The sequence below is a fragment of the Triturus cristatus genome, chromosome 7, assembly GCF_964204655.1.
Source record: "Triturus cristatus chromosome 7, aTriCri1.1, whole genome shotgun sequence".
Classification (NCBI taxonomy): Eukaryota; Metazoa; Chordata; class Amphibia; order Caudata; family Salamandridae; genus Triturus; species Triturus cristatus.
This window is the reverse complement of record NC_140590.1, coordinates 1,211,750,442-1,211,822,530: the sequence shown is the minus strand read 5'-3', so window position 1 is coordinate 1,211,822,530 and position 72,089 is coordinate 1,211,750,442. Positions and strand designations below refer to the sequence as shown.

At 47.4% G+C, this 72,089-nt stretch overlaps 1 protein-coding gene across 1 annotated transcript; it reads right to left on the bottom strand.

The window, feature by feature from the left end:
- Positions 1–32,809: 32,809 nt before the first annotated feature.
- On the bottom strand, positions 32,810–43,078 carry LOC146811624 (hemoglobin subunit beta-2-like). The gene is made up of 3 exons (XM_085615087.1): positions 42,925–43,078; positions 33,169–33,220; positions 32,810–33,083 (listed from the first exon to the last, which is right to left on the bottom strand). The coding sequence occupies exons 1-3, from the start codon at positions 43,014–43,016 to the stop codon at positions 32,955–32,957; spliced, it is 273 nt and encodes a 90-aa protein (XP_085471213.1). The 5' UTR covers positions 43,017–43,078; the 3' UTR covers positions 32,810–32,954.
- Between the last annotated feature and the right edge of the window lie 29,011 nt (positions 43,079–72,089).

Here is a 72,089-nt window from a genome sequence, read left to right as displayed (position 1 = left end):
TCCCTTTTATAACAACAATGCTCCACACATAGATCTCCCCCCCGAGGAGTGTCCTTTTGTAGTTATTTTTGCAGGGGTCCCGGAAATTAGGCCTAATGAGAGAGAAACCCATTATCAACTGCTCACCAAAATTTCCAAGTGGCTGAATATCCATAGACCCTTAAGCATGGGGGAGAGAGGAGAGATAGCAAGTGTAAGAAGGGCAAGCTGGATTGGGGGAAGGAATAAAGACATTAGAGGTGATTGCATAGTTGCACACTTCACGGACACTAGTCTGGCTGAGTACATTCTGAAGAACTCCAATAGGAACCAAACAAGTACCATTTGTGCACTCCCACTCGGGTATTTTTACCCTAGATCCAGGAATAATAATAATAATTATGGGGGTGACGAGGGAGGGTGGACGCGGGTCAGAGCGCAGCGCCCACACAGACCGAGACTAGCAAGCCGCCCTGAACAGCCTTATCCCCCCAGAGATCGCGCACAATGGACAAATAGATTTGCCCCATTTCAATCATTAGAAGATATAGATTGACTCACACCCACAGAAATCACTAGCGTAGTAAGCCTGGCTACCAGTGGTTGCTCTGGCCTAGACTCATGGGGCACAGGTGGGATTGAGGAAAGTACCCAATCTGGGAGATTGGACTTACCACGGAGGCAGAGGGGAACCAATACATCCAATTTCGATCTACCGATAGCTGGGGAGGACAGTTTAACTTTGACTCCCACAACAAAAGGCAAGGACAAGATGGAGGGTTTGACCATCCTTTCTTGGAATATTGCAGGGTTGGAAGTCAAATTTAAAAGTAAGGAATGGGTAGAATTTATAAAATCCTTCCATGTCATAGCACTCCAAGAAACTTGGGCAAAGGATTCAGGCCCATGTCAATTGGAGGGCTACAAGTGTTTTTTCAGACCCGCACAAGGAACAAACTCGGGTAGGGCAAAAGGAGGCCTAGTAGTCTATGTGGACTTAGACCTGAAAGGTACCTGGTCTTACCCAGATTGTTCCTCAGACAATATACAAACAGTTAGACTTCTCCACAAGGGGGAGAGTCTACTGTTAGTAAACTTTTATAACTCCGGCCCAGTGGAAGGGAAATTTCCAATATTAGTGGAGCTGGAAGGCAGACTAAATGAGGAATTAGAGCAAAGGACGAAGGGGCCAGAACCAACTGTTCTGTTAATGGGTGATTTTAATTGTCATTTATGCCCCAAATTACTCCCTCCAACTCCTGACTGGTCAGCTTGCCCATTAGAAAAGGGCCCCCACTTTTCTCATTGCAAAGAGGGAACAACTCTGATGAAGTTATTAGAAGACTTTGCCCTCAGTCATGTCATGGACTTAGCTGCTCTCAATGTAGGCGAATCCCTAACACCAACATTTAAGGGCAGAGGGGGGGGGTCTATAATAGATTACATAATGATCTCAACTAGCGCAAGAGATCAGATCTTAAATACCTGGACAGAGTGGAGCCCCCACAGTGATCATAATCCCATTATAATAGAACTCAAAGGGAATGATTTAACCAAAAAAGACCCAGGGTTGATTCATCAATCTGAAATTCAACCAGTAGACCAAGGAAGACGCTTAAGGTGGTCAGTGATCAACCCCCAGGAATTTTATGTCAAATTAGTGGATGAAGGGAAAGCCCAAATAGAGATCTGTTTAGAACACACCTCAGAGGACAAAGGAGTAGTAGAGGCGTTTGAGAACTTGACTAAAATAATCGAGAGACTCCTAACAACCAAGAAGCCCGCAATGCAGTCATCCTCGCCAAGATGGTTTGATTCTATCTGTTCCAAAGCGCTAAGAGATCTAAAACTAAGCCTGAAAAAAACCCCAAGGGACAAGGTAGAAATTGCTCGCTGCAGAAAAAACTACAAAGATCAATTAAAGATCAGGAAAGGGACCCTTCAAAAAGAAGTATGGGCAGACCTTAGGGAGGCTGGTGAGAACAAAGACTATGTCCAGTTCTGGAAAATTATAAATAGACCTTGCTTCCACGACTCAAACTCTCCAGTCATCAGCTCTAACATCTTACCAGAACAATGGATTGCTCATTTCAAATCCCTGTATAATCAACAGGAGATGGACACTGGTGATGGAATATGGAGGGGACCAAGGGCAGATAAATTTGAACTATCTTTGGATGAAGTTTGCAAAGCAATTTTAGGCCTAACACGCAACCAAGCCCCGGGCCCGGACGGGACCCCCCCGGATCTTTTTCTTAGCAACCCTGAGCTATGGGTTCCAATGGTAACAAGAGTTTTGAATGCAGCAATTAAAACGGGTCTGCCGAGATCATGGTCCACTGCGGTGATTGTCCCTATTTACAAAAAAGGCTGTAGGGACAGCCCGCAGTGTTATCGACCAATCTCGCTCATTGACGTCTCCGCCAAGGTATTAGGAAGGGCACTCCTCAATCGACTAATAGATTGGACTGACACCAACAACACCCTGGTGGACACCCAGTATGGGTTCAGAACAGGCAGGTCAACCACCGACCAATGCCTTAACTTATACCTGATCACTGCTAAGTATACCAAGACGTCTGAAGGCACCATGTATATGGGGTTTATGGACTTAGCAGCAGCTTTTGACAATGTCAACAGAGCCAAACTCTGGATACTTATGTCTAATCTAGGCATTGACCCGGATCTCATTAACATTTTAAGGGAGCTACATTGGAACACCACTGCCAAGGTCCGCTACAGTGTGGGGGGGGTGAGCACTGATCCCTTCCCGTGCTCGGGCGGGGTGAGACAGGGGTGTATCCTGGCGCCATTCTTGTTCTCCCTCTACATAAATGGCCTGGAGAATGACCTCGTTGCACTGGGAACTGACTGCCCTAAGGTGGGCACGCGTCATCTGCCAGTGCTTTTGTATGCCGATGACGCAGTGCTCCTAGCCCGAACAGCTGTTGGTCTGCAACTTTTAATCAAGGGTTTCGCGGATTTCATGAGGAATTTGGATCTCTCCGTCAACATGAAAAAATCATTCATTATGATAGCGGGGAAGAAACCTCGAAAGAAATTTGTATTCAAACTGGGGGATCAGGTCCTGGACACTGTTAAAACATTCCCATACCTGGGCCTTCTATTTGACGATAAGTTAAACTTTGTCCCGCTGATTGAGGAGAGGGCAAGGAGACTAGTGTCAGCTAATGGGGCTATACTGAGCTTTGCACGTCGAATGGGTCGTTGGTCACCAGAACAGGTGATGACTTTGTATAGATCAGTTAGTATTTCCAAGACCATCTATGGAGCAGAAGTGTGGGGCTGCAGAGAGGCACAACTAATTCAAAGTGAGGAAGACAAATTTTTAAAAAAACTGTTAAAACTTCCGCCGAGCATCAATGCAGCAATTACTCATGAAGAGCTGGGAATCACATATATTGCTGACATCATCAGACTGAGACCTATACTGGCCTGGCTCAAAATTTGGACAAATCCAAATGCAGGACTATCCAGACAGATCATCCAGGATTGTTTGTCGAAAGAGAAATGTCTTCAAATCCCATGGCTGAAATATGTTAAAGACACTCTGGGGGATATTGATGAACAAATGCTATTCCTGGACCCATCCAAGGTGGACATATACTCCAGACACTATGTTCAAAGCTCATTGTTGGACAAATTTAATGGCAGGAGGAAGGAGTTGGATTTAACTAAATCCTCGGCAATTGCCCACTCCCTTGTCTCTAATCAAGCTGGCATGGAACCATACCTCTTCTTATTGTACAGTCACCACGAGAGGTTTTTAATGACTCGTTTTAGGCTCAATTTGTTGCATCATATTTTAGCTTATCCATCAGGTTTCACTCAAACAATTGAGCAGAAGGGTGCCTGCGGCTGCGACAATAGGTCTCCGCAGGACACCCTTCATTTTGTATTATTGTGTCCTTTTTATAAAACACCGCGCCAAAGATTTTTAGTAGATGTTTTAAAGGTCTCAAATATTATCCATGCTAAACCTGCCTTATTGTTCTTGCAAAGAGCCGCTGAAACGCGAACCTTATTCGCTGTTATAAGTTTCCTCAAAATTGCTTTTAAATTGAGAAACACTAGGGAATGATGAAGGGTGGGTTAGGGAGGTACGGGAAATATTATTATAATACGGGGTCTCGTATCACTGTTGCTCACAGGTTTTTATCTTTTACAAAAACCTAACTTTTTTTTTTTATTGGGATAAACTTTCTCTTTGTCTACTTCTTAACAATTGTGATGTTGCTCAGAATGTTCTTTTTGTGATTACATATTATGATTATTATGTATTTTCATGATGGTTTTTAACCTTCGAAACAAATAAATGAACTGAACTGAACTGAACTGTGGCCATTGATCATTTGAGCCAAGGGTAAACACCTGTCCAAGTCCCTACCATCCCCCACCATGCATCAGCTGACGCACTCCAGCCAATCCCAGCCAACAGCTCCAGTTAGCCATCATGTTGCTAGTGCCTACCATCCCCCACCATGATCCAGCTGAAGCCAATTAACACTGATTGACCAGCAGCAAAAAACATTTAAAAGCAGCACACAGTGAAGGAACAGGTTTGGCCACACAGAGTTTGTCTTTGCAAGCTGACACCGGCTGAGAAAAATGGACCTCCTGAAAAGGAAGAGGAATTTCCCAGCAGAGGAGACCACCATGCTTGTGGAGTTCATTGTCAGGCACCACAAACGCCTCTATGGACTCCCACCCTACTGCACCAGTGGGACACAGAAGGGGGCCCTGTGGCAGCAATTATCCACTGCTGTCACAGCATTGGGGGAGGAGAGGCGCACAGTCCAGGACCTCAAAAAAAATGGCAGGATGAGCGGCTGAGGGTAAAGGAGAAATACTCCCGGATTGAATTACAACGGATCCTCCCAGCCACATACTCTGGACCACGCATCCGCCTCACCCCACTGGAGGAGGATATCCTGACAACGATACACCCCCACTTGGTCCATGGGCTGCCTGTCAGTGACGTCCGCTACGTGGTACCAGGTAAGTGGGATGAAAAGAAAAAGTGCATGAAAAGAATGTCTGTGTTGCACTGTCAGTGTGAATAAGGAAGTAGTCCAAAGTGTATAAAAAAATCCGTCAGTCAGAGACTCCTGTGTCACCCTCTGTATGTAGCACTACAAGTCCCACAATCCTTAGCGATGGAAATGGCAAATCCCTCCCCCACTTCAGAAAACATGGGCACTGTCCAGTTGCAGTAATACACCAGCCCGCTAAGTAGCAATTGACAAATATCAGCAGAGATGCGCCAGTAACAATGACACACGCAATCCAACTCTTGTGCAACCGCGTATGCGTCACATTTACAATGCGGTGCACTGTGGCGCTGGGATAGACAGATGGGTGTCGCAACTGATGACATTAGGGGGGTGCTCTGCTGGAGTAGTGTCGCAAGTGTGACACAACTCCAACAATGTCCATGGACCGCCTACACCTAACGTTCTGGGCCACTCATTACATGTGCCTCAAGCTGGTGTAAGTTTGCATGGCACCACCCTATGAAAAGTGACTACGTGAAATGCCGTCGATTACAATGCATCACTTGTACGAGGCATAACCAAATAAACACACACCCTGCCAACATCACAGCTGATGCATGTTTAATGTTGCGCAGGACCGCACAACGTGAGGCATCCCCATAGATGCATAACATTGTGAATAAGTCTAAATGTGTCACCTGTATTACCCCACCGCTGTGTCACAGAAGTGACGCAACTGCGGTGTAAATGTATTACAAGGGCCGTGTAAACATGCCACAAAATATCAAAGAAGTAAATCACCCTGTGCAAGCTTAAAGCACAAAGCAGAAGGTGAGAGATTCATCAGATCTAAAAAGTCATACACCTATTCTGTTGTACATTTCCCACCCTGCCACGCCATTACGTCCCCAATGCACCACTGCTCCTCCCTGCCCAGTCTGCGGCAGTACTGCATAACACTGTTAGCATGCAGAAGAAATGGGGAAATCACAGAAATGTTCCACAAGCACATATTCCATATGTTTAGTTTTCTCTCTTCTCACCCACTGACACATTCAGCCAGAGCACAGACAACTGCCGCAGCAGAGGTCCCTGCATCGACTGGGAGGAATTGCCACCGTACAGTGATAGGCATACCACCCTCACCGACTGGTAAGTCAAAGTGGCCAGGAGATGGTCAAAATGCATAAATTGTCAGGAGTGACCGAGGGACATATAGTGCCCACATATGAAAGTCAACCAGAGATGAACAAATAGCTGCATTACTATTGGAGTTGTCAATGGACATCCACGTTTAGCTAATTATAATTGTGAACAGCTGAAGACAATATATTACATGTCTTGGCTCATCAAACCTTCGTAATTGCGGAACATGACATGTTTTTCAGCAACAGCCCCAGACCTGGCAATCCAATCCTGTTATCGAGTGCCACAACTACTCAAAAGGGTGTCCCCACTATGTTGTAATGGTGTCGGTAGACGTAATCAATCAATCTAATTGACAAAAATATGGCAATGATGAACAAGTGAGATCCCAGGGTCATTAGTATTGACAATGCATACACTGTCCAACTTTGAATGTTTCCAATATAGATCAAATTCCCAGTCCACACAGCTGGTCATGTACCACTTACATTGTCTGGCTTTTGTGTTGCCCATCAACAAAACACGATAGTGGACCTCACATCAGGATCCTTAGACATGTCATTGTGATATTGGTTGCATCCAGGTAGTGGGCCCATTCGAAGTTATGTGGGAGCAATCATGATATTACGTATAACACACTTCAGCAACGCTGGTGCCCACTACTGCTTGTGCTCATCCTTTGTGCCAGAAATCTAGTGCATCACATGTGGCTGCAGGAATGTAAAGTAGCAAAACACACTTATCATTGTAGGTACAACGAGGTCCTCCCAGAATCAAAGACACACACTGACTTCTGCTACAAGGTTGGCTGTGACATCTGTTCAGGGCCCACACACTGTTCCGGTGCTGGGCCAAGGGAGGGGAACCCAAGAATATATCAGGCTGACTGCTCATGAAATGTGCCTTTCACGTCCGCCGTATGTTGTATGTGTATTACAACACTGTTGTCCTGCATCACAATATGCTCACATATGGCATTTGAACCCATGCAAGATCAGACCCTGGTGGCTAATGAAAGGATGACACAAAATGTATGCCAAGTGAGTGCAGAATGGACATTCAATAGTACCATGAGTCATATGAAGTGACCAAAACACAACCGGCTTGCAATTCAATGATAGGAAACACCATGATGAAAATAGCATGGCTGAGGCCAACACTGATGCCAGTAGTGTACCTTTGAGATGAATGTAGGGGCTGCTAATGTGAATCTTCATGCAGTTACAACCTGCTAAAGGACTAGGCTGAAGAGCAACACGCTAATCCAGTGCAGACAGAAGGCATCAAAGCCTCTCAGCCTATCCGCAATGTGTGAGTATAAACCAAATGTTACATTCTGCTTGCCTCCTCTTCTACTGTATTCACATGTATAGGTGAGTGTTTGACATATGAGGTTTGGATGTCTGCTGTACAAGACACCAATCGTCGTCAGCTAAGTAGTACCATGATCTGGGAAATAGAGTACGCAAAGAGAGGACACTCAAAGGATGGACATAAGACATCTGTGTTCTCTCATACAAATATGAGTGACTTCATGCGTGGGGAAGCACAAATGAGCAACATCATGTCCCTGACTATTGCAAATCTTACTACCATGACAACGAGCATGACGCGCTGCTCCTGACGTTTGGACTGTTAGCGCTCTAGCATTCTCGACGTCAGCACGCTCACTTCCGGCTTCACCCGCCTCTCGCGTGAGCACGCCGGTGGGTGGCGTTATACAGGACTGGCTCGTACACACTCACACCAGTCTACAGCGGCTGGCGAGTTACTAGGTGGACGGCGTCTCCGTAGTCACGGAACCGTGAGTACAGGAACACGATACTGGTAGCGTTTTCACTGCCGTTACCCCTTTTTTTATATTCACGCAGTGTCTTTAATTATTGCACCGCGCTGGTCCCACTATGCGTTCGTGGACCGCGCGGTCTGCAACGGCTGTACTACCTTTCCCTTGTCCTTCCCCCCAGCGCTTGGGAGGTTGACCTTTGTAGCTCCCGTACTGGTGGCGACATTCATATTTGGTCATTTCTCATCGCTTGCCTCATGCTTATTTGGAGCCGCATTACCATAGTCATCCCTGCATTGTGTCGTGGCGGTCGACACAGAGTTATTTACCGCTCGTCCTGCGAGAAGCTATACAGTAGAGGCGCTTTCAAATCCGCTCTCCGGACTGCATTCAACCATGATGGATGCATTTGTTTAACAATTTGTAATTGTTCGGTATCCTCTTTGTTTCCCTCATCACAGGACACTAAAATTTAGTGTTTACTCCCCCCGGCCCTGTATGCAGCACAGCCCAGGAGGGTGAGTTTGTTGGATGCCTTATCTCTTGTAATCCGATGGGTTCTGGTATCATTTACTGGATATTGTGCCTCCTCTCTGCATTTGCTTTTAGTTCTTTACAAGTCCTCCATACATTGCTCAATAGCTTTGCATGCCACGGTTGTCTTGACACCACCAATTGTCCTGAATTAACTGTCGTTGCAATGCAAATGTTGTTTTACATGTTTTTTTACGAAATTGTTTTTTTTTTTTTTTTTTTTTTACTTGTTGTTATTTTCCTTCTCTGCAGGTGTGCTTTTTAGCTACGGTACCACACTTTTTTAGGGTGCTGTATGCGTGCCCACCACTTATTCTCTTATAGACGTTGGGCACCACCAAAGAGGTGTAGGTAGCCACAATAATTCCCCGGTCCTGATGAATTGCCATTTATTATATGCAAAGGCAAGAAACATGTTGACCTATTGATCACGTTAGCACATACACTCACATAACTACTGGTGTTATATGTGCGGATTATACATTTTTTAACCAGGATGGTGACCACACTTTATTAAAATTATTTAGTGGATCACCTACCCCTGTTTTAATCTCTTCACTTTAACCTCATATGCACCTACACTCACTTATGTCTTAAAATTGTTTCTCCCCCACACACACATCACTCACCGGCGTTGGAATAAAAGATCTCCGCTAGGAAGGCCCTATTAGGTGCCTGATCGGGCATTGCACCCGCCTGCCCGATAAGGAGCAAAGACCCGGTGATGAAGCAAGACACCCGCTTGTTGGGTGTGTGAGGGTCTTCTTTTCCAAATAAGGAGTTACTTTCACTCCTGCTTTTCACTTCAGTTCCCTGTTACCACCTTGGTACCCCTTAGTTATTCTGTCACACCTTGCATTCACGTCAGGAACTGCATACCTTCTGTTTTCACTTATTCATGGGCATGTATGCTGGACCTTGATAACAATAAAATTCATTGTTATTACTTTAAGCCCTCTCTTCCCTCCATTTGTTTGATATTGCAAATCTCACACATGAAACCCTTTCTGACTTGACAACAAACAACATAAGACTCTGGAAATATGTAAGTCTGAATGGCAAAGGTGAAAGCAGTGTAATGGGGAGGATTCCGGGTCATTTATCCCTTCCTATCAGTAATCTTCTCATACATGTGTGTCTGTTGATGTGTCATCTTATTGATGTCAGTACTGTGTGGAGGAAACGGCTGGCAACTGCTGCATGTGAGCAGGTGCCCAAATGTAAAGTTCAGGAGCTAAACATGCTGCACATTGTTCTGGATTACCCACAAATGGTCATTGAGAATGACATGTTGGCTCAGAGCTACCATCTGTGGCTGCAAAATATAGACCTGTATGTCTCATCACAGATGCTGACAGGATGACACCACAGCAGCGGACACCGCCCCGGGGACTGCATGACATCCTGGCTGCAGCAGTTCAACCCCCGCGCACCCGTCCTTCAGGTAATTCTAGCATGAGGTGTGTCTGTTGATGTGTCATCTTATTGATGTCAGTGCTGTGTGGAGGAAACGGCTGGCAAATGCTGCATGTGAGCAGGTGCCCAAATGTAAAGTTCAGGAGCTAAACATGCTGCACATTGTTCTGGATTACCCACAAATGGTCATTGAGAATGACATGTTGGCTCAGAGCTACCATCTGTGGTTGCAAAATATAGACCTGTATGTCTCATCACAGCTGCTGACAGGATGACACCACAGCAGCGGACACCGTCCCGGGGACTGCATGACATACTGGCTGCAGCAGTTCAACCCTCGCGCACCCGTCCTTCAGGTAATTCTAGCATGAGGTGTGTCTGTTGATGTGTCATCTTATTGATGTCACTGCTGTGTTGAGAAAACGGCTGGCAACTGCTGCATGTGAGCAGGTGCCCAAATGTAAAGTTCAGGAGCTAAACATGCTGCACATTGTTCTGGATTACCCACAAATGGTCATTGAGAATGACATGTTGGCTCAGAGCTACCATCTGTGGTTGAAAAATATAGACCTATATGTCTTATCACAGCTGCTGACTGGATGAGACCACAGCAGTGTGCACCATCCCGGGGACTGCATGACAGCCTGGCTGCAGCGTTGAAACCATCGCGCACCTGTCCTTAAGGTAATTCTGGCATGAGGTGTGTCACTGGCTTCGACTCCAAAGCCATGACAGAGATCCTGATTCCCCTCTGCATGTAATCAGCAGTTGTTGTGTACAAAGTGAAATACAAATCAGGAGTGTCATGTGCCTGTCTGACAATTGGTGATGCAGATAATTGAGAATGTTGTCACTTCCCTCTACAGCTGCTGGTTCAGGGACAGCTAGGCCTACAAAAGCCATGAGGAGACAGGTCCAGCAGGTGACACTAGGGGGGAACACCAAGAGACAGAGAGTTGTGGCTGGAGCTGGTGAGTTTGCCTGTATCTGTGTAACACCTCAGTGCTATGGTGTGAGCTGTCATTTGTGGTGGTACCCTACACAGGTCACATGATCCTCATCTGTTGATGCAAAGTACAGTTAATACAAACCCTTGTGTTGCACCACATGTTATACCAGGTCAATCCCTAATACGGTTGCAACCTCTGTTCCAGGGGATGCTGAGGACGAGGATGACAGGCCTATGACCAGTGCGGGCCGACGGGGAATCAGAGGGGAGAATCCCCTGATCCTCCAAGCTGTGATGTCGGCTGCAAGCACTGCTCAAGAGGAGGAGGATGAATTTCCTGAGGACGTCTACTTGGTGGATGAAGAGGACTACATGTCTGATGACGATGAAGATGCCAATGCGCGCTATCGTGCCAGATTGGCTAAATCGGTCAGGGCATCACATCCTCTGCCAAGCAACGTTCGTCAGCCTCCTCCCAAGCATAGCATGGCCTGTCCCCAGACTCGAGCAAACCAGCCACAGCACCCACGCATCACAACACAGACATCACTCCCCCACAGTCCTCACGTTCAGGACCAACATGGTGGTTCCCCTACCCGCTCTTCCCTAGACAGTGTATCCCTGCCATCCTCTCCACCATCTGGGGGTAGTACCAGCCCTGTTGTGCTGCCGGAATCCCCTGGGCACCATTCACCTGCCCACAGGCTCCCACCTGCCACCCCCCCCCCCCCTGCTGTAGGACCTGCTCGTCCCATCCATGGCAGACAGCTGCAGAGAGGGCCTGCACCTGGCTGTGATGGCCAGTGGGAGCAGGACTTCTACCAACAGCAGAGCGATGTGAGGCAGGACATTAGTGCCATAGGGGCTACCCTGTCCGACATGTCGGACTCCCTGCAGGACATGGTCCACTTCCCTCAGGTGGTGGAGAGGCTGAGCCAAGTGTTGGATAGCATGGATAGGACTTGGCAGGACATGTCCAGAAATATGCGAGACATGCTATCCATCCAAAGGGAAGAGGGTGCAAGGCACCATGCCTTGGCATATTGAAAGTGAGCCAAACTTTTCCTTCACGGTCAACGCAGGGAGGGGAGCCATCATAACTGCCCACAGGACAGCACATCCCCACACCTGTACCAACTGCACAGCAACAGAGCAAAGGGAGACATCCACACCAGCGGCCTGAACTGGCACTCCCAACACCAACCCCTGTACAGGCACTCCCGCTACCTGCACAACCACCACCAACCCCTGTACAGGCACTCCCGCCACCTGCACAACCACCACCAACCCCTGTACAGGCACTCCCACCACCTGCACAACCACCACCAACCCCTGTACAGGCACTCCCGCCACCTGCACAACCACCACCAACCCCTGTACAGGCACTCCCACCACCTGCACAACCACCATCAACACCTGTACAGGCACTCCCGCCACCTGCACAACCACCATCAACCCCTGTACAGGCACTCCCACCACCTGCACAACCACCACCACCCCCTGTACAGGCACTCCCACCACCTACACAACCACCATCACCCCCTGTACAGGCACTCCCACCACTTGCACAACCGGCCCTTGTCCAGGCACAACCATCAAGTGTGCACACACCATCTGCACCAGCACATGTAGATGACCCTGGACAGTCCCTTGGACAGTACCCACCTCCACGTAGGCGGCGAGTCAGAGCTGAGCACTCCGAGCGGTCCTCCCCCCCCCAAATTGCGACGTCGCAAGCTCGATCCCCGGTGACAGGAACCCAGGACAATGTAACCACGTGATTGTGTGTTCACCAAATAAAGACCTCAAAAAAAAGAACTCTGTTGTGTCTCATGTCCTGTGTAACGATGTAGGTGGCCTCGAGATGTGAGAAGGTATGTGTGTGTGTGACACAGTTACAAGTGTAACCCTTCATTGCAACAAGCCATTATGTGCATAGCAGATGACTCACCAAATATGTGTCCTGATTCAGAACCCGACATTCTAAATGAAGTCAATCAAGTAGATGTAATTAGAATTCCTCAAATATATTTAGGTATGAACAGAACAACCGTCCGTTTGGAAGGGAGGAAGGAAAACAAAGGATGGTCTTGATGCAGAGGGAGAAGGGAACCTGGATTGGGGTGGGGCAACAAAAATATAACACGTCAGGGAGCGTCAGGGAAAAAAGTCTATTTACAAGGGGAAACTGAAATAATTGTTCACGTCAATGTCTCCGTCAAAAGTCAAGTGTCCTTCTGGTCATCCTCTAGGACCACAATGTCCAGATCCTCTGAGTCCGATGCAGGCACACGTCTGGCAGGTGCAGTAACAGGCACCACATGTGTTTGTGACACACGAGGAGTACGGGGGGAAACAGTGTGGGGCAACGGACAGGGGGAGACATTGACGGTGGTATGGGAAGGGATTGGGGAGACAACAGACGACATGGCTGTGGTCAGTGAATTGATGCTGGTGGCGAGGGTGGCCATAGATCGGAGCATGTCCTCTCGCATCATGCGTACCTCCATACACACTTGTAGCATGATGCGAGCGGACATGTCTGGCTGACCCTCACACATCCACATCAAGTCCACTGGCACAGCCACAGGAGGAACAACACCGGGAGGGGCCTGGGGGGGACAGGAGGGATGTGGTGCCTGAGGTCCGGAGGCAATGATGTTGTGGGGCTGGCGGCGACAATGAGGGGGACTTGTTGCAGGGGATTCAGCTGGAGCCCCCGATGGCATGGGGGACTCTAGAGGTAGGGAGGGGCTGATGGCAGGCCCAGGTTGTGTGTTGGCCTGCCCCGAGGACACCTCTTCAGGGCCCACAGGTGAAGAGTCATGGGGAGAGTAGCTCTCCAACACATCATGGTCCGAGGTGTTGGGTTCACCCCCCCCTTCAATGTCTTCAGCCTCCACCCGGGATGTAGCACCAGCATCAGGGTGTCCCTTGTCAGTCCGGGTGGGCGCAATCCCCTTGCCTCTTGATGTTGAGGGTCCCTCCTCATCCTCCTCTTCCTCGCTGGTGGAAAGAGGGTGTAGCCGCCGCCGCACTGGTGGCCTCTTGCTCCGGACCTGGTCCTGCTGCCCCTCCGTTTCGCTAGCTGTGCCTGCAGAAATGTAAGCAAAATCCTAATGTTATGGTTGTGTCATGCAGGACGAGACACATACATAGAGGAGCCAAGCTCAGACTTATTTTCCTCTGATCACACTCTATAGTTGTCAGCGTCTATGAGCTGACATTACGTGTATGTTCACTGTCATTTACTGGATTTAGTCTGACATGGCCATCTCACGTGGATGTTTGTGGCTTACACAACTGTATTGGCCAACCCTCAACCTGGCATTCTGGTGATCTGTGTGTCCTGCCACTGCTACATGTGCAGATTCCAAAAGCAGTCCACCAATGGAGAACATGAAGAGTCCTGATTTCTCGGATTTTGGCCATTCATAGGGAGTCGCAGCTATTTAAGGTCTGGACAAGTGTCATCTGCTTTGTGTCATTGTATGGGACAAGACAAGTGGCAAATGGGGGTCACACATCCACTGAGGCTCTGGGCTATTTGTGTAGCTACATTGTGAGTCTAGCCTTGGGCTGTCCCCACACATGATCTGACTATCCAGTGGCACATATTGGCTTTGGTGACTGATATGGTAATGCAGTACACCGCTGAACAGTGGGGGATTGTTGTGACAGCTACCTGTACATGTGAAATGTCAAACAGCCCACTGAGGGTGAGACGTCTGTCAGTGGACACCCCTTGCAAATTTAGAAGAGCTTAGGAGTGATGCAAGGATGTCAAAGTCTGTCTTGACTCCATGGCACATGACGATTTGTCACAATTGGAACCCAAACTCTACAAATTCAATGCAAGTCATAGCATCCAATGTCCTTTGGCCTGCCATGCTCACACTGGACAGTGTCTGTACCATTGCTCATCCAATGCACACATGATTTCCTAGTGCCAATTGTAGTGGTGCGTGAGGAGCAGATTTCAGTATTAATGCACTATTATGGCTCATTTTGCCAGTTTATAAAGATACGTGGTATGGAGGAAAGGATATACAAATATATTCGAACAAGGACACTTTTAATTATCCATTCACATGTGATTAAATTCACTTTTCATTTTCTTAGTATTTGTGCTGAGCATATACAAAAACATATATTTACAAAACAAAACCTCTGTACATATAACAAAACTACGCTACTGTCCTAAACATTAATTTTCAATTGTGGGTCCACCCTTCAATAGTGTGGACAACCCCAGAGGGCATATACATTGCATGAGAAGTATCAATGTCCCCATAAATTCTAAGGCAATGCAAGGTTGTTGAATCCCAACACAATCAAATTCTTTTGGGTCCCTCTGTAAAACCAAAATGTCGACGCGGTCGCGTTTCAGCCAATCAATTCCTTTTGGCCTCTTCAGGACAAGGAAAACCGCAGCAATCTTAGGCTGGTCCCTCTACTCAGGATACCAAGCGTAAGTACTGTACAATAGCCAGGAGTGGGACGTAGGGGATCCACGCCCTATTCCATCTCTTTATTGAAAAGTCAGCTGGGCCCCCTGTTCGTGTTCTAAAGTCAAGATTTCTTCCGTCATGATTACACGCTTGCTTCTCTAGCCTCTCCTTGATAGTTCTTCCGCATCTATCGGTGCTAACTCTCGCTACTCGAGTTTGTTCAGGAGAGCACTATCTGCAGCGTATGCTGCAGATAGTGCTCTCCTGAACAAACTCGCTTAGCCTTAGCATTGCATTGCCTTAGAATTTATGGGGACATTGATACTTCTCATGCAATGTATATGCCCTCTGGGGTTGTCCACACTATTGAAGGGGGGACCCACAATTGAAAATTAATGTTTAGGACAGTAGCGTACTTGTGTTATATGTGCAGAGGTTATGTTTTGTAAATATATGTTTTTGTATATGCTCAGCACAAATACAAAGAAAATGAGAAGTGAATTTAATCACATGTGAAAGGATCATGAAATGTGTTCTTGTTCACAAATATAGTTATATCTTTTCCTCCATACCACGTTTCTTCATATATTGTGTTCACTTTACCCAGGTAATGGATGGTGTAATAGTTGGGTATACCCCTAGCTATCAGATTCATTTAGCCAGTTGTCATGACGAAACTACAACTCCCAAAATGCACTCTGCCCTGTACAGTCCATATGCCACAGTGTGCCTTTTTATGCTTGGTGACTGCTGCATGGACACAGAATCAGTGAATGGAAGCATCGGACACACAATGGTACAGCACTGTTTCACTCACATCATACTCCCAGACACATTTAGCATATGATGCACTTACCATGTCCCTGCTGCTCATGCTCCTCCAGCTGAGCATGGAGGGTCGGCCAAGCTGCTCGCAGGACCCTCCTGTACAGTGGGGTTAGGCGAGGACGATGCACATGGTGCTGGGAGGACTGGCCCACCATCTCCTCAGCCTTGTGCCGGGACCACCGTTTCAGGTCCTCCCAGCGCTTGCGGCATGCCCTTGCACTCCTGGTGTGGACTCCCACTGCACTGCAGCCCTCCCCGATGTTGGCCCACAGCCTGGCCTGGGCTGCATTGCTCAGGTGGTGTTCAGGGTCCCCATATAGCTGAGGATATTTGCCCAGCACCCCCTCAGCCAAGATGTCTAACTCACTTTCAGTGAAAGGGGGTGCCTTCTCTTCATAACCCTCAGCCATTATGGGGATAATAAGTATGATGAGGGCATCAGGCTGTCAGAGGATCTGATCTGTGAGTGAGGATGACTCAGAATGAACACAAAATGGCTGCCAACTATTTCCTGTGAAGTATTTCCTGCCTCCAACTTCCTGTAAAACATTTCCTGAATGAAATAATGTGTTCCGGGTCATTTTCGGAGTTTACTGCCCCCGAGCGCAGTTTCCGGTTCCGGAGCGGAGGGTCCGCATACGCGCCGTACGCTCCGTAATCGGGACTTCCGCTTTTGTGCCGTAAACTCCGAAAATGACCCGGAACAGATTTTTATATACAGGATATGTTTGACAGGGAGTGGGAGGCAGGAAATACATCACAGGAAATAGTTGGCAGCCATTTTGTATTCATCCAGATCCATCCACAATCATGAATGTAATCTACTGCCATCCTGCTGTTCTGTTGTGGATAAAAAAGAAAAGACAGTGCATGTGTGAATTATTAAAATGTAACAAGAGGGGGAAGAGACCATTTAAAGACATTTCTGCACTGATGGGCGGGGGGGCTGACACAACATGAAACCCCTGTTTCACTTTCTCATGCTTTGCATCATGGTACATGTAGTCCATATTGGGTGCTCAGTAGCAGAGTTGTGTGATGTATTACGTAACATTGGGGTGGAGAAGTGTGGATATATCACAGACACATGGGGGCAGATTTATGTTCCCTGGCACATCCCTGCAGATCAGCAGGGATGCGCCATGGGAGATGCGTCACGCAAGTTTGCCCTTGCACCACCGCAGAAGTGCCGCATTCACAATGCCGTGCATCGTGGCGCAAGGACAAGCAGATGCGTGACGCATCTGGCCGGCGTAAGGTTGGCGCATTGCTGGAGTTGCGTCACAACCGCCACACAGCTCCAGCACGGCTCGGGGTGCCCCTATCCCTGACATGCTGCGTCATTCCTTAAGCCTGCTTCAAGCAGGCGCAGGGCTTAGACGCAGCATGGCCTGAAAAGTGTCTGAGTGAAATCTTGTGGATTTCAATCAGCCACTTTTCGGAGGCATTCCTGTGCCAGAACACCCCACCCCTGTGCAGGTACGCCCACATGTGGCGCAAGCTTGACAACGTGACGCATCTCCCTAGATGCGTCACGTTGTAAATAGCATGCAGCATGGCGCTGGGTCGGCGCCGCTGCTGCGTCACTAAAGTGACGCAACGGGGGCGCAAAAGTGGTGCACGGGGCATATTCATCTGCCCCATGGTGTCTGATTCACCCATGACATCACTCACGTTGTAGGCGCATCTTTTGTGGGTGAGTCACATCTGTTGATGGCACTGGCCCGCCAATGCTATGGTTATGGCCTTTTCTGATTCAGTGACCCATCCTCATGAGGTCCGGCTGTGTCTCTCAGTACATGTATCATTTTCCATCAGCGTCAATAGATTCTTTCGGGACATCCACTACACTGATCACTGACATGGGCACATGAGCTGCAGCACGCTCAACCTTTTGACTACTGTCACCAGCTGTGATGAACATGCAGTTAGTGTGGCTTGCAAAGTTGTCTCAGGAAGGAATTTATTTACACAGTCGTGTATATCCAAGTTTCATCATTGGCAACAGACAGCAATCCACATTTAGTCCATTCCACTACAGGTTGCTCATGTGAAAAATGTGGCCACAAGCTGCTCACGGACTTGCATGCCCTGACCTCGGTTATGTGCCATGGCCCGGTTTCCCAGATTCAGAGCTAGCCGAGGTTCCAGCGGTATGTGTAAGCCATGCGTTAAGGCAATGTTGTGCAAGACACAACAGGCTAATATGATCTTGCACATGACTTCTGGGGAGTACTGCAGCACCCCCCTGTACGGTCGAGACATCTGAATCGCGACTTCAACAGACCAAAAGTGTGCTCTATGATGGCTCGAGTCCATATGTGTGCCCGATTGTACCTACGCTGTGGTACATTGTTTGCACGCCTGTAAGGGGTGAGGAGATGTGGGGTGAGTGCATACCCAGCGTCACCTGAGGAGAGGGGAAAGGGCAGTTGGTTACATTTCCCTCTTTGACTTGCACAGGACATGATCTGTACTGTATTACATGCAGTATATGTTGGGCCATGTATGTAGCTTTATGATTCTTATTGTACAATGGTTAATGTTGGGGGGCATTCATACATTTGCAAAACACATTTCCCTAATTTCTAACGCTTGGTACTTACCCAGTAGCCACATGTTGTCAAATTCTCCCGCAGCCATCCGCCGGGCAAGAGGTGACATGCGGAATATAAAGCTGTCATGGGTACTGCCTGGGCACACCGCATGCACATTAATGAACCTCCCCCTGGCATCACAGACAGCTTGCACGTTGATGGAATGCCATCGGTGTCTGTTGCAGAAGATGTGTGCAATGTGGCGGGGTGGCTGAAGGGCCACATGGGTACAATCAATTGCACCCAGCACACGTGGGAATTGTGCAATGAGATAGAAATCTCGTGCTGCCCTTTGTCTCAGGGCCAGTGTACGTGGCATTTGTATTTGGTTGTGGGATCTTGCAGTGATGCATCTCAGTACCTGATGCAGGCACCGCGACTGGCTCGTCTGGGATATGCCCACATGGTCACTGGAGACCCTTTGGAAAGAGCCAGTGGCAAAGAAATGGAGTGCAGAGAGGATCTTGAGATATGCTGGGATTGCATGAGAGCAGCAGGTCACAGAGTCAAGTTCCTGCTCCCACTCACATACCATATCCAAGATGACTTCTGGAGGGAAACGGTACCTGGCCCTTACATCCTTGCTGGAAATTCCAAATAGGTTGATCCTCTGCCTGAAGATCCTCTCTGCTCTCCTCCTCCTCCTCAAGTGGTTTTGCCACATGGCAAGGGGCAGTGCAACAAACACATTCAGTGACATGTTGTAAGGGTTTGTGTGTGTGTCTGCTCTGCAGTTATACGTGCTGCCGACCTAGGATTGGCTGGAGTGTGTCAGCTGATGCACGATGGGGGATGGTAGGGACTTGGACAGGTGTTTACCCTTGGCTCAAATGATCAATGGCCACAGTTAATGTAGTCTTGCCCAAATCGGAAGTTCCAGTCCGAGAGCGGAATTTTCGGCCCGTATGCGGACTCTCCGGCCCGCATGCGGACTTTCCGGCCCGTAAGCGGACTTTCCGGCCCGAAAGCGGACTTTCCGCTCCGGGTGCGGACATTCCGCTCCGGTGGCAGAAATGCCGCTCCGGCGGCGGAAATTCCGGCCCGAGTGCGGACGTAAGTTTAGTGGTCGTAAATGCATTCTGTGAATAGCAAAAGTTCTAAGTTCATTCTGTGAATAGCAAAAGTAGTAAGTTCATTCTGTGAATACCAGAAGTAGTAGGTGCATTGTGTGAATACCAGAATGGTAGTAAGTTTAGGATTTAGTCTTAAGTTTGTTCTGTGAATCGGGCCCCTAGTGTTGATGTACGATGGTGTATGTTTAGACATAGGACAGTTATGGTGTTGATGTGTGACAATTATTTTGTTGGTGTATGGAGGTGTATGGGTTTGAAGTATGATGGTGAGTATGGTGGCATATGATGTTATTTGGTTGCATATATTATGGTGGGTTTTCCCCTGCGTTTTGCAGGTTCCCTGTGCTGTACGTGCTCTTACTGCTAAAACAGCGCCTCCTTTTGCCTCTGTCTATCTACTTGCAGCCCTCCGTGTGCCTCCGCCTCTTTGTGGCCCCATCCCACTGCAGTCCCTGTGTTCCTCCACTGGTGCCAGTGTGCTCCGTTCCTTCCCTATAACTCCTGCATTAACTGTGATAACAATTCATTTGACCTTGCACTGTGTGGAGGTGCATTTATTAGTACACTTGCAATAAATGAAGTGCTAATGGGTCACTTTTTTACAGGAAGGCATACATATATAAACAAGCAGAGGATATGTTACATACTGGTTAACCACGTAAGATGGCAATGTACAGTCATCGAGGGGCTCTGGGCTCATAATAAGCCACGTGGTCAAAGATACTTTTATTGTGCCCGAGTTTCATCAATCGAGGTTTGTATTTTTTACTGTGTTTCAAAGTTTCGTATTGATTAGGAGTTCCATCCACTTATATTTGTAAGGTCGTGTCAACTGTGTAGGATTTATATATTTTTTATTTATTTATCTTTTAATAAAGAAGTACAGACACAGTTCTGCATCAAATTCCCGTTTCTAGTACCAATGGATTGAAAAGCAGATGGATTTTGTCAAGCTCATGACGTCCTCTTTCGCTAAACCCGAAATATAAAAGAATAGCCAGGCTTGGATGTAAATCTTAAATAGGGGGGTGAAAGATGTGACCCTTGCGGCACCCCACATTCCATCTTGAAATGGGAGGAGCAGAACATCCCAAATGGACCATGGTGGAATAATCCTTCAAGAAAGAGGCAAACCATGGCAGCAGTGGCCACGGAAGCAGGCAGCCTCCCGAGTGGCATAATGAAACTTGAGGGGGCCCCCTGCAAAGTACATGGAGAGGGCCCCCCCTGGACTCACTCAGGAGCTCTCAGGCCAGGGGGCTGTGCTGATGGCGCCCCCTGGAGCGGAGGCTGTAGGGTGCCTTTTTAAGCGACTGCACCTCCCCAAGGCTTTCCAGTAGAAGGCCATGATCAACAGCGTCAAAGGCTGGAAAGAAACTGAGTAGGACCAGCGCTAGCCTGCCATGCCCATAGTCCTTGAAATGTTGTTCACTATGTCTATGGTCCAAAGTGTGGGCTGGAACCTGGGAGATGCATATTTAGAGCATTGGATTTATCTAGGTGCCACTGAAGTTATACAATAACTGGTTTCTTCAGTAATTGGTCAATATCGGACCTGCTGGTGGTCCATAGTTGCCTGGCTTTTCTGGGCCGAAATTGGGGTTTTTTAGGGAGGAGTGTAGTGACAGCTTGCTTTAGTGGGACTGGGGGGATTCCCTGTGATGAAAACGTATAGAATATACCTTCCAGACAAGGGGCAAAACAGTCTTGTCAAGGAAGCCACCTTCCACCGAAATGCATGATTTAATGGTAGATTGATGGGATAGTTGCACTTATGAAAGAGCTTCAGTTCATTTATAGGAAAGGGGGCACATTTGTTAAAGGAGGTGGAACCATCTTTACAATTCACTTGGGTGGACACTAGGGGGCTGTTAGAAATGGGATTTCTGGTTGGCTAAGGCTTGCGCCAAAGCTAGGCAGAAACCACCATTCTAGTCAGGGCTGGGGAGTTACACGCCAAAGATAACCCCTGCTCACCCCCTTGGTAGCTTGGCACGAGCAGTCAGGCTTATCCCGGAGGCAATGTGTAAAGCGTTTGCGTGCGCACCCAGCAACAACACCCAAGGCCCACCACAAAGGAAACTCCACACAAGGTATTATATAAAAATAGCCTTTGTATTATACCAAACACATTAGATAATATTCACACAATTTACACTGTGCCAACTGGCACGGGCAGAATTTTACAAGGGATGATATGTACAGGGGACAGGGCCACATGGACCACTGTCAGGAATTAGCACCAATCACCAATAGTAAATGTAGAACATATACCAATGGAAACACAAAGTATACTGTAGAGCACAACCAGTAACTACTGGCGCAATAATGACCTCAGCGTCATCACACTAGCATCAGGTATAAAACCTATCCTGCATCCATCACAGGGGCATAAACACATTTATGCAATTTCTCATCAGTCTAACGTATTAGACCTAACCACCTAAGTATAACTACTCTAGGGGCGCACATTGCACAGGGAAGTAAAATCTCCCTAACATCAACCTAAACAGGTAAAACAACCTCCTAGGCAGAAATCCTATCTAGAGGTATGAAATACAGGGTGCGCAAAACATACTATACACAGTACATTTCCTAACCCCATAAGCATGAACACAGGGTGCGCAAAACATACTACACAGTACATTTCCTAGCACCAAAGTCACATTAGAGTCCAGGTTGCGCCAAAACCTAAACGTAGCAGATGCCCACTACTTGCTGGGCAGCTGGGGACAAGAACAGGGCATAAACGCTGCAGCTGGCACTAAGTGCTGCACAGCTGTGGAAGGCAAATAGTATCCAAGAATGTTGGAGCCACCCAGGCTCTACACCCACCATGTCCCCTGGAGCACACTGGCTCCTGAAAGTTATATGCGCCAACCGTTGGAGCCATCTAGGCTCAGAGAACAAACTGGCACACGTGCTGGAGCCACTCAGGGCTCTGAAAACATACACATCAACCAAGTTGGAGCCTCTCCTGGCTCTAGAAACAATTAATTTGCCTTAGTCACTTAGGAGTGCACTAGCACTCTTAAAACAAACAATGCGGGGGACGTCGGAGCCCTCTAGGCTCTATAAACAATTTTGCCCGTCTCGTTGGAGCCACGCCGGCTCAGAAACAATCGGGTCCAAGCGTTGGAGCGGCCCACTGCACACACGGGGCCGCTCTGACTCGGTGCCTCGCACCGAACACCAAGGAAATGCCCCCGAAGCTGGAGCGCAGTAGCGCTCTAGAAACAAATACTGCCCCAACCGTTGGAGCGGCCCACTGCCATGTGGGGCCGCTCAGGCAGTAGGCGCGGTATTGGTGCCTAGGTCCCCTCTTCCCCACAGGCAGCACCACTCACCGGCTCTCTCTTCGCCCGGTCCCTCTCCTGGGACCGGGACTTCCTGCACTTGCGGTCATGGCGGGGCTCTCTCACCTCATGAGAGCCCCGTCCCTCGATGCGCCGGTCTTCGCCCGGTCCCCCATCTCGGGACCGGGACTTCTCTGGTGGAGCCTGCGAGGCTCCGGGACTTCCTCCTGTCAAAATGGCGGCACTTCCGCTTCCGTCCTGCGGCCCCGCCCACAACCAGGCGGGCCGCGGACGGCAGCAGAGATCTCGGCGGTAATTAAAATAAAATATAGAGCGGGGTGGGCACCCGCGAGCTCACCAGAATGCGGGGTGGGCACCCGCCGTTGAAATGCAAAATAAGCGGGGTGGGCACCCGCGAAAGCACGCATCATGGGGGAATCCCTACACTGGGGATTCCCTCTCTCTTGCTTGTCGTGCAGCGCCGTGCTGCGAGGCCCATGCGCTCCCAGGGCGCTTGACAGGCTGTAACAAGCCTTGGCAAAGGGAAAAGTTCTAAGCAGTCCTGGGCATCAGAAGGTGGAGCAAAGCAGCTCCCAGCAAGGGAAAGTCCTCCAGGTATCCAGGGGCTGGGCAGGGCCCAGGGAGGCAAGCCTTCCCCTGGGCCCCAGCAGCAGCACGCCCCTGGTAGATTCGAGTCAGAACAAGAACATTTTCATGGGGTCACAGCCCCTCTTTTATACACCAAATCCCTTTGTCTCAAGGGTGCAGGGAAGGGGCGAACCAGATACAACTGGTTCCTGAGCACTTTGTTTTGCTCAGCCCCTCTCCCTATTCACAGCACAGGCCAGGGTCATCAGTCGCACCACAGGGGGCGGAGCCAGCATTGTGTGGGGAAAGCCCAGCCCTATTCAGGACCCAGGTGTACTCCTCCCACCCATCTAGCTGCTGATCTCCCTATTCACCACTGGGTGACTCCTCCTGACTCTGGGGATTCCCTAGCCCGTCACCTGACCTCAGCCAGCCAATCACCAGACAAGGCACTCATTTCACACTGCACACAGAAGTGCCCACTTCTAGAAGTGGCACTTCCACACTAGATACATGCACGCCGCACACATCATCGCGCAGCATTTTATCATATGAGTCCGTACATACCAAACTCGCACCTGCACTCCCCACGCATCAGAAACTACCAGGGACACATACATTCCCCCATGCATTCCTATGGGAGGGCAGGTCAGTCTCACTACATGCACTCAGAGCTCACGCGCTTTCCACTGGGACACAGTGTGAAAGCGCCTAGAGGCCTAAAACCACTAACACCAGGTCACAATAAAAAGCAAAAAGTTCAGGGGTGACCCTGCCAGAAGGGCCAAGTCCAACACAACCCCCTTCCAGCCAAAACGCAGGGTAGACCAATCACCACCGTGATGGTCTTCCCTGCTTGGGGCGATAAAACACGGACGCAGGCCCGCAACGGCAGGGACACTCTCCGGTTTTACGCCATTCTCAATCAACGTGGTTCCATCTGAAAGAAAAAAAAAAAAACAACCGAAAAAAACTCAGGCCCAACTAGGCTACCCCACTGGTACTACCTAGTTGTCCACGGCCAGGACCAGGCCCTAGGCCACCCAGATACCACTGGTCCTTGCCAAACCAAGAGTGGGGGGTAGTAACCCCTGGCATACAAGCCATCCTCCACTCTCCCTCTCAGTGTAGTTCCCAACTACCACTGATCCTTCAACCTAGAGTCCGTACCCTCAGGCTGACCAGAGGTCACGGGCAAGAATGCCCCACCCTACCTCTACTTCTGGGGTTCCGCACCCTCCCAGGGAAGCACCCACCAGAACACAACTCTCCCACCAGTTCAGGACCTCTCTCCACCAACTGGTCTACCACCTGGAATCCAAGGGGTCAGAGGCGAGGACTCCCTCCCTCTGCACCCCCTTCCACTGTAGAGCAGGGTCTCTTCATCTAAGATGAGCCCCACCTTCCCTCAGGACTACAGCTGCCCTTACGTCCAGATCCGGAAACACTGACTACTGGCTCCCCAACCGAGGGACGTACCCTTTGGTCAGATTCCTGGCGAACCAGGACTTAACGAGGGTGACACATACCTAATGGGTCATGTGACAGTCTGCCTGGCGCTGATCTCACAACCTCCTGTTCATCTGACAGTGCATGCAGACCCCCCAGGACAGAAGTGGCGACACCACGGTCACTCAGTGGCGACTCAGCCCTCCCGGCTGGTCCCTGACCTACTGGTTCCCACTGGGAATCCCTCCCCCTCTCACCCCTCCCTCTGGACTTCCGCACCCTCCCAACTGGAGTGGTACCGCCAGACACCAGGACTACTGGAGCTCTGATTACAGACACTCCACGTCCTCTAGACACTGGGAGATCCTCCTCAAATGACCTATTGGTACAGCCTAGGCCCCCGACCTGATGTTCCCTAAAGAAACCATCCAGGCCCTGAGACTGGGTTTCGGGCACCTGGAGACACGCAGTCCCACCCACTCCTTCTCCGCAGAGACAGGCCGTGAGCCCCTACACCGAGACCTAGCTGGGCTACTCTGAACCTCTTCCACCCCGCTGGGCTGGAAGACACCTCAGCCACTCCAGGTTCCAGGTTCCAGGTTTAATGTCTTTATTTTGATAATAAAATCATAAAAGACAGCAAAATTAACGCATACAGTTTGAACCATGCATTTCAATCACCATATACTGTCCAGTTTACAAATATTTTTTACACACAATAAAAGCTATACATTTAAAAAACCCTTGTTAAACATCCCATTTGTATTTAGACAATCCATCTATATAAATTTTTAAAAGCATAAAATCAGTCGATAAAAACCATCTTAAAATACTATACAATGTCCATCTTTGGAATGAAAGTTTTAAATACAATTCGGATGAGCAATCATTTCTATCTGTTTGTTAGCTCTAATAATCCAAACCCAGCCAAGGAATTTCGCTGTGCTCACCACAAACAACTCTGAGGTATTCGTCTTCAATGCCCGAATGGCCTCCACAGAACTACTGCAAGTAAGGCGTTGGAACAGAGGTTTTATCCATTTTCTACGTGGGTCTTTATACATGGGATAGGCAAATAAAAGGTGGCCCTCAGTCTCCTTATGGCCAGGACACCATTTGCAAAATTCGGTTGCTCCAGTACCCCAATTTACTCCTTTTGGAATCACTCCCCAATGCAAGCTCCCTATCCCAGAGAACTCACACCCAATCAACCAGCAAGCTCCTTATTTCAGAGAACTCACACCATTCATCCACACACACACCCCCCAGACTAGTAAGACAGTTTCTACCGCCCCTGATTTCTCAACCTGACTACCACGTGACACAGGTACTATTACTGCGGGAACTGGGAATGGGACATTCACATTCATCCAGCGCATTACACATTCATCCCCAAACCCCTCCCAAGACTGGTAAGACAGTTTCTACTGCCCCTGATTTCTCAACCTGACCACCACGTGACATAGGTACCACTACCCCGGGAACTGGGAATGGGAATACATGCACTGGACACACATCTGCTGCCACCACTGGAACCCACCCTTACTGGTGAATCCAGAAAACACACTGCACTTAGGGGGATGATCTACCCTCCAGAGCTAGGGACACCTAACTCACAGTGCACAAGAAACACATTTCCACAGAAATGACACTTAAGAACAATAATCCCTATACCATGTGACTATCTAAATGCAGAGTTTTGTAGTGCGGCCAGTTGCTGCTGTGGTACAGCGCAAACGCAAGTCCAAATCCCACCGCTGATCCCCAATGTTAGAAATGGGATTTCTGGTTGGCTAAGGCTTGCGCCAAAGCCAGGCAGAAACCACCACTCTAGTCAGGGCTGGGGAGTTACACGCCAAAGATAACCCCTGCTCACCCCCTTGGTAGCTTGGCACGAGCAGTCAGGCTTATCCCGGAGGCAATGTGTAAAGCATTTACGCGCGCAACCAGCAACAACACCCAAGGCCCACCACAAAGAAAACTCCACATAAGGTATTATATAAAAATAGCCTTTGTATTATACCAAACACATTAGATAATATTCACACAATTTACACTGTGCCAACTGGCACAGGCAGAATTTTACAAGGGATTATATGTACAGGGGACAGGGCCACATGGACCACTGTCAGGAATTAGCACCAATCACCAATAGTAAATGTAGAACATATACCAATGGAAACACAAAGTATACTGTAGAGCACAACCAGTAACTACTGGCGCAATAATGACCTCAGCGTCATCACACTAGCATCAGATATAAAACCTATCCTGCATCCATCACAGGGGCATAAACACATTTATGCAATTTCTCATCAGTCTAACGTATTAGACCTAACCACCTAAGTACATCTACTCTAGGGGCGCACATTGCACAGGGAAGTACATTCTCCCTAACATCAACCTAAACAGGTAAAACAACCTCCTAGGCAGAAATCCTATCTAGAGGTATGAAATACAGGGTGCGCAAAACATACTATACACAGTACATTTCCTAACCCCATAAGCATGAACACAGGGTGCGCAAAACATACTACACAGTACATTTCCTAGCACCAAAATCACATCAGAGTCCAGGTTGCGCCAAAACCTAAACGTAGCAGCTGCCCACTACTTGCTGGGCAGCTGGGGACAAGAACAGGGCCTAAACGCTGCAGCTGGCACTAAGTGCTGCGCAGCTGTGGAAGGCAAATAGTATCCAAGAATGTTGGAGCCACCCAGGCTCTACACCCACCATGTCCCCTGGAGCACACTGGCTCCTGAAAGTTATATGCGCCAACCGTTGGAGCCATCTAGGCTCAAAGAACAAACTGGCACACGTGCTGGAGCCACTCAGGGCTCTGAAAACATACACATCGACCAAGTTGGAGCCTCTCCTGGCTCTAGAAACAATTAATTTGCCTTAGTCACTTAGGAGCGCACTAGCACTCTTAAAACAAACAATGCGGGGGACGTCGGAGCCCTCTAGGCTCTATAAACAATTTTGCCCGTCTCGTTGGAGCCACGCCGGCTCAGAAACAATCGGGTCCAAGCGTTGGAGCGGCCCACTGCACACACGGGGCCGCTCTGACTCGGTGCCTCGCACCGAACACCAAGGAAATGCCCCCGAAGCTGGAGCGCAGTAGCACTCTAGAAACAAATACTGCCCCAACCGTTGGAGCGGCCCACTGCCATGTGGGGCCGCTCAGGCAGTAGGCGCCGGTATTGGTGCCTAGGTCCCCTCTTCCCCACAGGCAGCACCACTCACCGGCTCTCTCTTCGCCCGGTCCCTCTCCTGGGACTGGGACTTCCTGCACTTGCGGTCATGGTGGGGCTCTCTCACCTCATGAGAGCCCCGTCCCTCGATGCGCCGGTCTTCGCCCGGTCCCCCATCTCGGAACCGGGACTTCTCTGGTGGAGCCTGCGAGGCTCCGGGACTTCCTCCTGTCAAAATGGCGGCACTTCTGCTTCCGTCCCGCGGCCCCGCCCACAACCAGGCGGGCCGCGGGCTGGGTGATGATTTTTAAATGCAGCTCGGGCCGCGGCGGTGATTTTCTTCTGTAAGAGGGGTAGGCTCTCTCCAAATTCAAGCACAATCGCGGGGTGGGCACCCGCAATTTAGAAACAAGATGAAGCGGTGTGGGCTCCCGCTCGACAAGGCAAATGCGGGGGAATCCCTACTCTGGGGATTCCCTCCCTCTAAGGTGACGTGCAGCCCAGTGCTGCCACGATCCAGCGCTCCTCAAAGAAATAAAGCACCATAGTGCTCCCAGGGCGCAAAAACGGCTGCATGAAGTCTCTGTAAAGTCCTGGAGACACAAAGAAATGGAGCAAAAAGCTCCCAGCAAAGAGGTCTTTAGGGGCCAAGTCCAACAGGGGCATATTCAGGGCCGGCTTTAGCGCTGGTGGCGCCCTGTGCGACAATGTTTGTTGGCGCCCCCGCAAAGACCACCTCCACCACAGACTCTCTCACTAGCACCCTTTAACAGTGACCAAGTCTCCAAACCACTCACTATCAGATGCATTAGTTATATAGCGCCACTCATACCAGTGTAGGGTGTCAGAACACTTTGCATCACACACATTGCACAGAGATAATCAATCATACATGTGTAAATTAGTGTATCGGAAATGTTACATAAGCCAAAGGACTAAGGACCACATGCATCAAACTCAGGATTTGCAAATCCTAAATAGCGAATTTTAAGAAATCGCTATTTAGGACTTGCAAATCCCTATGCATGTAGGAATTGCAAAAAACATTGCGATTCCTACATATTCTTTAATTGCGACTCGCAAATTGCGAGTCGCAATTAAGGAATAGCTACTCATTCATTCCTATGGGCCTAATTGCATGCGCAATTTTGCGAGTACCAAATAGGTACTCGCAAATTGCGCATGCAATTTAAGGGTGCAAGGGTGCCAAAAGGACACCCTGTTGCACCCCTGAAATTGAGATGTTACCACATGTTGCGCACATACATGCCCCAAGGGCACGTGTGTGTGTAACATGAAACTTTGCAAAATTCACTTTAGTGTATTTTTCAAAGTTTTTGCAAATTACCATCATGTTCAAATTGATGGTAATTTGCAATCCCTAATTGAGAATTCGCAACTTAGAATTGCATCATGCATTGCATTTAGGGAATCGCAATTTGCGATTCCCTAAATGTATTCGCAATTTAAGTAATCACAAATTTTGCGATTACTTAAATTGCGAATTTGCATTTGGGTTGATGCATCCCAAATGCAAAAATACTGGTCGCAAAGGGGCAGATTCTGCGAATCTGCCCGTTTGCGATCGCTGTATTCGTTGATGCATGTGCCCCTAAAAGTGTAGGAGTCACATGCCATCCATACTGGTAGGCAGTATATTTTGAGAGTGCTTGGTCAGGAGAAGCACAAACTCGGAGTCGAAAAAGAAACAGCACAGTTGGGAGTTTTCTCTAATAATAAGAATCTATTTTAAGCCAAATTTACGCTTTTTGCAACATTAATCAATGTTTTAATGTATACTTCGTAGTGTGTATGAAGTTTTATGATAAAAGTTAATAGATCACCTGCTGATCTGTTTACATTATATGCACTCTGTAATCTACTTGGTACAGGTTCTTTGCAGCAGGCATATTAACCCTCTGCACTAACTTCACATAAGTCAAAACCTCAACTTTACAAAACTCAGATCTCTCTCCTAGAAGGACATTAATCACAGAAGTTATCTTGACAGTTTTGTGAGGCCTGGTAATTGCTAAGGAAAGAAACACTGCAGCAGGCGCTTTCGAAACATAATAAACTTGCAAACACGGCGCTCCCAGGAGGCCAGCACCCGGTGTGGTGGCACCGGTCGCACCACCCTAAAGCCGGCCCTGGGCATATTTATGGCTGGGGCTGTGTCGTGCTTGAACCACGCAACATGATGCATGCACAGCACAAGCCCAAAATGTGATTTTTGAAGCCACGGAAGGTCACCTTGCATGCCCCTGACCAGCTTCATAAAACCAGTGTAAAGCAAGGCAGTGCAAATCGCTCTAGGAAGGCGTTCCATGGGCAATTCATGGGTGATCCCACGCAACTCCCATGGATTTTGATGCATGCCTGATTTACCAAAAGTGGTAGACGTGGGAATGTGCCAAAATGGTACGCCTTCCCAGGTGAGGCATAACGAGAAAAAATATCTTTATTTCTCCCTGTTGCTTCCTCTTACTATGTGTTCCGCATTCTGCAGAATACAAAGAAAGAGGTACATGCCTCAAGGGATTGTTTATGTGCAGGAAGATGCCCCTTCCTGTACAAAGACAATCCTCCTTACAACGCAGGTACCTTTGCACCATGACGGCGCCAGCGCAGGGACAAAGGCAGGAAGGTGCCATATTCTTTTCAATATGGCGCATTCCTGCCCTTTCCCTGTCATGCACCACAGCAAGGTGACTTGTTGCGCTGAGCAGCGTGACATTTTGAAAAATATTACCCTAATTTTCTGTCCATCAACGGTGCATTTAGGAGGACATACACTCTATAAAGTAGTTAATGTACAATAGAATAGTGAACCTTCCGACTTTGTCAGCTAGAGTGGTGGTTGCCACTGGGTCTGGTGGGAAGAGAAAGGTAAAAAAGAAACAAGGAAGGTTAAATATGAGGGTGAAGTATGGCGGTGTGAAAGAAACAGTAAATGAAGAAAAGAAAGAATTGAAGAAAGGTGAAAAGAAGAGTTGAAGGAAAGGGCAAGAAGGAAAGCGGAAAGATGAAAGCATGAACGGATGGAAAAATGAAAGGATGTAAGGACCGATGAAAGGATGGGTGAATGGTTGATTGAACAGATGGATGGAAGGGGGAAGAATTCTCAGGGTCCTACTTACTCATTCAGTGCCATTAGTAATATGAGTCAAAGCAAAAGATATTTTAAATTTCTGCGTCCTCTCGTGTTCATGTAGCGTATTCTTTGTCAATGTATTGCCAAGACGTGGTCTTGGCTGACTTTATAGTGCAAACCAAGCTGTTTTTACAAGTTGATCTAAGTTTAAAGACTGTTTATTTAATCTGATCAAATCATATATTTATTTGTTTGGACCTGACAGCATACATATTTTTTTGATAACTGACCTACTTATCTACATATTTCCGTATGATATGTTTTCTTGTCTAATTTCAACCCATTCTTGTTCATATCCTTTCCCATTATGTTCCATTGGATTGGACCAATCTCTGGCATGTGAATTGTCTACTGTACGGCACCCTCCCACAATTAGCAGGAGTTACTGGCCTCATCAGAGTTATGAGATCTGCTGGAACATGGTGGATCTGTTGTGTTCGACTCAGACATTTTGACTACTAGAATCATCTGAAATGTTCCTGCGAAACTCTGGGGGAAACAGGGAATGACCACAGGAACCAGGTGTGGTATTCCTGATTCCCTGGGAATTCCTAATTTTCAGAGGACCTTTAGGGATCAACTCGCGACCGTGGCCTCATCAGAGTTATGAGATCTGTGGAAACATGGTGGTTCTGTTGTGTTTTAATTCAGACATTTTAACTACTAAATCAGCTGAAATGTTTGGGCAAAGTTCTGGGGAAAATGGGAAAATTCCACAGGAAACGGGTGTGGTATTCCTGAATCCCAAGGAATTCCTAATTTTCAGAGGACCTTCAGGTATTAACTCGCGATCCTGCGCTCAGTCCCCTCAAAGTTACTGATGCCCCTCTTTATTGACGATAACTCTTGTTGGCAATACTAAACTGTTTACTATCATCTTGATATTGGGGCACCTGAGTGGTAAGACTAGAATTCTTCATGTTCCAATGGTCCACACTTTTTGCAATGAGCTGATAGGGGAATGGTGAAACATCAGTTTAACATTTGCTGTCTATATGCTCAATGCTACTTGAAATGGGCCATAAAGCAATATGCAGTTCTTAAGTGCTTTGGAATTAGGATCGGCGATGCAGCCGTGAAGCTACTGGTGGTCATGATGGACTGACATGCAGTGTAGCAGGTCTGATTTCAGATAGCAGCTAGGTTAAAGACTGAGAGAAAGAAACCTACTGATTCTACACTGATATCTTTAAGTGCACAGGGACCTTTAAGCTGTTGCCGGGGTAACAGTGTTGTGAAGCGGAACTGTTTATCTGAGATTGTGCATTATGTGGAAGTAATAAGCAAAAGTCACAAATAATCTATTTTGTTTTAAAGGAGCAAAATAAGTAAGATACAGGTGGCTGCAGGGAAACCAATTCTCTTTATTGATGTTCACACATTTCCAGATGCAACCCCAAACGCATGCGGTAAGCAACACACGGTGTGCTGTCCACAGACTACCTTAACAGACCACCACCCACAGACTGGTGTCTAAAGTGTATGCACAGAGTGTCCTCTAGTGGTAGTGCCTGGACAGAGCAGCGCAGGACACTGTCAGGAACTTCTCCCAGGCCGCGTGCACCTCAGGGGTGAAGGCGGCTCCCAGCTTGCAGGCCAAGACGATCACCAGGCAGTTTCCAAGGAGCTGAGGAGGAAAAACAAAAGGGACTGTTAATGATGGTGTCACAGGCAGAGAAACACGAAAAGCAGAAAACAAGAGACTTCATTACAGAGAAAGCCATTGTTTTTTCACCATTAAAGACAAAACCGAAAGCTAGACATCTGTCCAATCCAAGAGCCACAAAAATGATAAAAGATGATCTTTGTTCCTAGGGATGGTCCTCATAGGAGTGCTAGATCCCCTTTCTCTCTCTCTCTCTCTCTCTCTCTCTCTCTCTCTCTCAAACACACACACACTGTCTCTCTGTCTCCGTCTATTGCTCTCTTGTTATGTTATGTTATTTATTTATAAAGCACACTCACCTGCAAGGGTATCCTGACGCTGAGCAAGTGTGTGGGCCTAGCCCTGCCAATGGTAGGTTGGTTCAATGAAAAGCCAAATCTTCAGGTTCTTGCAGAATTCAAGAAGAGAGGGGGAGGCTCAAATACGGAGTGGGAGGTCATTCCATGCTTTAGGAGTGATGTAAGAGAGCGCTCGTCATCCCGATCTGGTTCTGTGTATGCTTGGGATGTGTGCAAATAGGAGTCCTGTGAGGCAGAAGTGTTGTTGTGGTTGATGGAAGGTGATGCGACTGTTCATGTAGGTGGGGCCTGAGTTGTGCAGTGCCTCCTTCACACACATTCTGAATCTCTTATCTCGCTCACACATTCAACTTTTTTTCATACTCAAGAATTCTCTTTATGATTCTTCTCTCACCGTCTGCATCACTCTTTTCCTTGCTATCACACACTCTCTTAGTCTTTTTTTCTCGTGAAGAAGGGAAAGCAAGGACTTTAAATGGTCACTAAATGTAAGCCAGTCAAGCATAGAACAGAGAGGAATGGATACTGTTCCAAAAGCAAGAATGCAAGACAGAGAATCAGCCGCTTCCTGTACAAGTGTGATGAAACCTGGGAACCTTCAGCAAAAACCATGGAAGATCTCACTGTGCTGGATGGAACATTCATGGGGTGGCATTTTTCCGGTAAAATAAAATATAGGACTTTGTTTATAAATATATGGGCCCAGATATAATACTTCGGTGCTCCCATCCCAGGAGGCACGGGCAGGAATGATGCAACACGTGCTGTAAGCAGGAGTGACCTTTCGTTGCCTGATGTGTTGAGTGCCGCAGTGTGGTGTGAGGGCGATGCCTCGAGGCACTTCTCGCCTTCTCTGTAGGATAGAATCCACCCTGGTGACCACCCCACCCTCTAATGACGTCTTAGAAGGAAATCTGGAAGGTCTCTGGGACCAGCATGCATTTCACCTACAGTGGCAAATGAAACACTGCACATTGCAATGCTGTCTTTAGGCCCATTCCACGTGACCCTAAGGAGTGCCCACTTTCTCCTGGCCACCCACGAGACTGGTAGAAGCTAATATGCGTGCATTGTGTGGGTCTACAGGTTACCTAAGGGGATCTTGTGCTTCATTTGCACCGGTGGTTGCAGGTGGCGGTCACCTGCTTTCATTTGTGTGGCCCAGGACGGATTCTTTATCATCACATTTTGGCCCAGAGTAAGAGAGAGAAAGGCTGAAAAGGGAGAAAGGAGGTAGCGAAACATACGGAGACAGTGACAGTGGAAGGAAGAAGAGAGAAGAATCTCCAAGAAAGGGAGAAGGAGACAGGAAATGCAGGGTGGTGAAAGAACGAGGAACAAGCAACTAAGGAAGAACCATCTTGATTATTCCGCAACCTGGCATTTGGTAGAGCTGGCTGCATGCTTCTAAGAACTCTGGACGCCTGCACCTACTTATTTACTCTATTTACTTATTTATTTATTTATTTATTTGTTTGTTTGTTTGTTTATTTGTTTGTTTGTTTGATTGCTACAAATAAAGCACTCATCCACTCATAACAATAGATACTCCCATACAACACTCCAAGGTTGGTCCTTTGCTAGAAATCCCCATGAACCAGATCCATCGGGTAACTTGTCTCTAAGGACCAATAGTATGGCAGAAGGGCTGCTTTAATGTACTAATCCAGCTGTAGGAGTCCTGTCTTTATATTGTGCCTTATGTCTGTTGCCTGCCTGCTGTTCTTCTTCTTGGGTGCCACGTGCTATGTTACCTCACAGATCCCATGGTCATTCTACTCCATTGAAGAGTGGTGCAAGCTGATTTCCACCAGAGACGTGCATCACTTGTTCAGGGAAGTCTAGTGCCCTCCACTATTCAAGCTCTTCGCAGTCCTTGAGCGTGTCCCTGCACTGGGACCACCCCAAGAAGTGACCTTCCAGGGTCGCATACCATGGTTGGCCAACAGCGTACCCCATCTCTACTATCCAACTCTCCCACGGGATCTAAATTCTCCCTTCAGGCAGACCTCATGGCTTCCACCTACCCAACACAATGCCCATTGCAGAAATGCTTATATCGGCCTACAGGGGGCCTTTCGGGACATTAACATTCTTGTTAAGTAGCATGTCTCATGTTTAAATGTCATCACTGCCGGAGGCAGGTCAGACTACTCATGCTTAATTTGTAAAAATAATAATAATAATACTAATAAGTGCCATGGCCAATATATACCTCAGGATGCCACTACATATTCACTGCGACTGTTAGTGGTGGCAAATGACAATACCAAAGCTACCTGCTGACCATCACACTCTGGCAAATCTGACAATTTGGAATACTCTGGGTCACCCAAAGCTGTAAGAATGGCCTGGACATACTGGTATTTTATTTTTTTAATATACATTGAATGATTAAATATGCAGCTAATGTTCTCTGTTTAATTATAGATGTACAGTGCCACCATGTGGTGGGATGTCATAAAAATGTGCCTGAGTTAAAAAAAAAAACACAAGAGCAAGTGCTGAGCCCCGACAAACACCAGTAAAAATTAAGCACTGATGAATGCTAGACTGGGGTTACAGTACTGGAGGGAACGCTCACAAATGAAGGGGTGCAGTGCTGGTGTAAGGGTCCCGTTGGGTGATGGTCACACTGCTGAAAGGAATGCAAACTGCTGTGGGGAACAAACACTCTGGGGCGTACATGGTTGCAGGGAGGACACATCCTTCAGGGAGTGCACAGTGCTGGAGTTAAGGAACACTCGGGAGCAGGCTTCTTCCAAGAGTAGCTCATAAGCTACTGGGAGCTCTCCAACTACCTGTAAGTAGCTCTCCTCTGTACATCCCAGGCTACTGAATTGGAGCCTTTTGCTTTGAATTACTGTATGTATGGCAAAATCGAATATTCAAGACAAAAAAATTATTTTCAGAACTCATAAGCTGATGTTCGAAGAAAATGGCTGAATTGCCAAAATATATTTAAAGCTGATTTTTGAGTGAGAAATCGTGTGAGGAGAATTATTACTGATATCACTTCTGTGCCAGGGGCCCTACGCTGTGACTGGCATGTATTTCCTACGTAGAAGCATTCCAAACAGACAGAGCCTTTTTAAAATTACTGCTGGCAACCCTGGCTGATGCACTGAGGCTATCACTTCTGGTGACCTTGTATAGGCTGGCCACTTTTGTAATCTTGTCTGAAATGGCCATTTTTACAACACTATAAATATTAATAGCTCGCAATGATTTCATTTGAACATAAGTAGCTATTATCACACGAAAGGTTGGAAACCCCTGCTCTGGAGGAAACATGCACTTCCAAAGAGGAGCGCCCCCTGCTGGAGGGAGGCCATGGTGCTTGAGGCAGGACATGCTGCAAGAGATAGCTGGCTCTGCGGGGGGAAGCATACTCTGTGGGGTTACAGACCACACTGCTGGGAGAACTGGTAGGACTTTGAAGCAGGAGACAAAACTGCAGGGTGCTCACGCTGCTGGATCCTGAACTCTGGCACACTGCTGCTCGAGGCGACACACCACTGGGTGTTCTAAAACTCACAGGGCACTCAGAGGGCGCTGCTGTTGGGGCCCCACGCTGTGAGAGGCCTAGAACACTAACGTAGCTGCGGCCCTTTGGTGCTGGAGCCTGTCAGGTGGCAAGACACTGCTCAAAGGAAAGCACCAGGGGGGGTGGGCGTGGGGTGGTGGGATACACTGCTGCTGCTTTTAGTGGATGGGGCAGATATTGCAGCACTGATGCAAAACCGACCCCCTGTACCAAAAATGGCCCCTACCGGTCCAAAACTGTCTCACACCCTTCCGGCCCACATTGAAAACGCCCGGTGCCCGGCTACAGCCAGTCCAGCCCTGGAGAGCACTCGGCTGGAGGGAACCTCCACTGCAGGGTTCTGTGCCACTCATAGAGCCCTGAATGTACAAAATGCCACTGCTGGTGCTTCGGAGCTCTAACAGGACTGTTCTGAAGGGAGCACGTGCTGCTTTTAGGCAGATAAATTACTGGTTAGCTTCTGTCCAATTATCCAGGAAAAGTGTTTTGAACCCTGATTAGGCATTGGATCCATAGCTCTCAAGTTTCCCAGGTCCAAGCATGAGTGGCTCATCTAGTTCACATGTTGCCCTTGCATTCTGGGACTTGTAGTCCTAATTTTATAATGGGATGAACGAGGCCACATGCCCTAACAAGCATTTGCAATGCAATAGGTCTCGCATTTACGTGAGTTTGAGCTATTGGCATTGTAAATGACAATGCCTTATATTTATGTTTTGGTTTTTAAAGCATAAAATAAAAGGCATTGTCATTTACAATGCCAATAGCTTAAACTCATGTAAATGCGAGACCTATTGCATTGCAAATGCTTGTTTGTCTTAGAAAACCTGGCCCCAAACCCTGTGGGAGGGGGTTTGCCCCTGAACTAGTTTGGAGTGACCCCAAGAAAGGGTTTGCTGCTATCATAGCCACACCTCTGGGTGGGCACAGAGAGCGCTGACCAAGGGGAGAAAGGTTGTGCCACAATGGATTTAGGAAAAGAGGGGTACAGTGGGATAACTTACAGTAACACACATAGGAAGTGCTGGAAACATGGGCAAAGCCACTCCTGGGAACTTTTACCCCATTGGATAGGGAGTGGCCAGGAGTTTTCTCCATCCACAGGTTTGCACTGGTCAAAATGTGGCATCCCCAGTACCCCCTGGTACACTCCTGTACCTGTGAATATTAGAAGAAGAACTTGCCTCTTGTCTGAAAACGAGAAGGAAGACTGGACCTCGTGGCATTGAAGTGACTCCAAGGGTCAGATGGCTGACCTCCTGTTTGAGCTACGGGGACACAACAAGCTTCCAAGGGCCTCTTTTCCTGCAACTGCCCAGATGACCAGTTCAGCTTGGCCTGCTATGAACTGTACTGCTGGCCCGTGTTCGAGTGAATCCTTACTCCCTAGTAGTGCTCCCCAAGTTACTCGTTATGTCTCTAAACTGCAAGAAGTGGGACTTTAAAACTTTTTTCCAGCTTTGTGCCTGGAGAACCGATAGAGACTAGGATCGCAGTCGAAGTTGCAGCCTTTGATTTGCTGATTGGACCCAACATGAGAGATTGCGTGGTTGAAGGAGATCCGACTTCCAGAAAGGTTTTTAAGTCCGAGCGTAGATGGCCTCATCGGTACCGACACCGAGGACCGTTTGATCGACGTCTAGGTCTTCCTGGGCATGGACTTTAGACTTCGCCTGCTTAGAACTTTCTCACTTTCATCAACAACCCACCGTTACCCCGTTCTTCGGCAACCTGCTGGTATCGGCCCACTTTGGATCTAACTTACAGCTTGCCCCGCCGATGAATTGTCGACTACTACTTTTTCTCCACAAATGTTTCTAAGTCAGAAGATAAACTTTCCACTGGACAACCCTGGCCCCAGTGGTTGGCACTTTGTGCGTTTATGCGCTATTTTGAAAACAAACCTTACAAATTCATATCTTCAGCTCAGATTTTTTGTTCTTTTTATGTCATTTTATTTATAAAAAGATTTTCAAATTTCCCACATTGGTTTGGGATTGTTTTTGTGTTGTTTTTTTCACATTATAACTTTTTGACCGTACCATAAATACTTTACACATTGCCTGAAAGCTAAGCCTAGTTACCTTGATCCAAGCTAACAGAAGTGACTTTAGTGGTTCACCCTGACGAGGATTGTGATTTTTTGTTTGAGGTGGGTTCCCAACCTCCTAAAATAATACTCCAATGTATTACAGTACACGAAGCGCCTATGCCTCTGTGGAACTGGTGTAGGTGAGGCGCTGTGCTTTTGCACCGGTTGCAGTTTGTCTCCAGTGCCTGTGCACATGGTACAACTGCTGTGAAGGGATTCTTTTTTTGTATCAGTTCATCTTTTGGGGGTAGTACAATGCCTTCCAGTGCCTGTGGCCATGGTACTGGAAGCCTGCATGCCGCTTTGGAACGGGTGCAAGCAGTGCTGCTGTGTGTGTACACATGATGCGGATAGTCGCGCACTGGCTGTACATATGGTACTGGTAGTCCTGGTGCACCTCTGTACAGAGAGGTCTATTGTGTCAGGTGAACCTTGTTTACAAAGTGGCGCAGGTACAGCTGCTTTGTCCTGGTAGCCTTGCAGTGCTTTGTGCACGCGGTGCAGCTCATAGCACTGCTGTCCGGGGAGTCACGCTGCCTTGGGTTGCCTTTTCCAGGCAGTCCTGCCGCTTCTGTGTCCCCGGAGCAGGTACAATAGGACTGCCGCGTGCACATGTTGCAAGCAGCAGTACGGCTATCCGGTGAGCACTAGTGTCTCAGTGTACTTGAGGCAGGTAATCGCCTCTGTGCACGTGGGGCCGATGGTTTGCAGTGCCTGTCAGTCTGGCGTCTGATATCTCTGCACACGTCACACGGTTCTGCACTATGTAACAAAATATGCTGCTTTTGTGCAGGCAGTACTAGAGCTGCCACTGTTTGCACGCGCTCCTCTTTAAATTACGACTGTTTTACTACTAGCACAATAATCTCAAGCCTTCTAAAGGCGATAGATAACATAAGCGCCATTTGCTCGGCTTAATCATAAAACCGTGTATTTACAATAGCACGCGCCGCTGCATGCGGTACATAAATCGTATTATGCAAAAACAGTGGCTTAGCGAGGCAGCGCATTTCGAGATAGTGCTCTGCTTCTTATCATGCGCTCAGTAAATAGTCATGCGACAAAGCAGAGCCCTCTCTTACGTTTATTTTCTTACATCCGTTTTCAGCTACAGAAAGCCGAGCTACTCAACACGCAACAGTCCTCGCCGTGGCACAGGTTCAAATGCCAGCGCACCCCGCTCCGCCTTTCAACATTTTCAGATCGTTAACGGGTGCCATTTAGTTGAGATTCCATAGTATTTATGACTGGCATTATGTGCCTGGAGCAGTTTTGCCCACCATACGCGCTACATTTGAATGCGCGCAGCTGGTAATGGGATTCTCGGTCCTGCCACCCTCTCGGTACGCAGCAGTACTGAGGTTGCAGCCGGTAGCCCTGTGTGCTGCCAATGCGCAGTGGTTTCGATTCAGCGTATAAAATAACTGGGAGCTTTCTGGAGCGCGCTGCGCCGGGGAAGCCTCAGCCGTCCTCCGTGAGTGCGAGACCGCGTCTCTGATGACACTCTGATCGCTTCCCTCTTCCCCAGCCACCAGCCCTCTCCACCTCCTCGCTGGCTTGGTGGGCAGAGAGCCGCAGACGTTGGCATCGGCGGGCAGGGCACGGTGCAGAGCTCCCAGGTCCGACTTCCTGCGGGAAAAGGTAGGTGTCAAGCTCTTTTTTTTTTCATTTTAAAGCCGTTTTATTTCCAGACCGCGGATTGTGTACTTTTGCTGCTGCCGGTCTTCACGAGACTCCTGGACTCGGGCGGTCGCGGGGGTGCTGCGGGCACCGAGGCAGCTGCTCAGCGCCTAGCGGTCTGCCGTCACAGCGTCGTGGCGCTGAGCCGTGAGAGCAGTTTGTAAGCAAGTGGAGGTGTGGATGAGACGTGCTTCAGAAACTACTAGATTGTGCATCATACATTTGAGCTAATCCTGGCGTCTCAGTCAATAACGTGTGACCCTGGTCAAATAGCTTAATCTCCCTATGGGCCATTACCTCCTTTTTGCCTTGGCTCAGAGACAGGTTGTCCAGCATTAAGCGTTTATAAAATACACATAGTGACATTGTCTATAACTTATTTATTTTAAAGGGATGTGGTTTTAATCTATGATTGGAGGAACGCATTTGGCCAGGGCACTGCGAGCTTGTTGCTTCACACCTGCACTCACTTTATTAACGGCAGGTTGCAGGAGCGGACTCGCCTGCAATAGTTATCGTGTGTGGGCAATCGGTGTGACCGGCCGTTTCAGGTGCAGGCAGTGTGCATCAACGGTTAGTGCACGTGCGTGCGAGTGCTCTCAGGGTTTACAGCTACTACAGCATGCCTAGCGAGGGGGCTTCTAAGCTCACAGAGTTAACACTGGCTCGGAGCGTGCAAGACCCCTTGGGTGGAGCTATGATTGTGTTATTTGGAGTGTCTGAAAGGAACAGGTTTTCTGCTTCTGCCCTGATATACGTTGCCTCAAGGAAATAAGCGCGCGGCCCAGGCAGGAATCTCTCTATTATCACCGCACCTGACAACACACAGTTGCGCCTGTCTGTTTTCATTTGTGTGTGTGGATGCTGAGCATCAGTGAGAGGCCAGAGCGTGGCAGCGGGATGCTGTCACACCCCTCCACCAGAGGGGCGCAGACGTGAAAGTGAAGCACTAATCAAGATCTGAGAAAACAAGCATTGGCCGCACGCGCGCCTCGCGCTTGAAGTTTAAAAAAAAAAGAAAAACAAGCCCGGCGGAGCGGACCCTTTGAAGTGCTCCCAAAAGGCGGATTGCATGGCGGCACGATGCGCGTGATTGTGCGCGTGCTAGCCATGCAATCCGCTTTTTGGGAGCACTTTTGAAACCCGTATTCTATAGTCTCGCTTTGCAATCGCTTACGCGATAGCAAGGCGAGACCTAAAAATCAAGGATAAAACTTGGACTGGATGAGCTACTCACGCATGGAGCTGGGAAACACTAGAACTCTGCTGAAAGAGTCAAGATGATTTTGTTCTGTCCATCAGGAGCATTTTCCAAATTACAAAAATAGACCGTTACTGGATGCAGCCTATTTCGAATGTTAAATGGCTGGTGCATGGTAGGCATGTTAGTTTGCGATGGCCGATAGACTCACTAGCCAAACCTACAGTTCTTCAGTATTATAGTGGTATATTGATCTAATGTTTTTCAATATTTAAGTGTTCTTGAGCCCGTAGGCAATAACTACTGTTAATTACCCTCCCTGTAGAAATGGACCCAAGTTGCAGACCAGCGGAGGTAGGGTAACACCTATGTTATAGCCACAAAGGGAGCATTATGTTTGGTGGAGAACAAGAGCGTAGCCCCCTCAACACCGCTAGAAGGCAGTGGTAATAGTCCGATAGTGGCCATTTGCTAGGAATCCCCATGGGTTTAACTGCAGGGCAAAACGACTTTAATTACCCTGCCTTCATTATGGGCCCTTGCCTGTGGTTTGGGCCAAATCCGCGGGAGGGCGGATAACAGCTGTTAATGTCCACATTCTGTTTCAAGCATCCAGCTAAGATCATCTGGGCTACACCAGAGCCATCGCGTGCACTCGAATTCACTTGAGGTTGCAACAACAAACCAACCTCGTGGCACACTGGCTCTGTAAACATAGCATGCCCGAGCCAAGGCACCGAACTTTGCAGCCACCACCATCACAGTTGGAAAGCACGCCATTTTAGCCCAAAATAGGCCTGGGGGCAAACAAAAAGCCATAGAGAGTCTAGAGGAGAGATGATAAATAGAAAGGTAATCTGAGTGGACAGAGATAAGGCTTGAAAATCAAGAGATTTTATGAATTAAGAGAGTGAGTAAGATCAGCGAATATTGAAGTTAAGGATGGATGGGCATGGAGTGACACAACAGATGGCAGTAAATACCTGGACAGGGTTTCTTGCCCATCAGCTGCCACGTCCCCCTGTGCCCACACAGCGGCGATGGCGGCCTTCTCTTCTGCTGTCCACTGGACCATCTTTGCTGGCGGTGTCTGGAGATTGGCTGAGCCTGAGTCTGCTGCTGGAAGCTGCTGCTGCTGACGGCCTGCCAGGCCCTCTGAGATTTATAGGGCAAGCAGCCAAGTTTTCATTCCGCTGAGTCCGCTGGGCCCTCTTATCTCCTCAGCCAGACTCGCCACCCTTCCCACTCAACCCTTTTTTGACGCCATCTTGAAGCAGGTTTTACGCTTCATTCATCACGTTGCCAGATTCCTGCACTCAGACCGGGCCAAAAGACTGCTGGCGCTGCTGGGTCTGAAGTGAATGCTCGGTGGTGATCAGTTGAAGGACTGATATCGATGTAAGAGTTAGTGTTGAGATAGGTTCTCTCTATGGCAATGAATTGGTGTAGCTGGAAGTGTATGTTCTTTTTGGGGTATTACATTCCAGCGGTGGTTAAATTGTAAAAAAAAAAAAATAAGAGCCAGGCTCTCGTCAGGAGGCCCATGCAGCTTGCACCACACATGCAATGCTGCCAATGCTAATAACAACACAACTACTAACCATCACAATCCTACAAGTGTGGCAATTCGGACTATTTCAGGCCCACAAAGCCATAATAGCTCAGGCAGCCAGGATTAGCCATTTTAATGTGTATTGAATTAATAACGAATAGTTGCTGTGGTCATCTCTTAATCAGCCAGACAATGCCACCTTGTGGCGGACTGTTACAAGCGCCATTGTTGATAATTAAGTGCATGTGCTGAGCACCGGAAACCACCGGTTCAAATAAAGCACTGCATTCAATGTATGTCTTTCTCTGTGTCCCTGTGCGAGGAGGTGTTTGCAATCATCTTAGAAATAGTTAGCCTTACGCTCTTCCCATCGGAATGACTTGTCTCTGGATGACAGTGTGAAGCAGGCTCTGCCCTCTTACAGGATATTAGCATGCAAGGAACTCTTCCCACTGGAATGTCCTGTCTCTGGGTGACACAGCAGGTTCTGTCCTCTTAGAGAATACTAGCATCACAGGAACTCTTCCCACTGACGTTTCCTCTCTCTGAGTGACAGTGTGAAGCATGTTCTGCCCTCTTATAGGATATTAGCATGCAAGGAGCTCTTCCAACTAGAATGACCTCTCTTCAAGTGACAGTGTGCATCAGGTTCTGTCCTCTTACAGGATATTCACATGCATGAGCTTTTCATAGTGGAATGTCTTCTCTATTTGAGAATGTGCAGCAGGTTCTGACCTGTTACAGGATATTAACATGCATGGAGCTCTTCATAGTGGAATCTCCTTTCTGCGTCACAGTGTCCAACAGTTTCTGCCCTCGTATAGGATATTAGCATGTGCATAGCTCTTCCAACAAGAACGTCCTTTCTCTGTGGCAGCTTGCGGCAGGTTCTGTCTGCTTACAGGATATTCACATGCACAGACCTCTTGATAGTGGAATGTTTTCTCTTTGTGAGAATGTGCAGCAGGCCCTGCCCTCTTACAGAATATTTGCATCCTTGGAACTCTTCCCACTATGTCCTCTTTCTGGGTGACAGTGTGCAGCAGCTTCTACCCTCTTACAGAATATTAGCATGCACTGACCTCTTCTTGTCGGCTGCGTTCGATACCATTTCACACAAAATTATTTTGAAGCATCTCGAATGCAGCGGCATATCGGGCATTGTGTTGGAAAGGATCAAATCATTTCTCTCTAACCTCAGAAAAGCGGTTACCCTGGGTACGTTCCTTTCAGCAGAACGCAACTTAACAGCAGGGGTCCCGCAGGGATCTTCATTGAGCCCATTATTGTTTAATATATAAATATGACCCCGCTCATCTCCCTGATTGGATCATTTGGGATAGAAGTCACTTCATATGCAGAAGATACCCAGATGATCCTTTCAATAGATAATACCACCACAGATGCTGAGTCCAATTTTAGAAGTTGCCTATCTGCTGTTCTCCAGTGGATGAGGAATAGCCATCTCAGATGCAACGCGGACAAAACAGAAATACTCCCGATAGGGAAAGATGTCCTTTTCCAGCCATCTAAATGGTGGCCTGAGGGAGCTACTCCTCCGCCAGATGTGGTGAAGGTGGCCAAGAATTTGGGGGTACAATTTGATGCAGCACTCTCTTTCTTGCCACATGCCACAGCGGTAGCAGAGACATGCTTCAGCCTCATCAAGTCCCAAACATTTCTTTTTAACTTTCTCCCACTGGATGCAAGGAAATCAGTGGCAGTGGCTTTGATTCTCTCGCGCTTGGATTATTGTAATAGTCTTCTCGCGGGAGTTAATAAAGCTATTTTAAAGAAGTTACAGGTAGTTCAACACGCGACAGCGCGGTTAGTGCTTAAACTCCCACGAAGATCCTCAGCCTCCGCAGCTTTAAATAGTCTTCATTGGCTCCCAGTGCACAAGAGAATTCGCTTCAAAATTCTCCTGATCACCTATAGAGCCAGGCTCAACTTGGGACCCAAGTATCTTGCAGCACGATTTGCTCCTTACACCACAACAAGATCTCTCAGGTCATCCTAAGCAAACCGGCTCAAACCCCCCACTTTTAGATATAAATTGAAAGGAGGGCAGACAGTGGCCTTCCTCGGGGCCAAAGCCTGGAATTTACTTTTATCTCATCTAAGGCTATTTAATTCAGAAACTCTTTTCAGGAAGGCCCTGAAGACTTGGGTTTTTAGTGCCCCAGACGAAGCATGCCTAGCTCTCATCTAGTACCTTGATAGTCCTCTCTCACCTCCAAACCAATTCAGCACCAGGATACTCCTCGCAGAATGACAGATGCGCTTTATAAGTACCTAATCAAATCAAAATCAAATAGTGGAATCTCCTTTCTGCGTGACGGTCCAACAGGTTCTGCCCTTTTGTAGGATATTCGCATGCATGGAGCTCGTCATATTGGAGTGTCTTCTCTATGTGAGAATGTGCAGCAGTTTCTGCCCTCTTACAGAATATTAGCTTGAGCTCAGCTCTTCCCTCTTAGAATGTCTTCTCTTTGTGGCAGCTTGCAGCAGGTCCTACCCTCTTACAGGATATTACCATGCACCGAGCTGTTCTCACTTTAGCGCCCTCTGTTTGTGACAAAGTACAGCATTTTCTGCACTCCCACAGGATGTTAGCATGCTCAGAGCTCTTCTTAGTGGAATGCCCTGCCTGGGTGACTGCAGGCAGCAGGTTCTGCCCTCTTTCAGAATATTAGCACGCACGGAGCTCTTCATAGTGGAATCTCCTTTCTGTGTGACAGTGTCCAAAAAGTTCTGCCCTCTTATAGGATACTGCTGTGCAAACAAGTGATGGACGGAATGCTGAACAAATCAAACATTTACCTCCAGTCAAGAGATCTGGGTGAAATCCATCTTTCCTTTGCTCACCATTCCATCCCAGTTTGGACCGAGCCATATGCAAATCAGTCTTGACCCTGGTCCTCATGGGAACAGTCCAGCCCGAACTGCCAGGCCAGGTCCTCCCTGGACTGGAAACAAGCATCCTGAGACCCGTTTCGGGGTATCACCCCTAATCAGCCAGGCTAGCTTGAATCCAGTGGCACAGCAGCGAGCAATGGACCCAAGTCTAGCACCTAAAAAATTCTGCAGGGGCAACAATCCTAACCATTTTACTACTTTGTGAAATTAAGTGAAGCTATATATCTATATGTATAGCTAGCTATATAGATATAAATCTAGATTCACTGAAAAAAACAAAGATTAAGGTGACGTTATAGTTAGGTGGAAATGTCAATTGAAATTTTACATTTTAAACTCTAAAAACCACTGTAATTTACAAGTTATAGTTAACTGGAAAATACATACATTTTGAACATTAATTTCTCAACAACTAATGAACTGATTTACACCAAATCACACAAAGTACACTTTCTGTGTTAAGATATAGCTTTCTGCAAAATTTGGTGGAATTCGCTTCAGCTGCTTTTGGGTATCGCTGTTTAATATTCCTATGGAAATTGCATGAGGGAAAGACGCCAACATTTATATTGAAGGGGAGAGGGGCATACAGCCCACCTTCCTGAATCATTCTATGGCCCCAAGGACCTTAGCCCCCAGGGCTGGCTCAGTTGTAGTGTCCAAGGAATCCACATCTCAAGAACACCTTAGATTCTCTGCCGGTGAGCATGTGGGCAGGGAAAACAAATGTGCTCCCACATGACAGAAGCAGAAAGCTTAGTTTCTCTGTGGCCGTGCTTTGGCAAGCAGGGAAACTTAAGAATTGTTCCCACCGAGGGAGAGCAAAAGAAAACTGCACTTGCAGTGGGGCAGTGGGCCATGGAATTACCCCAAAGCCCTTAATGTGTGACATGTTGTGGGGTGGCCCGGGTGAGCACCAGGGTACCCCACTGTTTTTTTTTAATGTAAGGAAATATTGTCAGCTTTTGTGCGGTCCACAAGTCCGCTTGCAAGGATTCGGTGGGGCTGTTTGGATATTGGGAATCCCCTGCGGCCCCAAAGAGAATCATAATGCTGTGGGTGTCCCGAATGGCACCAGGACACTCCAATATGTTTTTTTTTTTTTTAAAAGACCAAATATTGCTGGCTCCTACGCGGCGCATGGGGCAGCTTGCATTCAGCCGACAGTGCCGCAAGGGCCCGTGGGATCCCTGCAGTCCCGAACAAATATTTAATATGTAGATGTCTTGAGTGGGCACAGGGACACCCGAAAAAAGATATTAAAAAAATGAATAATAAGAGAGTGGCAGAAGCCGCTCAACTGTTCCTTACACAGAGCACCCCATAATACCCTGGAAGGGCTCTTCAAACTTTTTGGGGGAGTTAGGAGGTGTCCCTAGAAGAGGCTGTGACACCACCAAGCATTTATTTTAATGTTGTGGCAGCATTCAGGGTGTGAAGCAGGCTGCCAGCAACATTAAAAAAAAAAAACAGTAAGTCTCCTGGATCATGAAAACCATGACCGCAGGAGAGCTTCCCATAATGTTTTAAAGCAACCCTAGCTGGAGCTCTATGCTCTCCAGCTGGAGTGCAGCGCCCCCTTGTAATGGGTTCCATGGCTGCACTTTTTAGCTTGAAACATGTTGGAAAGGTTCAAAGACATGCTGATGCTGTTTTGAATTAGGCTTTATTACGTGTTTTATGACCGGCACTTTTATTAAACATTACACTGTATGAATTATTGAAATGTACATTTCATCAAACCTTTTGGTAATTTTCTATTAAAGACAATACATATACTTTATATATGTTGATATCCTGACTCAAACAACAACAATATCCTGACTTCATAAAGCCAATTGGACCACTTTTTATAGGTTGGTGTTCTGAACCTTTGACAAAGTCAGTTGGTCTGCCTTACTTTAAAATTACACCCAGGCCTTGCGCCCATCCCCCGCTTGCCATGGCTTAGGTGCAGAGGGTGTGTTTGAGCACTAGCAAGAGTCAGGAGCAGGGCCAGACCTGTGGCCGGCCCCACACCGCACAATGGCCAAAGGTCATGTGGGGGTTTTGTCTGCAAGGGGTTGGATGCAGGGCTGGCCAGAATGTTGGGTGGATGATGGACTACGTGGTTTTTCGTTGGTTTGCTTATTGAGGGGATTGTACAATGCACCTTTTGTCTGTCTTTACATCCCTTCCACCCTCTGCCATGTTTGTCCTCTCATTCTGGTGCAATAGAGGCCAAAGTTGTTGACTGAGGAGGGGTTCGAATTGGGTAAATTCCATACCGAATTTCATTTTGAAGTAACTATCAACAGCCGTACGCCTTCAGACAATATACTGAGGCGCCATGTTGCTGAGTGTTCTCAAGAACATGAGGCTCTTGTCATGTTATGCTTTTAGTGTATTTTATTTAGCAGTTGTTGAAGACAAAGAAAGCACCATTTGTAATTTGTAATTTATTTTACCCAAAGAACCCCAAAGGAGAAATCCGAACTCCTTTTAAAATTTCTTTAAATACTTTCAGTTCTTGACCAGTGAAACTAATTCAATGTGTGAACAGATTGCAGTCCAGCAAGGATAAAAGCTGGTGTTGTTACATCTATCTGCTAACCATAAACCATCCCCAATTGAAGTAGAGTATCCTATGACACTCCCCCTGGCCCTGCAGCTGAAGACAAAACACACAAGCTCCCATAAGATGACAGTTAAGAGTCCAGAACCGTAAAATGCGTACTGGGTGTGGGTCAACAGTCGTTCATTGGATCTAAGAAATGTGACTTTCACTTTTTAGAGGTGTCTATAATGGATAGATATTGTCAGTGTCTCGGTATCACGTCTCCCAGACCCTTTATTGGTTTTGTGCACTCGACCCAAACGTTTTACGAGCTGCCTGGATCACGAATCCTAGAGCCGGGCCTGTGTAACCCCAGGGCCATCTGTGATGGTATTTGTTCCTGGTACTATTTTCCTGAAGACAGAAAAGGAGCTGGAAGTATTTTTGTGACGATAGTCCCGCCTTTCCCTATCTACGTAAAAATGCGTCTGTTTGGCACTGCGCCTCGCTCAAACTCAGGGGCATATTAACAACGGCCAGCGATTATTATCGCTGGCCATGCTTAGCGATAATAATATTATCGCAGGCTATCTCTGGTATTTATCGCCCTGGTAGTGCGTTATTAACAACGCGTTACTCCAGGGCGATAAAAATTCCAGAGATGGCGAGGTTATCGCCCTTTTGCAGGGAACATCGCTGGTTTTCCAGCGATGTTCCCTGCAAAAGGGCGATAACCTTGCTGATACGACCCGTAGGGTCGTATCAGCATAATCCACCCCCTATGCTAGGGATGGCTAAGTCAGGATTTTAGCAGACGTTCACCATTTTCGCCAAAAATCTAATGTGTGCTAAAATCATGTGGGCTGCCTTGTAAATATCGCGATGTAAACATCAGCGCTATTTGCAAGGTAGTCCATCTTGGGTACGCCCAGTAACGCCCACTTTGCATCTTATAGGAGATGCAAAGTAAGGCGTTGGGAAAAAGGGTGCTAACTTGCGATTATGCATGTTAGCACCCTCTTGTAGATAGGGCCCTGGTTTTATCTCTGCTTTTTTGGCTTTGTAAGCCAAAAAAGCATAGATAAAGCCCTTGTAAATATGCCCCTCAGTAAGCCTGACTAACGATAAACATCCCCCAAAGAGTGCATCGAGAAGGCGGAGGGTAGGGGCGTGAAGCTTCTTCGCCCATCTTATCTCAAGCATAAGTGACCCTTGCTGAGGGCGGTAGAGCAGCACGCGTGCTAGTGGACACAAACACCGCCCATCATGACGCGGGTGGGAGGGGCATTGACAGCTGTAATGAGCAGGAGAGGTCAATGACCTGGGGTTTCAGGGGACTGCAAAATTAAATGTGCTTCTGTTTCTTTTGTATGAGAATAACTAGCATTATTTTCACCCAGCTAAATAGTCCTCGATTTCCTGAATTCGAAACAATAGACAGCTAAGTTGGTCTTGCTAGATTTAAGGCTTAAGAGCTGAAGATCACAGTAGAGGTCAGTGGGGAGAGTGAGAGGGAAGGTTTTTTTTTCAGAAGGCAGCGATGATTCCAGTGGTCTGTTTTATGGTAACCGTAGCACCCAGCAAAGCTCATAAACTCCCTTGATTTACCGTCGGTAAAAAGATGGAACAAAAGACGGACTCTCTGCAGGAACTAGCAACCTGGGTTGAAATAAAGTGTAAAAATGTACAGTACAGTTTCACAGTAAATAAAAATGTCCAGTACAAACTTAATTATTCACACGAATAAAGTACACAAATCAGCTACTAGAACATTTAAGGCTCAATACGTTAGGATGTTCTTAAAATAATAGTAACCACCTGTAAGATGAAGATTCATAAGATTTGCACGGGGCAAAAACACAAGAGCAAACTAAGGGCAGGGCCATTGGATTTATGCAGCAGGAGAGGACCAAATTATGTGGCAGGGTTGATTAAATTATGAGGTAGAAATAGGCAAACTATGCAACATAATGGGCGCATTTTCTGACGGTATTGCTTTGCATACTTGTCTGGGCAAACGATTCCCCTGATCAGTGACAGGTTAACACCAAAATACAGCAATAAACAACTTACAAGTGATCAGACAGCCTTCGTTAAAGGTCTTACACTTAGCAGTAACACTTTCTGCTGATTTTGTTTAGTAACCTTTGATCCGTTTGCACAAGAGACAAAGCTTCTCTTTGTTAGAATCTGCAAAATATGCAGCAGATGATGGATTATTTGGCAGATACAGAAACCCATAATTATGCAAAAATGCTGCAGATTGGTGCAATTTCGGGGCCTATCTATGGGTTATGCAGGGTTTCCTCTCCACCACTCAGAACAGACATTCTACCGAAGGCAGCCATTGGACGCTGTTATTTTATGACAAAAACGTATTTAGGGCCTAAGGAAAGACCTTGGTGATAGTGGTAAAATGCACGGGTTCACTCCTACTCGATACAAGTGCACTCGGGTCAGCTGTTGGCAGCAGTGAGTGCAAAGGTTAAAAATATAGGAATAAATCATGCAAAATTAGAGTAAAACGGTGTGTGCAAATAATGCACTATTTTTGCGCCCAACTCTAACTCAAGTGCAAAAACCCAGCAGGCGCTTGGCACAGCTGGTAAATGTATAACCAACTTTTTGCACCTCATTTTAGCAACACGGCCTGTGTGATCCAGGCACATATTCTTGTTTTCGCTGATTTTAAGTTCAGTTGTAAAACTACTTGGTGATCAATATTTATGGTGCCAGTGGCAGGGGAAAACACCATCCCAGCTAGAAAAGAGGTTGTTCAATACTGCTAACAAAAGGTTTGCAATAATTGCATAGTAAACATTTTATAAAAACAGAGTAACGATGTTGCTGTGTTTTAGGCCTTGTTTTTGTTTTCTACTGACTTCTTGTGGGCATTCTGAAAGCTTCAATGGGAATGCATTCCACCCATTGATTACCGATGGCTTGATGGTTTGTAACACACAGTTGCTTGCTTTCTATTTGTTGGCTTTATCTGTTTTACACTGCACAGCTTCAGTTTGTCTCTCCATGGAGCATTTACTGTTTACTGTATCCTTCCACAAACCTCACTCTCTGTAAACAGACCTTTAACTCTTGTTCTTATCTTGTCACATTTGCTGTGCATTTGTCAGGCTCTGTCTTCTGAGGCTGGTTGGTGTTTACGTTTCTTTATCTAATATCAAAACGAGAGAATATATGTGACACTCTTGTTGTGAAAGGAAAGGCTTTTTTCAAGCACACAACACAAATTACCTGTGCAGATATTTCAGGATAGATAAGAATTAGGAAAGTACAAATTAAGCAATTATTTTTGTAATTCTGGAGTGTGGTAGGAACAAATATTTTAATGCGATAAAAACAAATCAATACACTAGGTGATGACATTTCCACACATTATTGTTAGTGCGCTGAATACTTTAATCAGTAAAACTGTATGTCTGTGTAAATGTAATGGTTATTTCAATTGAAAATCTGTTGTCTGTAATGGCAGTGTACTACCATGTCATGCATATCCCACACTATTCCACGTCACTCTACACCACTACACTCTATTCCCTCCTCTTCTGCCTTCCCATTCCATTTCTTACACTTGGGCAGTTTGCCCGTTCCACAGAAACTATTACCTAGCTGCGGTCAAAATTATTCCCCCAACTTGGCACTTCCTTCTAAGCATTCATAAAGGAGGAAGCATATCACTAGGACATCTTGTTCTTTCCTTTCTACACTGCAGACATATTGCCTGGCGAGGTCAGGTAAGTTGTTCATGGTTTTTGTTTACATGTTTTTTTTTCTCATGTGACTTGCATTAGAGGTCTGTTTTTCGGGGACCCGGCTGCCGTGCATAGTGGGCGCTGGTCCGTGTCTCTGTGATGCGATGCTGAGCATACTTTTGTCCCATTCTCGTTCCCCACAGGTGGGCAGTTAAATTTGTTTTATGATGTTGTCACAGTCGGGATTTGGTGGACATTTTTGGGCTCCACAGGAGTGGCATGCCTCTCTGCAGGAGCATTAGCTCTGTTATACCCTTTGCCCTGCTATAGCAGGCTGAGCTTTGTTGGTTGAGTTCGCTGTGGGCATGCACTTTTTGCACAATACTTCTGCCTACTCACTCCTGCTAGCGGCCTCCTGCTTCGGTGGGATGGGCTGGCACCCGTGCATTCTTGCACAGTGTTGTTGCACTGTTTTCGGTGTCCCCGGCCCACATTGCTCTGCTTTAGCGAGCAAGACCTGGGGACTCTGGGTTTAGGACATTGTAGTCCCTCGCCCGATGCACTTAGTAGGCGGGGCTTGAGGGAGTCTCGTACTGTTTGCTCTGCTGCCGTGGGCATGTTGCTTGTTTCCCTCTCGCCGGGACTCGCATAGCGGTCTTTGTGGCGAGGGGCTGGGTTTGCTGTCACCTGATTTTTTGTTTCCCCTTTGTATGTCGTTTGGGTGCAGGTCCGGACTGGCCATAGCGGGCACTGGGCGTTTCCCCGGTAAGCCGCTAGGGTGGGGGCCGGTTTTGGGTCCCCTGTGCCGTTTTTGTTACCTGGGGTCGGCAATATCGACCCCTGTAACAAAATCGTCTGAAACCAGTTCTCACAAACTGCTCGGCTGCACTCCTCCTCATGGGGGGTGGGGGGGGAGGGGGGGGGGCAGCTGAGCAGTTTGCCAAGGCCGGTTCCTGTTCCCAGTCCGGCCCTGTTTGGGTGTTCCATTAGATTGGCTCCTCCCCCCATCTGACCTCTCGGCATGACATATTATGGTGTAGCGCAGGAGGTAGCATTTGCTACCTTGTGTTTTGGCTAGTCACTTCGGGTCGTGGGGTTGTTGGTTTGTGGCTGTTGCTACGATGGAACCAACGTTTTGGGGCGACATACGCCCCACTCCAAAGGCACAGCACTCTAGTCCTTTAATCCTTTATTAATGTGAGAACCAATTAATCGTATTTTTTTAAAACGTGTATTCACTCGCTTGCACAATCTTCTCTCATAACTCCCGTTTAATCCACAGGTGCGGTGTAATGGCAATTTTCCAGGTTTCTCATGCTATTGATGTGCCCATCCGGACCTCTTTACAATAAGACGTACTGACGCATTTGAGTCAGTACGTGTTATTGACAGAATCACCAGACCCATCCAAGGCTGGGTCTGGTGATTCTGTGGCCTGATGCATCCACTCCAGTGGCTACTGTTTCACTTCATGGCCACAGGTCAACTGTCAGCAAGCCCACTTCGTGTTTCATTCTTCTGAACTGTCAGCAAGCCCACTTCGTGTTTCATTCTTCTGGGGTTTGATATAGTGGTCCTTTGTTCTATGTCACCATAAACACTTGTCGATACCTGCCGACTTGCTCCGAGGGATGAATGTGCACTTTCTTTGGACCATGATTATGGCTGCGGAGGTGGTGACTATTTAGGCTTGGGATTCCACCACTTTGGGTCCCCTAGCAGGATGTGTTTGGCCTGATGGGGGTCATGGGGCGGTGGCCAGCAGGGGTTCTTATGTTCATGGTTCTGCTCTGGCAGTAATACTGAGGCTTCTAAGGTGGCCTCTGGTCTCCCCTCATCTTGCTTATCGACCCCTTGCCTTATTGCTTGGCTGTTTCCTTCTTTCTGTTTGTGGAGGAGTAGTGTGAGGACTGTCATCTTCTGGGTCTCCCCATTAGTAGTCCTTCCTGCGCCTCTCTCACTCATTGTTGCCTCATTTTGGTCAGATTGTGCCTGAGTGTGTGCCCTTCCATTCAGCTGTTTGGGGCGTGTCTGGTGGGTGGCTGGACATATGCGACCCCTGTAGGGGCCTGTATTTGGCCTCAGGGTCACAGGTTCATATCCGGGTGGGTCCCCTCAGCCTTTCATTGTTCTGTGGTCAATTTTTGAGTCCCATTGAGTTGGGTTGCGATACACTTCTGTTGTTTCATGCCACGGTGCCCTTCTGGGTGTATATGCACTTTGCACTTCCACATGTTATGTTTTACGGGTGCTGTCACATGTATAGTAGGTGGTGGACAATTCCTTTTTCCCTTGATTTTTGTCACTGTACTCTCCTGTGGACATATTTGCAGCTGTATTTCCATCAGTGATGTCTCCGACATTTGGTCCACTCGATTGCCAGGGTAGGCATGATGTGGAGTGGTGGCTGTACCCAGATGCCCTCCCCAAGGGTCCTCAGTTGGGTCTGTCCCCCCTACGAGGGGTTTGGTGCAGGGTCATGTCTCTACTTTTTCAGTCTAGTAGGCATTGTCTCCAGTACATGCTTTCATTTCCTCCCATCTGTAAGGGATCAAGAGGTGTGTATTCAGACGGACGCCCAGGCGCCAAGGTTCTTATGTGTGTTGTCAAGGGGAGGATATTGGTTGCCTTCCTTTTTGTTCTATCCCAGATATGGATCATGGGCCTGTGGGGCAGCTCACTTCACACTGTATTCACAGCTCCTGTGGAGTGCTTCCTCCCATCCCCGTCCTGGTGGAAGCATTCCTGTGTATTCCTATCAATCTGGCTGGTCTGATGGTTCTTTGTTTTTCTTTGGGCTCACGCTCCTGCCTTTTCCAGGTGCTTCTTTTTCAACTTTTTGTTGATGCCATGGGTTTTTCCGCCCCTCTTGGCCCCACTTCTCTGATGTTCATTGGGGCTCTCTTTCATCTGTTCCACCATATATCCTGGGTTCTTTCCCAACCTTGGGTGTCTGCCTGTCTCTGACTGCAGAGTCTGGGAGGGATGGCCTCCGCACTGCCCATGCTCTCCGGGACCTGTCTAAATTTGTTCCCTAGTTTTCTGCTTCTCATGGATCAGTGGCTTTCATTCCTGGGCCCCCAGATGTTGGGGGTTTGTCCGGTGATGGTTGTTGCCTCTCGCTTCCTCAGGGCCTCCTTCCTTTCCCCTCGGTGGTCTTGCGGACAGGTGTGCACCAGGGGGCAAGGTGCTGTCAGGGTATTCCTGTGCCCTTGGCTGATGCTCCCTTTCTGGGCTCTCCAGTCTTCGTACTGGTGGGTTTTGGTCATATGGTGTCAGGCACTGTTTTTGTTTCACTCCACTCCTTTGGCCCGTGCCATCTGTGTTCTGACTGCCATCCAGGTCTTTCGTGCCTCAGCAGGGAGGATGTGCCGGTCTCTGTATTCTCTTTTCTCCGGGGGATTGGCCGATTTGTGGGCCTTAGTGAGTCTCCTCTCTCTCTTGGTGGTCTTTTTTCCGGTGAAGGGGCCTGCGGTTTCTTTAGGACTGGGTGTGCCCCTTCTCTTTCCTCCATTTGTCTCCTAGTTCGGCCTGCCGTGGCTGGGTCTGTTTGGCTCAGCGGAGTTGGCCCTTCTTCTTCTGTTTGCTGCCTGATTCCCTCATGGTTGGGCCTGAGCATTCAATGCTTTCTTTGTCCCATGGCCCTTGCTTTCTTGGGTGCTCAGGGAATTTGGGTGGTTCTGATGGTGTTTCTTCTGATTGTTCCGTATTGGTCTTGAGGCAGTGGTATACCCTTCTTGAGGGTTTGATTGCTTGTCTGCATTTGTGGGTTCTCGTACACCCATCTCTGCTGCTTGTGCCTCATGTCAGCCTGTCCTCTCTTTTTTGCCTCCAGCTGCAAGTTTGACGCTTGTGAGGTTGTCCCTGTTGGCTCGGGGTTCTTTGCTTGCAATGACTCAGCCAATCTGGTTCTCTCACGGACCTTCAGCCTCGACGTCTTGCAGTCGTCATTGTTGGAGCTTTGGCTCTTGGTGTATGGGGACAGGTCTGTTTCCTGTGAGGATTTCTGTTGGGTCTGCTGAACTACCCTCTCCATGCCTGGTGGGTCTCCATTCTGTCCTTCAGGGGCTCTGTTCTGTCTTCTTTCTCACCTCTGGTGGCTTGCTTTTTGTGGAGTTTTTTCGCTTCTGAGTCCTGTCCCCTGCTCTGCGGTCCCCGCCCAGGGTCTTTCGTTGGAGCTTCTGCGTTGCATGGTCCTAGTTTGCAACTCTGGTTTCCCTTGGTCTTGAGTATTTTGTCCTTCCAGTGTTTTCTCCTGCCACATCTTTTCAGGAGATTATGGTTCTCCGTTCTCTGGATGTGTTGTAGGCCTTTCACACCTGCCAGAATTTCCTGTGAATTTGGATGGTGGCTTCCATATGCCTTATACTTGTGGTCTCTCTGGGTAGGGTCTTGTGCCTTCTCTGTCTCTTCTGACTCAATGGGTGTTGCTTTCCTCATCCTTGGCACTATTACATGGTGCGTCACTGCATGCCATTTGTACTGCTCCTTCGGGGGCTTATCCCTACTCTTTTGTTTCCCACTACCGTCTTCAGTTGGGGATGACTGTGTTCACAGGGTTTGGCGCTCACATTTTGTTGCCTGTACATGATCTGGGGTTTGTGCTATTTTTTGCATAGCCTTTCATGAATGTTGCATCATCCTTGGTTACTGGATCAACCACCATGTGCTTTGGTATGGGCTCATGCGTAAATAATGGGATTGGAAGACGGACTAGGAGGTAATACCCTGTTACTCACCGTTAATCTCCATTACCCCGAGTACTGGTCTTCCTGTTCCAAACCTGGGACCATCCCTCCATCCCTGGTTTCTGTTTATGGTGATTGTTTCTTTGTTTTTCCTGTCCTAGTGACGTGATTTCCCCTTTATGCATGCTGAGTAGGCAGCGCCATATTGGGGGCATATTTTCACCTCAGCTAGGTAATAGTGTTTGTGGAGCAGGCAAACTGCTTATGTGCAAGGAATGGAACGGGAAGACCAGGACTTGGAGTAAAGAAGATTACCAGTGAGTAACCAGGCATTCCACTCTATTGTCCTCCACTGTACCCCACTCCACTCCAGGCTACCCCAAACTACCCCACTTCACTCCACCCCAGTCTACCCCACTCCACCCTAGTCTACCCCACTCCACTCAGTCTACCCCACTCCACCCCACTCTAGCCCACTCCACCCCAATCTACCATATTCTACTCTGCCCCAATCTACCCTACTCCACTCCCAATCTACCCCAGTCTCCCCGACTCCAATCTACCCAACACCACTCCAGTCTACCCAACTCCGCTCCAGTCTACCCGACTCCACTACAATCTCCCCAACTTCACCCCAATCTACCTCACCCCAATCTATCCCACTCCACTCCATTCTACCCCAATCCACTACAATCTACCCAAATCTACAACACTCTAATCTACCATACTCTACCCCACTCCAATACACCCCAGTCTGTCCCACTCCACTCCAATCAACCCCACTCCACTCCAACCTACCCCACTCCACTCCAATCTACCCCACTTCACTCCACCCCACGCTACTCCAATCTACCCCACTCTTCTCCACTTTAATCTACCCCACTTCAATATACCCCACTCTAGTGCACTACAATCTACCCTAATCTCCCCTACTACAGTCTAACCCAATCTACCCAACATTAACCCACGCTACCCCAATCTACCCCACTCCAATCAACACCAGTCCACCCCATTCTACCCTATTGCATCCCCTTCCACACCGCTAACTTTCAGCCATGCTGAACAGTAGCCCCACTGGTTTACAACAGTGCTAAGACCATAGACGAGAGCATACACAAAACCTACTGGCTTTGCCAATGTTTGCTTTCATTGCAAAACACAGAGGTATAGCCTAGCAAAAATGATAGTTGCAATATAAGTCTCTAATGCACATATTAGGAACAAGCATTTGCAATGCAATAGGACTCGCATTTACACAAGTTTGAGCTGTTCACATTACAAATACCAATGCCTTTTATTTTTGTTTTTGTTTTTAAAACGTAAATAAAAGGCATTGTCATTTACAATGCCAATAGCTTAAACTCGCGTAAATGCGAGACCGATTGCATTGCAAATGCTTGTTACTTGAAACGATCGTCAGCGTGATCATGTCCTCCAAAGCTACGCAGGGAAACTTTCAAAAACTACCACGCAGCACTACGGTGCAGTGGCGGATTACACACAACACTTGTTCAGTCGAGGTGTGCTTGCTATAATGATAAGGGAGCGAGTCTCACTGTTGGAGCTGTGAGGATCTGTCGCTTTAATTTATCTCCGCCGTTAATTACCGGTACTAATCCTTGATGTGGCCCTGAAAAACAATGTTTAATTCGAGGCATTTCAATGGAAAGTACCAGATTAATCCAGTTAAAAAACAAAACTAAAAAAACAACTGGCTTGTGGTACGTGTTACAGTAGTCCAACTTTGCTATGAGATTACTTCTGTCTTTAGAGCTTTAAAAACATAATTGAACTTTGTTGGACGAGCAGTCATATAGAAACCGTAAGTATTTATGAAAGTTTCGGTTTCATAAGAGTCGCTTTTGTTTCCTGCAACGCGGACTTCAGAATCCAGCTTCCAAGACGGATAGTCGAAGGAAGGTACTTTTGAGGTGAGTTTCACGGGACAAAAAAACAGAACTCAATAGCACCCACAAAGCAGGTCAGTGCCCACCCACTCAAAATTACATCCTCAGCAATTCACAGACATGTTCAGCACTTGCTTGTCTAACAACAGCAACATACTCACATTCCGTAGCATGTTCACCCTCGCAGCCTGCCCCATTATCAAAACGAGACGCCGTGCTTGTGCACATCTGCTGTCCGGTGCCGGGCACAGCTCTGATGCCCGCGAGCCGTGCAAGATGCTGTGCGTGTGCACATCTGCTGTCCGGCGCCAGGCACAGCTCTGAAGCTGCCTTGTATAGTTGCAGTGACACTGAAAGCTAAATGAAGCGCGCGAAAGTGAGAGCGCGGTGGGAGCGTCTGAAAGCTAATATCGCTAGAGAGGAGACGCCATGCGCGTGCACATCGCCTGTCCGTGCGCGCACATGGTTTGTCTTCCTTCGCTAGCAAAACCCACAACAATAGTCTCGCCAAGGCGAAGCAGCGCATGCGCTGCATTCGCTAGGCGAGACCTAATAAATGGGGGCACAGTTAATGATGCGCTCGGTGAACATTTAATTTCTAGAGGGGACTAGTTGCTAAGTTCAGGCCCTGCAGGGGGGCTGGCTGCACGGCTTCAGGTGGCCGGTGGGGTTTGGTCAACGGTGGTGGCATTTGCACATACAGATTGACTCAAAGTTGCGTGGTGTTGCCTTTTCTACGAGTGGCCTGTTCCTCCTGCTTTTGTTTACATTTTCGTGTTGTGAATTTTAAAGCAAAAGGGGCTTAAAGTTCTAAGGCCCGAGGGGGCATTCAGGCACAGAATCATCACTTTATTCTTGGATCACTGACCTACAGGCCTAACTTCACATGGTTGAGACTGTGCAGCCCAGGGTACCACAAACGTCCCAAAACAACTGACTATCTAGAAATTCCTAGTGCCCATCTGTATACTAGGTCATGGAGGAGCTAGATAGGAAATTCCATAAGGTTGCAGGGACAGTCAGGTATGGCACGTCTGTGAAGGAGAAACTCAGGCCTGATGGCAATCTTCTCAGAAAGGACTAACTCAGTTCCTAGAAATATAAATATAGAAGTGCGGATACTCACTAGCCGAGAGTTTCTGCTTGCTGTAGAGTTGTGCTGGTGCTTTTCCATTAAAAATATTGAATGTCAACTGAGAAGTGCAGGTAGATTAAAGTACAGGGTTTTCGGACCTGACAGTACATGTCCATTTAAAGCAATCAGTGTTTAAGTGCTGCAGGTGGATTTCTGGGCGTTAACACCAAGGCAGAATTGCCACGAAGAGGCTCGAGTCTGGCTCCTTACCTTTTGCTGAACATATAAAACTCCAGCTGTGCTAAGAAGCAGTGGGAGTACAGGCACCTGAAGAGGTTGTTACTTTTTCGGGACTTAGTAGCCCCACCGTAAGATTGTGTTTGGAATCCCTGTGCTAACTAAAAGGGTCTTGGCGAGTACTCAGGGATCTCAACTTGGACTTCCTTTTGCAACTCTTGGGGTAAGAGATGCGGGGACGGAGGCTGGGCACTTTCTGGAGCAGGGGGTCACCACTTCTGCTGAAAAAGCTGACACCGGGGTGAAGACAGGCTCTGAGAAGTTAGAGCTCCCAGCTGGCATGCAGGAGAACTCGGGGTTTCCTTCTCACGACATAGTTTATTAGTTAAGAGGGTGAGGGTTCCAAATTTAAACAGGGTGATCCAAAGGAGTGCATCTTAAGTGTAAACATCAAATGGATGATTCCATCTGGGAGGAAGCAAGGGACTCTGAGAAAAGGGGCCTGGCCAGTTTCAACTTGCCATGTATGGACATCGCAGTTCTCAGATCGCGAGAAATCCTGGGAGAGGTGAAATATTTCTGCAACAATAAGGATCAATTATTCCTTCCATTTCCATGTAAAGTGTGAGGTTTGCATGTGTAGAGGGTCCAGGCCCTGACTGGAGGTCACAGAATCTGGGAATTCCCAACACAAGCCAAAGGAGGGAGGGCTGGAATCCCCAAGCATATCAAGCAGCTTTTGTCAGGCTCACCAGGGGTTGACTTGGGAACCATCTCAAATTTCCTTTGGACAATGTAATGTTAATCACATCCATCGCCTTCCTCTACCTGCACAAATACCAGAACCTTCATCAATATCCCTTCCAGGTATACATCCCTCTGTGCTCAAATTGATACCTTGTCGCTACAAGGTCTCATTTGCTTAGTGCTTGTACTGATCACTGCTGCTCTTGAGCTATTGTCACCTTGAAGTTGTTACTTATGTATCATATCAGTGGTCGTTTTACTACAGTAAAGAGACATAGTACATATCTCAGATTACTGATTCTAAGAGCATGCTCCACTTAAAAACTTCCAGAGCAAATTAGACTAATGGCGGGGCACCAAGTGACCTCACAATTGGCTCTTGGTACATCTGCAGTGATTTTGACTCCTTGCAGTGATCATCTTAATCTATTGGCTAGAGACCATGGCACCAATGGAAGATTACCAGAGGTAGAATATCTGCCCCTTTGTCTCTTACAAGGAATGCCAACAACTTAATGCCAATATCCCATGATGCTCCTAGTGAGCTTGCTTTCTTAGGACCGGCACCATGCTGCATTGAAGCTCCGGAGAAGGAATAATGTTGAGAAACTGATGCAGGATAGACAAACCATGATAGGGAACAAGAGAGATCACAGGAATAGCTGTTTGATGGTAACCTGCAAGTGCCAGGTGAGTTCGAATCAGGGCCAATGTAGGATTTCAAAGAAAGATAACAGGACATTGTGGCTTTAAACCGAATCAAGGCTGGTACGGAAGCGCCAACCTAGGTGCCCTTATTGCCAACAGGAAAAGTAGGGCAAATTGGTCTTTTGTAGATTTGGGGCCAACCAGAACAGCAGAAGAAACACTTGCACATATTGTAAACAGAGCTTGCCTAAGATTGTTGAACACAGTTTGGCACTATATGTTTAGAGGTCCTGGGCTTGCGGAAGGAAAATAGTAGCATATTGTTGTGTGTAAAGATATGAGTTCTATTTTTCTTTACACTATTAATATTCATCTGTGATCAAATATCATATTGTAATGTATTTTATGTGATTAATGGTTTTATGAAGGGGGAGGAGTCAAGATGGCGGGCTGACTCGCCACGGAGTTGCTGCAGCGGAGGTCTCTGCTAATACCTCTTCGGAAAATGTGGATCTACGCTGAAAAACCCGAATGCTGGAAACTTTAAAAATTTAAAAGAAGACTGATACTTGAATGTAGCTGCAACGACAGTGCTCCCTGCACCTACTCGTCCTAACTTTGGCGTCTGACAAGCTTCGAGGTCAGGACACGACGTACCTGCTGAATCGGGGGCAAAGAACACAGTGAGCATAGCGAAGCAACGAACAACAGTAACGAGCCCGTTCGCGGCTCCGGTTCTCTCACAACAGCTGCGGTCTAACGGCTCCTCCCAGGTAGAGTCCTTGGGTTCCGAGGCGGAGGTTTGTGCGAGCACACATCGGAGCCTGATCCTCCCTCTGTGTGGGCTTACAATCACACTCAGGGGGGGTCGCACAGCACCAGAGGGACATCCGGAAGACCCAGACCCAGACGGAGCGGGAGCTCTAGTCGGGATCCTCGACTCGCGCTCCTCGCCTGATTGGTACAACATACGGAGGAGAACTGCTCCCCGATCGCGGCCATTGACCAGAGGGAGCGTCCAGTGATATGAGAGGTGGGTCGCTTCTCGAGCCTGGGGGTTTTTACTCTAATAGCCCTGCATTCTGGTTGTAATCGGATTGTGTATCCATTTGGCGGGTACACGTCGAACTGCTGAACTGCGAATTGATGCTTCTAATCTACAAGGCACTCCGGCGTCTGTTGGGGGCAGCTCGTCTCGCTCTCCCCACTGTGCTCAGGCTACCGGACGCCTGCCTTCTCCACAGCTCCAGACTCTTGCTGCCTATCTTTCCGGCGCTCTTCCCTCATTATCCGGGGGGCGACTACGCGGACAAGCACATATATTGCTCCTCCATGGCCCCTAAGTCGGTGGCGCGAGGCGCCCGCACTGGGCGAAATATGTCTCACCAGGCTGGGCGAGCACCGGTCCCTATCTTGCGAGCGAGTCATACTCCTTCTGTAGATGGGCTCGGGGGTGAGACTGACACAGGCAGCGGCCTAGACCGACCCCTGACGGATACATCTAACACATCTAACACGGGTAAGCCCTTGATCCGCCCTTCCCTCTTGGCCGCTCCTATCGTCTCTCCCTGTGGTGAAGAGGGGCTAGGACTGCCTCCCCTCTGCAATAGCGGTTCTCCGGGGGAAAATTTGGATCTAGGGCATCTATCTGTTGCCCCCGGGGGTACGCTCCTGCCCTCTCCACCTTCTCCCCTGCTGGTGTGCCTTACTGGTGTCTTGCAAAACGTTGAGCCTTCATCTCTCCAAGCTAGGATCACTAGTGAGGTTATGAATCCTGGAGATGCTGAAGAGGGTGCAAACACAGCTCTCCCCTCTTCGATCACTTTGGTAGTCTCACCTCCGATTAACGAACCTCCGAAGCTTCCTCTGCTCACTCCTGCTGCCCCGGGTGGAAGGCTGGGAGGACAAGAAGAGACTCCCCATGACCCGGGAAACTTAGACTTTAGCCATGACAACGATGCAGAGTCCGATGAAGAATCTGAATCTTCCCTCAACTCTCTGGCCAACTCTACAAGAAAACCCACACGGAAAAAGGGGAGGTTCAAGGCCAAAAATAAGCTAAAAGTAGGTAAATCCTCAGCTGCCTTGAAAGCCGTCACTACCACTCTACCACCACAAGGAAAGCCCATAGCTGAGAATAGCCCTCTCCGCAAATGGATCCAAGCCAATGGAAATGTCAGGAAGATGGCTTTACGCTTGTCCGGTGCTAGCTCCTTGTTGGGAGACCAAACAAAAGAAACGTCCCTGGCTCAATCTTTAGTACAAGTGGACCTATCAGCATCCTCCTTTTCTCCCCCTGCTCCTGTTCCTGTACCCAGTGATCCATGTCTACCTGTCTCTAATTCTTCAAATGACCCAAGCAGCTTGACTACTATATACACTCAGGAGAAAAGGTCAACAAACATTATCACAACTCCTAAGCAAACTTTGCCTCTTATTGCTCCAGATCTCCCTTCCTCTGATCATATAAACCTCTCGCTTTCCCCCGATTTTGATCTTGACAGAACGGGAAAACATAGTTCTCCCCTCAATATCATTTTGCAGACTCTCTCCGACCAACATAAGGAAACACAATCACAGTTTCTCCAACTAAGAGAGGATAACATCAAGATACAGCATTCCATTCAGGACCTGAATAATAAAGTGGGAGGGGTCGTTCAGGACATAGAATCCTTACAGCAAAGGGTTTCGAATGTGGAAGAGACAGCTGCCTGTAATCAGAGTGTGGTTAACAAATATCAGGAACAGATCGGAAAGCTGCAGGACAAGATGGAAGACATGGAAAATAGACAAAGACGCCTCAATCTCAGACTTTTTGGTATACCCGAAGGATCAGAAGGGGCTGACCCTAGGGCATATATGGTATCACTTTTCCAGAAAGCTTTCACGGACCTTTCCGACTGGGATTGGGACTCCCAGCTCCAGAGAGTTCATAGACTTCCCCCCTTTACAGTAAATAAGGCGAACAGATTTCCTCGTCCCTTTTTGATTTTTTGGGGGAATTTTCTCCTTAGGCAGGCTGTCTCACTTAAAGCTAGGCCTAACTCACCCGTTACGATTGATTCTATCACCTTTTTCGTAAGATCAGATCTTAGCAAAAACACTATGGATAGACGCTGGAGGTTACGCCAGCTCATTGATCCATTTAAGGCTTTGGGTGGCCAGGCCTTCTTGCAGGAACCAGCTCGTCTAAAAGTCATCCATGGTGGGCGGACATATACATTCACAGACGAGAAGGAGGCAGAACAGTTTCTATCCAAACTAACACTTTAGAGTAGAGTGAGATCTATACTTCAATATCTCAACTTGTAGTCAGGGGAAAAAAGCACCTGACTTCTAACATCAAGCGCTGGCCTAAAACATCACCTTCACACCTACACAGGGATAATGGGAAAGGGAAGGGAAGGGGGATAAAAGGGAAGGGAGGGACAGAAGAAAGGAAAAGAGAAGGAAGGGGAAAGAGGGTAGAGGGGAGAGGGGAAAAAGCGGGGAAAAGTGGATAGGCTGAAAGTAAATTAAAGGCGGGGCTATAAAAAAAAAAAAAAAGCGGGGAAAAAAAACGGGGGATAGGGGCACTCACACACTCATACATTTACACAACCAAATTATACTAACTGTAATTGAATTATATAAAAAGAAAGATCCAATATTTGCACAGCAGGCTGACCACCTCTGTTGCTTCTCTTTCGCTCTGCCCAGCCACCGGCAGCTGGGTATAAGAGGTTTTCCTCCTCTTCGGGATTGGGGGTTCATTCTGAACCTCCGAGGGTGGTTCTTTTGGGGTGGGTTTGGGGGGGATAAAAATGTTAAAATGATCAGGTTGGAGGGGAAGGTATTTTGTTATTATAACTTTTTGTTGCAATACAGTATGAAAAATCAAAATCAAAAACGGGCAAAGAGTCTCAACATATCGAAATGATACACAGAATCAGATGTCTGGCTTGGAATGTTGCGGGACTCAATGGCAGGAATAAGAGACGGCTTGTCTCTGAAGAGCTTAATCTGTATAAGCCCCAGATAGCCTTGCTTACTGAAACACATATCACCTATAAAGACCGTAAACTTCTGGGGCAGTTAGGATACGACGTGATTGTGCGTTCAGAATGCAGTATTCCAACTAGAGGTGTCGCTATTCTGACACAGAAAAGACTAAATATAGAATTAACTAAAACTAAGGTGGATAAAGCTGGCCGTTGGGCTATTGCTCAAATACTCTGGGATGACAATATTTTTACTTTCTGTGTATTTTATGGCTCGAATATTGATGACCCGTCTATTATAGATAGGTTAAATATTGAACTTTTGGATAGCAGTGGAGAACTTATTATAATGGGGGATTTTAACCTCATTATGGATTACAATATTGATACTACTCGACACCGAGCATTTCAGAGGATGCGCCGCTCCCGAGCCGCACTTATAGAACTCGAACGTATCCACAATCTAAAAGATGTCTGGCGAACAATATATCCTTCCACTGCCGGCTTTACATATTACTCTGCACCCCATCAACTCTGCTCAAGAATTGATATGGCTTGGGCATCAGACAATACTATAAAGAATAGCTCCATGGAGCTGTGCCCAAGAGTGGCTTCGGATCACAACCCAATTATATTATCATTTAGTCTACCACAGACTAACCGGAAACCCAGGACATTTACATTTCCCAGACACTTACTGTCCAACACAGATTATATAACACAACTGAAAGCACACTTACGTGAATTCACTGCTATAAATATAAATTCAGCTTCTCCAAGTATAGTTTGGGACACGGTCAAAGCCAGCATACGCGGGTACACACAGCAGTTCGTTCTTAATCAGAATTCCCTATATAGACGTGGCTGGGCTGCTATGAGTAACACCATAACTATGCTTGAAAAACAGCTGTCACAGGCTCTGATACAGGGCGTACCAAATGTATCCGACATATGCCAAAAGCTAGCCTGTTCTAAGCTCAACATTAAAACTAGACTTATGGAGAAAAATTTGAATAGTTTACAAAAATTCCATTTATCTCAATATGAGAGTGGGGATAAGATTGGCAAAATTTTAGCATATAAAATCGCTGATGATGAATCTAAAACATTTATAAAAGAAATTAAGGGCCCAAACAACATGGTCTACACTCAACCCGAACAGATTCTCCAGCAATTCGTAGCCTTTTATAGTGCATTATATACTCCAGATGAGCAGCCTGATTTGAATAAGATTCAAGAATATCTGGATACTAATATAATTAAAGGCAAACAGATTGGAAACATGGACTTGCTCTCTGAAAATATTACTGAGCAAGAGATTAGAAAAGCAATTGCTACACTACCCTTAGGTAAAGCCGCTGGAGAAGATACTATCCCATTAGACATCTACAAAAAATGCTCGGAGGAAATTCTGCCATTACTTACTGATGTGATCAGTAATGTTGGGATAAATGGGGAGGCTCCTAAATCCTGGAACACTACCAGGATTGTTTTTTTTCTAAAAAAGGGTAAACCGGCGGATCAATGTGGGTCTTATCGAACCATTTCACTTATCAACACAGATGCTAACATTTTTGCCAAGGTACTTGCTACTCGACTAGCTCCACTTATTCCTCATTTGGTATCCCCTCACCAACACGGCTTTGTCATGGAAAGAGATACTACTGCTCATATCAATATGGCTATTACTGCATTCGACGTTGCCAGGCTCGGACCCACCCCACTCGGTATGATTCTCTTGGACGCTGAAAAGGCTTTCGATCGAGTGGGGTGGGAATTTCTCTGGTCAACAATGACCACTATAGGTTTTCACGGTCAATTTCTCAAATGGCTCCAGGCTCTATATGATCACCCTACAGCTAGGCTTTGCTATGCCGGACTAACTTCCGCCAGCTTCTCAATCTCTCGTGGCACCCGGCAAGGGTGTCCATTATCACCCTTGTTATTTGCGTTATCGCTTGAACCTTTTCTCGTTGCCCTACAAGCTAATCCCAATATTACTCCTTTCACACACGGTCAGAAACGGCTAAAAATAACGGCGTATGCCGATGATATCGCGGTTTATTCAACCAATATACCGTCAGCTATACTGGGAATCACTGAGGAGGCTAACAAATTCGGCTCAGTTTCCGGTTATAAACTCAACTCACATAAAACACAAGTTATTTTGAATCATAAACCATCGACTCAAATACCAGGTACCTGTAGAACAGCCACACTTACCTTGGTATTAAAATTTCTTCTGATACTAACGAGATAATTAAACTTAATTATGAGACTCTTCTCAAAGAAACTGCTACAATTCTAAAAAAGTGGCACAAGGTTCCCTTAAGTATGGTCGGTAGGATCAATCTAATCAAAATGAATATATAACCTAAATTTTTATATCTATTCAGGTCCATACCTCTTCTCGTTAATAACACATACTTCAAACGGCTCGATGGGATTTTTAGCAGCTATATCTGGGGATATAAGAAGGCTCGCAGGTCAATTAATCTTCTCAAACTACCTCTCAATCAAGGCGGTTTGACCTTCCCCGACTTCAGATTATACTACTTCTCCGCTTTCCTGAGTCGTCTTCGAGGCCTGCTCATTCGCGACACGCAAGCGCTTTATTGCTATCAACTTGCTTTAGGCGAGGATTCCAATATGTTTTTAGCCAAAACTAATGACCCAAACTATTTTAAACGGGTAAAATTCAAGACTATTAGAGACACTGTCAAAATATGGCAACTTATCATGGCCAAATGCAATACGTCCTTGTACCATCCTCAATTACCTTTATGGGCTAACCCCGGTCTTCCGGAGATATTTCATGATGGTATATTTTATAAGTGGAAAGTCGCCGGAATCGAAACACTTGGGGACCTTTACGGTAATGATGGACTATTGGCCTTCGAGACACTAAGAACAATCTTTAAACTACCTTCAGCTGCACAGTTTAAATATATTCAGATACATGACTACTTAATACGTAAAATAAAGTTACTAAAAATTGAAGACTCAAATATATGGAACTGCTTCTATCCTATTAAGGTCAGATCACTCATTAGTCTTGGCTATAAAGTTTTTACCTCGCTTAAACTGGACGACTGTGGGAATATTGCGAATAAATGGAGTTCCCGCTTGGGTTTGAATATTACAGCTAATCAGATATCATCTTCGTTAAGTAGCTTCAACCGCTCGGTTCAGTCTTCCAGCTTGCGCTTACAACAATATAAAACGATATTTCAGTTATATTATACTCCGGAAAAAATCTCAAAATGGTCCAGTAATCGTCCCAGCAGCGAACGGACAAGGTGTCCCAAATGCGACCTGCTAGCCGTCAATCTCGAACATATGATGTTCACGTGTCCCCGACTTACTGAATTCTGGTCTAAAATTAGCCAGGGTATCACGCAGATTCTCTCACAACCAATTACAATAAGCTTGACTAATGTACTGCTCGGCATTCCTTTGCTGAATCACTCATCTTTAGCTTTACAAACTGACCTTATCAATATTTTAATCGGTTGTGCCAGACTCACTATTGCTAGGACATGGATCTCATGTAACCCTCCACACGTGATGGAGTGGTGGCTTCTTGTCAAAGAAATCCATATCATGGAAACCTCTTTAGCTAAGATCAGAGGTCACAAATTTCTTCAAAAAACTAACAGAATTTGGGGCGCCTCAACTCTATGTGAAGACTGATGTACACATATCTCTATGTAATTGAGTTGATTCGGACAAAGCTGGTAGGATTGCCGATTTGTATTTACATGCCCTTCTTTGATTTGTCTGCTTGATTTGACTAAATTGTTTTATTGTTTGTAACTCTAATTATTATATGTTGTCCCGGTCTCCTGTCCTGATCTCAATAAAATATTTAAAAAAAAAAAAAATTAAAAAAAAGATTAATGGTTTTATGACATTTATAAGGTGTGCCAATAGACCTTGCCTCTTACTTGAACCCTGTTGGGTGCACTGTAGGTATACATAATGTAAGATATGCATGTCCTGTTCAGATGTCATCCAAGTTCTCATAATCTACACTGTTTGGGCTAGTGCCATCAGTTTTCTTTCAGCTATTACATAAAAAGTGTGGCGTTATAAAACAACTTGGCAGGAAGGGCTGGACTGTTCCCAAGATGAACAGGGTCAACACTGATTTTCATATGACTGGGTTCAAACTGAGATGACATGGTGAGCAAAAGAACTATGGGTTGGAATGCTATCCCGAGCAATTGCCAGTGAATAGACATATTCTAAACAGCGTCTTGTCTCCTTATATGTGTTTCATGTACCGCCCTAAGTAGCATGGGTATGCTCACACATGAGTCCCATGCTCACTGTGTTGCTGGAACCAAGCTTTACCCAGCCGATGAGCACATAGCTAGTACGAAACCGGTCCTTGGTTGCTTGTTTTCCAGTTCAGGGATGACCTGGCTTGACAGTTCTGTCTGGACTGTTCCCATGATGAACAGGGTAAAGACTGATTTGCATATGGCTGGGTCCAAACTGTGGTGGCATAGTGAGATAAAGAAAGATGGGTTGGGGTGCTACCCTGCGCTTCTCTATGGTGCGTGTTATCAAAAGGCCTACCCAAGCCACTGTTAGGTATGGGGTTTCTGGTTGGCTAGGGTGTGCACCTAAGCCAGGCAGAACACACCACTCTAGTCAGGGTAAGGGAGTTACACACCCAAGATAATCCCTGTTCACTTGATAGCTTGGTAGATCAGTCAGGCTTATCCCAGAGGCAATGTATAAAGCATTTGCGCAACACGCACACACACACACACCAGTTGCACGATAAAAACAGGACAAAAGAGACTCCGCATAGTAGTATATAAAAAATATCTCATATATTGTAGATAACACATAGACCACAATCACATAAACCATTTATCACTTTGCAAACTAGGCAATTGTTATGACATCAAAGGTAGTGCAATAAAGTAAATATTTATGGGTTGCACACGTCATGAAAATAGCACCCTACTCCAACACTGTACAGATTATGCAGGTCCTGAAATTATCCTATCACTGCAAGGCATGGATCGACATACACCATAATTACAGGGCATGAAAATGCAGCAGTTAGGTTAGGAAGAGAAACACATGTAGCAGTGGGGGCTCTGTCAAGGCTTCTTCTCGTCACATGACACCAGTAAAACACCACCCCAGTTATGTGCACACACGGGGAGGGGGCACAAACAAGGCAGTGGCCCTCAAACGCATGGCTCAGCAGCTAAACTTGCTGGGATGTCGGCTGAATTGGGGGTAGGCTAATGACCTCAGGAATGCCGTGGTCAGGGCGCCCCTCCTCCCAAGAAAGGGAGGGACGAATTCCGGACTCCCACCGGCACAGGAGACAGTGCCACGGGGATGACAGCTTCAGACCGCTGATCCACTCCAAGTACCTTTCATTGCAGCGGGGGCCCTCTGGCTGAGCAGGACACACGCCTGGTTCCACGCCAGGAAACCAGAGGCAACAACTTCTCTTGTGGAGGCAGCTCCTCGGACAATCAGCAGCAGCAGAGACTCCCCTTCAGTGATTGGACAGCGAGCCCTGCTCCCCGCTTATCTTGCAGCAGAGGGGGCTTTGCTGCGAGGGTTCTCAACTACACAAAATAAAGAGCAGGGGAATGCTGCCGCAGCACGGTGCTTCTCCTTTTATGTCAGATCCTCCCTGGGGGTGGGCTTCTCTAGGAAAAGTGTCAGAGCCCACAGTGCTCACCATGTGCTGGCTCTGTCGACAGGCAGATCCGTTCCAGCGCTAACCACGCACTGGACTAGAGTGCTCTTCGTGAAAGACTAAGTACTCTCCACACAATTTAAAAAAAGTATAAGAACAGTCCAGTCCTTCTCGTGCTCCAGAAAGGAGCAGCAACTGCAGGCCAACCCCCCGCCCCCACGCACACATCAGGGGCAGCGCTCCACATCTCATCCAGCTCTTCTTCCAGCCAGGTTCCCTTTATACCCAGCAAGGATCTTTCTTGAAGTCTTTGATTTCCCTGAAATTTTCAACAGGAAGCAGTCAACAAGCTACAAGCAGTCCTTCACAAGCACGATACAGCAGGGCAAAGAAAGTCAGTCATTTTCCTCAGCCCACAGATAGAAGCAGCAACTGCAGTCCATCCCACCCAACAGAAATGGTAGCGCACCTC

What these genes read in the sequence shown, in the direction of transcription:
- LOC146811624 (XM_085615087.1), bottom strand. Translation starts at nt 43,016, where the DNA reads ATGGTCCAGTGGACAGCAGAAGAGAAGGCCGCCATCGCCGCTGTGTGG. An exon ending in GGGCAAGAAACCCTGTCCAG is followed by an intron (nt 33,221 to 42,924) that starts GTATTTACTGCC and finishes TGGATTGGACAG; the next exon opens with ATGTCTAGCTTTCGGTTTTG. An exon ending in AAAAAACAATGGCTTTCTCT is followed by an intron (nt 33,084 to 33,168) that starts GTAATGAAGTCT and finishes TTTCCTCCTCAG; the next exon opens with CTCCTTGGAAACTGCCTGGT.